This window comes from Chrysoperla carnea, chromosome 1 (assembly GCF_905475395.1).
Source record: "Chrysoperla carnea chromosome 1, inChrCarn1.1, whole genome shotgun sequence".
NCBI lineage: Eukaryota > Metazoa > Arthropoda > Insecta > Neuroptera > Chrysopidae > Chrysoperla > Chrysoperla carnea.
The window spans coordinates 67,247,312-67,319,400 of NC_058337.1; positions in this window are offsets into that span (position 1 = coordinate 67,247,312).

Below are 72,089 nucleotides of genomic sequence, written 5' to 3' on the forward strand. Positions count from 1 at the left end.
GCGAAATGAACTCTGTCATCGCTATCTTCAAAAACGTTTTGGCCCATATCTTGCGTTCTATATTCATTAGAATTTGTTGAATTTGGTGTCGTTAGACTTGTTTGTGTTTTTTCTTCAAACCAATTTAAGTCAAAGTACAAAGTTCAAAACGAAAATTTTTTTTACTTTAATCAGGAATAATTTTTTTTCTATCAATCGTATTGTGTGATTTAAATCGATTTGAAGATAAAACGTAGACAAGTCTAACGACATCAAAATCATCAAACATTCATGAATAGAACGCAAGATATGGGCCAAAACGTAAAAAAAACACCTTTGAATGAATAAAAAAATCTAGTATCACAATCATTTGGGTCAGTTCGTAACTGCACTAGAGTATTTACCGTATTAGCAAAACACAACAGAAAGTTGACACTGTCTCAACTTTCAGAAAGACAGGTGAAATCAGTGAGTTAACTTTCTCTTTGAATAAGAATCTAAAAATTCTCTATACATTCGGTAGTGCTAGCACTCAAACGCAGCACTTGTTTATTTATATTATGTCATTACTTTTCTCTATGTTAAGAAAACGGAGCTAGATAATATGACTAGATAAAATATCATACACTTGATTTTATGAAGAGACTTCGAAATATTTATAATAATACATAAAACGATAACAAAGTTGATTGATATTCAACACATGTGGAATGGTTGATCGGGTTTTTGTTGATCGTCTCGATTATCCACATCGCCACAATATTATATGAGAATCAACAAACTATACGAATGACGACGCATCATCCCATCCGCAATACAAACTAAATGTCACGTTTACCAAAAACATTTTGAAAAAAATTTAAACAATTGTTCAAGTGCTTCATAAATAATGATGCACTTTCACATATTCGATTTGTGATACCAACCCAAGAAGTTTTTAAAAAAATGTTTTTTCTCTTGGTATAAAAAAATTACTCTTGTAACATTTATGATTTGGTAATGGTTGGAATATTGGATGTGTACAGAGCGTTTCGGGTTTTGATAACCATTTTATTTTTAGGCAGTGTCAAAATTTGACATTTTTCACTACATAAGTACAAAGCAAGAACAATTGTTGCATACCTATTTCAATTTTTTTAAATAAATTTGTATGTCATATGTAAAACCCAAATTTAGTGTCTATTTAGTTATCTCTATATATTATAAATGCGAAAGTAAGCATGTTTGTTTGTTTGTTTGTTACGCTTTCACGCTTAAACTAGCGAATGGTTTTTAATGAAACTGTACAGCAATATACCTGATATATCAGAATAACACATGAACTATAATTTATAATGATATATTTAAAAAAATTAAAAATTTTTTTTATTTTGACATTTGACATTACCATAAACTACAGATTTTTGTAAAAATAGTCAATATAAAATATTTCACGGCCATCTTCTCTGATATACTCAATGAATAATTACTATTATACATTTAAAAAAATAGAAAACCATACATATTTTCTACCTGTGTACAACAACCCTTAACAATTCGAGTGTTATAGAAAGGAGACAAGTGAGAGCAATCTTTATCAATCTTTACTTTTAAACCCAGCGAAGCGGGTGGGTATCACTCTAGTAATAAATAAATCTTCCAAATGAATCATTATAAATTTGTGCAAAAGGTTCAGTCATTTCAAGATCTCCAACAATTTTTGCATTTGATGTAAAGATCTTATTAAAATGATATTTATAAATGTGGAAGAGCAAGTACATTAGTCGTCTACACTCTACCATCTTTTATTTTGACTCTTATTAATTTTGATTTGCTGGACACTTATTACTTTTGCTTTTCCTATTTTAAGTCTTTTTTTGACGAGGTCTAAGCGCGTTTTTATCCTTGCTCTCTCTACTCAAGACTATTTATTAATACAATTTATGTTTGGTTTTTGATAGTACATACTAAAATACAATAAATAATTAAAAAATAATTTTATCATTAGTGTATGACTACAAGATAAATAATAAATTCATAATTTTACACAAATACAAAAAGGGAAGTATACGAAAAACAACATGTGACTATGAAAAGGGTGTGTTACGGGCTCCTATTTTGAGTATAAATTTCAAATAATTTTGTATTCAAGAATAATGTCAAAATTTTAATAATATAATAAAACTTGTAGTCATACACCAATGATAACATTTTTTTTAAATTATTTTTTAATTATTTATTATATTTATTGACAGTTTAATCAAAATGAGATTTTGGATCGAATGATTGAAATGATACATTAAGTCCTATACCGAAATTTTTACTGAACACTATGCATACAGTGTGCTCTCACTGTACCTAACACTATGTACAATGTGTTCTCAGTGTAACATTATATACAATGTGATCTCAGATAGGACTTAAAAGAATTCAAAAACTGACTAAACTTTCTTAAAATAAAAAATAAAACCGTCAAAAATTCTCACAATTCCTATTAGTCTAAAAAAATTTAACTAGTTACGGAAATCCTAAGGGAAAAATCTGCTCAAAATATAAAATAAAGTGATGTGTGTAAGTGATACTATAATATGTACATTGAAATAGGGAAATACGCCCAACAGGTATATGGACCAACGTCATTTCAGTTTTTTTAATCAAAAACTTTTTATCATCCAAAATTTGTCATGGTAGTAAACGCGTGAAACAAACAATAATAAAACCCCTATTCGTTTTAAATCTGCTGTTTGAGACAGTACATGAAAAAACGGTCTGCTACGAGTGTGGGTGTTTTATAACTAGTGACGATGTTATTTTATATTTGTGTAGCAAAATATTTTTAAAGTTGGCAACAGACAATGATAAATGAGCTTATGATAAAATATATACAAAAAAGACGTTACAAATAGAACAAGCGAACCAAGTTTTTTCTGATTTTTTTTAAACATCTGCAAACGAGAAATCTAGCGTGAAAACTGTTTTATTTTATATTCAAGTCTTCGAGTTTCAATTGTTAAAGAATATAAATTTTGTAGTTTGACACAGATTGTACATTATAATTACATATCGTATATTTGGTTGTTTTTTTTGTTGTTGTTAAAAAAAAAAAAGAATTTTTAAAGATCAATAATTCAAATTAGTTCCTTTCAGAATACATTCCAAACTTTTCATCTGCTTGATTTTTTAAGCACTTTTATCCACTAAATGCTAATCACCTCCTTATAATTAAAATGCATAATGAAACATAAAAATATGTAAAATAGTTTAAATCCAATTTACCTTTATAAACTAGGTAAACAACAACACTTTACCTTTTTACAGCTAGAATAAGTACCCTTGTGAAAAATTCCTTCGCTTTTATAATAGACAAGATGAAATGCAGACTGAATAAAACGTAAAACACATTCAAATTCCAACTACCTGGTGCTTGGGTGGTTGGTTGTTTGTGGTGGCTTTCCTTGTGATACCTACCTTAGTCTTTGAGAACGACCTACTATGATACATACTTGCTGATTATTTCAGCTTCTCAATTATTTTGAGAGCATGAGTTCATCTTTTTAATACATATACTAGGTACAACACCAGCCCATCACAACTACTTAACTTAATTTTTGATATGACGACAATGTTTGATCCTACCGCAATCGTATACCGCAACGTCTTAACCAGCATAGCCAATTTGATTGGGAACTAGGTAATTTTTTCCATTTGCAATCTGATAGTTGATTAGGTTCTGGAGTTTTTGGAAAATTAAGTCAACCATAATAAGATCACTAGATGTTTAGCTAGTTGTGTTGGTATTCGCACCGTGCGTGAGTTTTTTTGGAGGCGTTTCCATGGTAACGATACCCTACTTTAATTATAGAATTGTATAGATGCATATATAATTGTATGGAATGCATTTATCACTTACATTGAAAATTTAATATGATTGTCTCACAAATTTAAATAAATAATTATGATAATTAACATTTCAAAAATAATATTTGTGCAATTGGATTTCTTATTTTCAAAATTTTTTATGCATTAAGTTTAATTAATTAGTGTTTTTCAATCATTTTAATTTGACATTTTCCATATTATTAACATGTAAAGAATTGCAAATTAGTCATAACAGCCTCCTTTAATGCCAAAATTTTTCACTGGAAGCGCTAGCATCGATTTTATTGTCCCTACCATGACTACGCACACAACGAATATGTATAATGATGAAAAGTAGAAATGCTTAGAAACTTCATTTACTCTCAATCATATTACCATTAGAACTTTTCATTTCAAATACTTTAAAATACACTCAAAATAAACATTAGTTTTCGTAATTAAAAATCAAATTTCGTAATGTTTCTATCTTTGTACATTAAAATAAAGCAAAATGACTTCTTATTCGAAACGGTTCAGTACCTATCCCTCATATATTATCAGATATATTTTAGTGTGTGCGTTTGTCGTGTTACGTAATGTAAATATTTAGTTTTCACTTGGGGGTGGAATTTTTAACATACTTATATTATTCTTCACATACAGGATGAAATAGGAATCGCTTAATTGTTAAATAAAATCTTTTTCATTTGGTGGTGTCACCTATAAAGTTTAACAAATTGTTCTCTTGAATCACGAGAAAAAAAAAATTATATATAATCAGTTTTTTTCTGATTTCAGACCAATTTTTCTCATGTAGTGGAGTTAACTTATCTTGGTCACATTTAAAATAAAAAGCTGAATGTCGTTAAATTTTTTTGAACCGATTGAATTCGCTTTTGCTTATTTGAAGCCTTATTTAATTGAGATGATTCTAAAATAAGTTCTATGAAATCTAGATATTTCCTAGAAAAAAGCCCCCTTTTGTTAAATATCTAATGTTGAGAGAAATATAAGTCAATACCTGATCTAACAGAGTTCATTAAATTCTATGCTTGTCATTGAACTGCTTATTATTAAAATTTCTTCTCTCTGGATCTATTATTATTATACCATGTATATACAAAGCATACAAAGCATAGCGTTACAAAGTTTAGTCAAAAGTTTGTAACGCTTAAAAATATTGATACTATGAACAAAATTTTGGTATAGGTGTTCATAAAATCATCGGTTGCCTGTCTGCCTGTCGTCTGTCTGTCGCCTGTCTGTCCGCCTGTCATCACGATTACTCAAAAACGGAAAGACATACCAATTTTTATAGCGTGCTTAGGATGTAAAAAGTGAGGTGGAGTTCGTAAATGAGCAACATAGGTCAATTGGGTCTTGTAATCCGTTAGAGATAGAACAATTTAAATGTAAAAAATGTTTCTTATAAAAAAATAAACATCTTTTGTTCCAAACATTTTTCGTTAACATCACTGTTTACCCATGAGAGCGCAAACTATGCGCAAATTGTATAGTATGAATTGTATGGGAATATCAGTTAAATATGTGTGACATATATGTACGTGTAATGTGACAGAGTAATCAACACTGTTTATAGATGGTATTTCAACAAACTCAGTCAATTATTTTTCTTTTCACTTGTTTTTTTCATCAAATATCTCTATCTCAAAATCAGCTCATCCTGTACTGTTTCAAAACATATTCATATACATATGTGAATTATACTATGCGTATCTAACTAAAATTACGTTTATTTACTATTTTCCACTTTATTTTGTTTGTATAAAATACCAATTTTGTTATTTTGTCATCTTTAAATTATTTTCACTTCATTGTTAACGCAATTTTCACAAAAGGATATTGTAACAATCGTTTATTGAAAATACGTCTTTGATGTGATTTGTTTGTTAGTACACCTTTTTATGTTGTTTTGTTCGTTTTATTAGCAATTTCAAATGCTTTGTTTAGAGCCTTGAATTGAAGATGAATCATTTTATCTCAATGTCGATGCACATATACGATACAAACCTTATTAAAATTTTGACAACCTTTTCCCCATTGACAACCTGCTATGTTATACTTTAACCCATTTTGAGAGATGTAAGAGATTTCGTGTAGGGGTTTGCTTTAAAAAATTCAAGTTGAATTGGATAACAAGCATAATTGAATTATCTATGTAGGAAGAAGTGAATAGAAACATAAGTGGCATAATATCAAAGAAACCTACAAAATTAAACAATAATCGATCGATACACGCAGTAAACAGGGATAACTATTCGATAAGGCAGAAAATAATATGTAATCAGTCAGCTTAAGACAGGTAGTGAACGCATATTTACTATATTATATTGAAACTATTATAAATGCGTTCATTATAAAAGAAATTGTTTAAAGAATTAGAAAAATAAAATCATATTTGATATAGGTCAATAATATTTTCCAATTTTTACCCCCGAACCAAAAAAAAGGGTGTTATAAGTTTGACCGCTATGTCTGTTTCTGTGTCAGTGTGTCTGTCTGTCAGACTAAATATTATTTTGCTCAGTAAGAATGACTTTTTATTATAATATTATTAAAATAACTGAAATAAGTTGTATTTAAATAGCAAACATTTAAAAAAATTACGATTAACATTTAGCAAGGCAGTACTTATATTCATCAAATCATATCTATAGAAAATATTACATTCAGTATTTCGGTGTTCGAAAAATAAATTTCAAGCGCAAAATAATATTTATGCTTCAATAAACAGTATTTAATCAAAAAAGATTTTATCTTACCCAACATTTGACAATATATTTTGATTTGAATTAATTCTTTAGCATTAGTCAGCAGTCTTACATTCATGAAATTCAATCTAATAATAGAATGGAGATTTGGAATTAATTGTAGAGTCTTCGAGCTTACATGTGAACTAGAAACATTTTTATTTTTATTTGGCTAAGCGAATTACGGAGTGTATTAAGAGCAATTAGTTTGGATTATTTCTAGTCTTAAGCTACCATCAGTCACTGTATCAAGTTTCCTGGAGTACATGTGATACCCATCTTAAAGAAAATTTCCTCCATTTATTGCTTTGTATAAGTGAAACACTGGAAGACTCCAAAAAGTAATTTTTTAATTTTTTATTGTTGTGGAAAAACCCCGCTTTACCGTTCAACATGAGTCGCTTGATAGTCGGTTACATTTTATTAATCTGAGCCTCATCCACTACTAGAACTATAGTCGCAGACCAGAATCGGGCCCGGGGTACCTAGGGTTCCTGAGGTACTCTGGACACAAGGTACTTCAGAGACCAATTTTATAACGACTTTTTGTGTTCAGCGACGTCCGAAACCCCCCGGGTAACGAGTTTGGACTGATTAAGTAATAAATTTTCTGAAAACACCAGAAGACAACGTGAACCGTTTATCCTGGGCACCAGGTACCTCGGAGACCAATTCTGGCGCGATATTTGTGTTTAAGGACCCCAAAAACTCCCTGGAAAATAGTTTGGAATGATTTTCATCACTAATAACCGCATTGTGAATTTGGTATATTTACGGTTAAATAAAATCAATTCTAAAATGCATATTAGTTATGCAAATTGCATATTTTTAATTTCTTATAAATAAATTTAGGTGACAAAATTTCTTAACGCTCTAACGAATTGAATGCAGAAAATGGCATTCAAATCCGTTTTATTGTTCAATTTTTTCGTACTTTGACTGGTTTTAATGTTTCGTTTCCGCGTTTACTAGAAATTACGTCAACTGCTACATATAAACTAAGTTGCAGTTGTGTCGCATTATATTGACTTGACAGACGAAGAGTCACCTAGAACCATTGCCTTGGCATGCAAACCACCAACCATCTTCAAGAAGAAGAAAATAACCATTCGACTCTTGATTATAATTTTAAAGGTAGACAAAACCATAAAACACAAAGAACAGCTCAATAAGAGTAAATGAATATTTGATAGAGAACCTACTAAAAATTGTAGATGCGCTGAATTCCCTACGATCTTCATGAGATGGCTGTACCCATTGAGAAAAAAAGTTGTATAATGTGGTTTAGAAATGCTGGTATCATTTATATCGTATCTATTCAGTACATATTAGATGTCGCTTTTAAAATAAATCCATAATTAAAATAAAAGGTAATAAAACTCATTAAATGTGATCTTTTTGCCTTTTGTCCATCGAGACAAGTCACAGTCAGGCAATCACACATAGATTAAAAGAAGAACGTCAAACAAGAGGTAAGTACAACAAAATAAAACAGAACAGAACAAAAAATAAAATGTTAAAAATTTCATTTGTAATTCTTCACACAAATATTATTACTAACACAGCAAATAATTAAATTAAGTATTGTATACATATTGTTGATTTACTTATAAACATTGTATGTATATGTCATCTCTTTCTACTTTATGTTGAATAATTAGTAAAGATGCCCCAGGAGGTCGTTCCGTATCATATACCACTCATTATTCACTCATTGAAATTTTCTTTCGTTATCAAAGTAGAAAGATACAGTTTATTTTTTTCTATTATATACAGTCATATATGTGCAACAACTTTGTTTATATACCTGTATTTGTACAGTGTGTGCTACGTTTTACTGAAGAAGTCGGTATGTATTAAATTTCATATATCCTCACAGCGTCTAGACTGCGATGCCGCAGGTTATTTGTAGGTCTACCGATCTTGTGAAGAAGAAAGTATTACGACATACTACAACATAAAAAACTGTTTTCGAAATATCGAAAGCTAAATATTTAAACAAAATTTTCATTTTGAAATATATCGAAAAATTTTTATACTTACTTTTTCTTATATTGTCCAGTAAACATAATTGACCATCAAAATTGAAAATACATATATTTTTTTATTTGTGCCCCCACTACCGTGCTCATACAACCTTAATTAGTCTGTAACAACGATTTTTTTGTTCTTCAAATGTTAGAAATCTAAATTGTGTTAAATGCAGTGACACCTTTAAGCATATTTAAGCTAGAGTTTTATTCGACAGGCATTCAATTTAGATCCAAGTTTGAGAAAAATTAAAGAAGTATCTTAAAGTGGATGATTCACAGATTTCAATCTATTTGCGAGAATTTTGGAACGCTCGCTTACGAATAATATCGTGATACTATATTTCTTTGAAAAATCGTGTGTGTTTTTATTGATCATTTTATGTCAATAAAGTACGAGGATATATTGAAAAGAGAACGAATTCTAAAAATTGCATAGCCAGCATTCAACTAATGTTTAATGTTTAGGCCAAACATATCATTGATTTTAATTATTGTATCAACCTATACATCTGATTAAGTTAGTAGTTAGTGCCACACAATCATCAACAGAACTAAACAACAACAACAACAACAACAGCACCTGAAAGTGAAGTGACTAACTCTCTGTAGGTAATATAACACAACAATACACACGACAATGTGTGTACAATGAACATGGAGATTCCAATGCAGATACATTCATTTGAATAATTTTGCATAACTTAAAATAACATACAGAAGGGCTAACTATACATACAACTTACACTAAGTGTGGATATGTGGCGTATAGTTAGTTAGTACCACACACTTTAGTTATACCTAATGCTAAAATAGGAGATGACATGCATTTTTATGTAGAAATTTTAGCAGCCCCTGTTCGAAAAATACGTACAATAGGTCGTCGAAATACTCCAAATGAAGATTAAGAAAAAATCTGATTGTAAGAAGATTAATGAAAAAATATGAGCAAACTGGGTCTGCCAATGGCGTGAAAATAGAAGCACGCGTTTGTCTTAGTCGCACGGCTGAAAATATCGCAGCAGTGCGTGCAAATGTTGATGAAAGTCCAACCACTTCAATTCGGCATAGAGCTCAGGATTTGAAACACAATAGCTTTGAAACTTCATGCGCACAAAGTTCAATTGGCTTAAGAGCTGAAGGAGGACCATAGGCAGGGAAGAGTGTTTGTTAATTTGATTTTGGAACAACGAACATTGGATGGTGATTTTTCAACGAAAATCATATCTTGTAACGAGGCTCATTTTCATCTCGACGGTTTCGTTAATCGACAAAATTGTAGCATTTTGGGTATCATCGGGTAATTTTTCTTCGAAAGTGCAGTAGCATTAACCGTATTAACCGGCAAGCATTAACCGTAAATGGCGCTCGTTATCGTGAAATTTTACCTAACTGTTTTGTACTTTAATTGCAAAATATGGTTCTCAACAGCATGAGGTTTCAACAAGATGGTGCAACATGCCATACAGCCACAGATACTGTTGAATTACTGCACGAGTCATTTCAGGATCAGAAGTAAAGGATAATAGAGATAATTTAGAGTAAGTACGAGGAAATTTTATGTTCTGATGCACATATATGATAAATATCCTGATCAAACTAAATGTAGGTATTATACACACATATTGGGTTGATTACTAAATCAGTGGTTTGTCTTTTTTAAACTAATATTACAATTAATTCATACAGTAAAGTAGCTATAATATTAAAGTCGTTCAACAATAAAACAAGTATTTGACTTCTTAAATTAATACTTGTCTAGTTACTTAATTTTCAGAATTACCAATATACAAATAAAAACAGTATCGTGAAAAAAAATGAAAAAAAAAAAACAAATTCAACCTAAAATTTCCAATGCACAGCAACGCAAATAGTATAGTGAGAGAAAACAAACCATTTACAACAAAACTAATTACACTAAACCTGAAAGGTAGCGTATCAAAAAACTGGTATTTATAATGAATTACAATGCAGGTATTTGTATTTTCAAATAATCATAATTTATAACGAAAGGAGCATAGTTCCTACCGAGTGTCCCACGACACCTCTCGTTATTTTCATTTTAAATGACACACGTAGTAGAGAAAAAAATATATTGTCCAACTATTAATCTAGTAATCGGTAGGCGATTATCATTTTTGCATAAAAATACGTGTCATCTCCGGTAAAACTTTGTGAGATCCGTCCGACATTTGTTGGTGTTAGTTAACTAACTATATGTGGCAGATCAAGCGTGTATTACCTAACTATCTATTATATAGTTTTAGACCGTAACTTGAGTGTAACTGACTTTAAATAGATATAGATAACTTTTGACCAAATTAGGTAAACTATATGTAGAAACTTTGATCGAAGCCTTTTTTCTATTAGTTTTTATTTAGGAATTGTTTAATTGTTTTAATTGATACATAATTTATTTGGGAATGTTCATGATTAAAAAAAAGAAAAGAAAAGTAAATAAGAAATTAATTTTAATAGTTTTGTTCCAAAAAGGATGATGTAGTGAAAGACGATAGCCCTTATATGTTACTTGGTCATTTATTGTGCAAAAGAGTAAGGAACTTTGATGATTGAATAAGCTACCACCATTTCTACGTAATCTTTATTTGATGGTTTTATCGTTAAAAAAAATATAATTAATTCCCAGCTCAACCAGGATCAGTTGATATGCATTTAACGTATATATAATTGGGTCTACCAGAGCTTGTCTGTATGATTCAAAACAATCTGTTCAATTTGCAGAGTTCCCAGGGACAAAGCTACTTTGTGCGACGAGTGAAAATATTTTAAATTCCTGCAGTCCTTCTCAATAGCGATCGGTTGCGATAGAAGTGCCTATTGGGGCTGTCAGTTATACATCACCTCCAACTTTTTTTTATATCCAAATAAAGTGTTTTTTGCGATTTTTATGAATCTCCTTCAGAAATGATTTTTATCTGTAAATCATGAATCGCAAGAAACCAACCATAACATATGCCAATAGTTTGAGGCCATATTGTGTTTAAATATATACATTTTGCGAGAACGTTGCTTATTACCAAATTCTTTATTCCCAAAAATTGTGTGTTTCCTATTTCAGGAAAACATAATCCCAATCAATAAAGGAATATTCAGTGCAATCGACAACCAAAACTTGGTAGTTGCTGCCGTATATCAGTGGGTGCCAACGAAAGAGAAAGTTTACTGAGCCAAAATGCGATTCGATAGTTGCGTATTAAAAAAAAAATTATGTTCTCAGATTAAAAATTAATGTTATATATTTAATCAAATTAACATTAGTCTGCGCCTCTCTTCGGCTCTCAAATCCCTTTTGACGTGTCAGAAAAGCAAGACAAAATGCACAAATAAATTGAACATTATTGGATGTCATGTTAGACAATATAGACACCTGTTGTTTCAATTCTCATACAGAAAGATTTTTATATTTTTACGACTACCGTCTTATTTGGTCAAGCAGCATGCCCAAGTGATTAGCGCCCTTATCCAAAACATTTCGCTCATAATTACAAAAAACGTACACCGGCTTTATATTTATTGTAAATAATAAAAATGTTAAATACAAAATGTTAAAGGGTTAATTAATTTGAAAGCAAACGATACGATGGTGGCAATTAAACATTTAATTTGTTTACATATTTAAAACTTATTTTAATTGTAACATATTATTTTTATACCCTGATATATGAAATATATATATCAGGGTATAACAATTTTAGTCCCAAGGTATTAAAGCTTAGAAATATTGGTGAAACGAACAAAATTTGGGTACAAGTGTTCAAAATACCTAATTAATTTATTCTTACACGTCCATCTACTCGATAACTAAAAAACGAAAAGATATATCGAGCTGAAATTTTTATAACGTGCTCAGGGCAGGGCGTAAAAAATGAGTTTGAGTTCGTAAATGAGCAACATAGGTCAATTTGTTATTTCTCTCAAAAAAAGTTTAAATTATATTTCTTAATGGCCAATTTTTTCGTAAATATCAATGTTATCCCACGAGGGAGCAAATTTGGGCATTTTGGTGTCCATTTTCTTCAATACTTTCGACAATACTAAAAGATAGAGACATGATAATTTGTAGGTAGCTTCAACTAGCGAGTCCTTTGAAAGAAACCAAAAAAAAACTTAACAAATTTTTCGTAATAGAAAATTAAGTAGAAAAATGAAGGCCAGTAGGCCGCCATAAATGTGTTGATTTTATAAATAAAGATATAGTGATATACAACATTGTCTATACAGAGTATTTCACCAATTAATTCAGTCATTTGTTTATTTTTGCTTATTTCAAGTTAAATTATATTACATCGAATGAAAACATAATAAAAGAAAATAAAAGTACCTACATTTTATAACAGACTTAAAAACAAAATATACGACTGTCTAATTACATTCACAATACTAATTATTGTACGGTTGTAAAATAGTCAACGAGACTGTTAAATCCTGATAAGAATTTAATGTTCCAAGGATTTTCTTTAATTGTGTTTTTCCATCTTCAAATAATATAAAGACTTGTGTAAAATACCCATCAGCATCAATGTAATGATCATTTTTGAGGATTAATATATGTTTATATAAAATTGTTGGCATTTTATTATGTTTTTTTTTATTAAGTCTGATTTTTTTTTAAACAAAAGCCACCCATATCGTTTTTCTTTAACCAAACTAATAAAAATCAACAATTGCTTTTTAGATGGATGTAACCTCTATACAATTTAGGGATTATATCCTCATTTTCTTTTATATCTACTAGATTAATCAGTTTTTTTGAATGCCGGGTTTTGATATAGTTGAAATTCAAAAAAATTAATGAATTTTATTGGACAAATATATAGTCTGACATACTCGTCAAATTTCGCTGTTTAACTCTCGCTTGAATCAAGGGTAATGTCTGGAAACTATACGTTTAGACTGCTTGAATGCAGGATTCTAAAACTTTCCTTTTCAAGCACGAACTTTTTTGCTATTGAATATAGATCATAATCGTTTCCAGAAAATTGTGACCTCAGTTTCACCTCAGCTGACGTGCGATCTTTAAAGAAGGGCGTTTGTCCTAGATATTTATCACTTGATTAAATATTTTGATGTTAGTTACGATATCCATCGATTCATCAACGAAAATCCTGTTCATTTTAATGCCGTTATCTTTCCATTCTAAGAAAAAAAAGATGAGTTGTACGACCGAGTTAATCAGCTTTGGTGACAGAATGAGGATTGAGTCACCTAGTCACATACTCCGTTTTATGTGAAATATGTCGCCTGTACTTTCTAGCCTCACCGAGACAGTGGTCCATCCCATCTCCTTACATACATGAATTTAATATTTTCGTCACTAATGCTATAAAACTCCAAAACAACCCAAATAATATTGCGGTCTACACAAACGAAGCTTTTTCAAAACTGATAGAGCAAAACAAGTTGATGCTGTTTCAATAGTCCATATTCGAAATTCTGCGAGAGAGAAATTAAACAAAAGGTCTATAGTTGCGAATGTCATAATCATCATTTTTTAAGACATATCGCATCCCATAAACTACAAATATTTCTAGATTATATGCTTATTATCTATCTATCCATTCGTTATCGTAAACGATTTCTACAAGGCTACATTTGAACATTAAGCAATATAATTAAACAATTGTTGATAGTGTGATTTGTTTTGACATGGGGGAAACATACCAATACCGAGTGAGTGTTCTGCCTCTGATGAATGAGCTGCCGATATATTTCATATATCTTTCATATTCACGTGATATCTGCATCTTCTACATATTTAAAATTATTTTGTTAAGTTTTTTCTTCTATTTACTCAAGGGTATTACCTACATTGAAAAAATTACAACTAATAAACTACAATTAATTATTATCTCCATTTTTTGAAAACTTAAGAAGTCCTAAACAAAGACTAGGTGAGACACAAACTTGAAAAATGATTAAATACTCAAAAAACGGGATATAACGATAAGAAATATGTTATTTTGACTCATTTGGAAAATTAAACTTCTAGCATGTAAGACTTCAGCATTTAAGAATACTTCATATTCCGTCCCAGGACCTAATTAATTCTCTTTGCATCAATTAAATTTTTATTGAGGTAATCGATATCAAGCACGGGAATGAAGTTTTCTTCTTCTTCTTACCATGAACACCAAAGTTTAAACAAACAAACCTGAGATAATATTAATAACAACAAACATTGTATACCTTACTAGTATAAACAATATTGGTTTTGTCTTATATAAAGCATATATCTATCTATTTGTATCAGTCGGAAACACTACTAGAGCATAGATAGAAACACCAGGAATTATATTAATATATTCACAAATATATACAACAACTTAGAATACAGAATGTTTCAATAATATGCACAATTCTTTGTTACTTTAATAGCTTATGTCATAACTAAATCCAAGACAAAAATATACGAGAAATTATTTTAAAGTGTTGAGAAAACATATAATGATAACGTAATTTATGTACGTACATTTCATGATCTTTTTGGAAATTAACTTAATAAAAATTGAAAAAAAAAATTCCAAAGGCTAAATGAAACTCATACTTTTATGGGATATTAAAAAGATCGAAGTAAGAAAAGGTCAAGTTTGACGTTGGAATCAAGGTTGAACCAGTATTGGAAATCCACCGTTGTTGCTCCAGTCCTTATCCATGTCTCAGCCAAACAAAATAAACATAACCTTGGTTCTTTCATCCTTAACAAAATTGGATAAGACTTAGTAATCAAGTCTTGGTTCGAAAACCCTTACCCGCTGCCTAAGTGCTGCCAAAGGCTATTATATCTAATGTTGGTTTTTCAACCCTTGCACATACCTTGGTCAACACTAATGACCCAATGTTTGTTGTTAATTCATATTTGTGTTAAGTGCTACTAAGACATTTGAAGTTCCAGATTTAGGGAAAACCGTATAACCAGACTTTTTACTAACTAAGCTAACCAGAAAAGAATGGTATATATTCATCAGTAATTTGTTTTCTTTTTTTTTTTAATGCCTTGCAAAAACACAAAGGTGTTTAAAATATCATTTTGTCCGTTTATTTATCAGTGTTGGTTTTCGTTAAGATTTAAGCTTCAGCAATTTAATTTATGATTTCTATTCATGTTTTTTTTTTTGTTTGTATTGAGCAAGGGTTGATTTTCATTACAACTGCATTTATTTGATACAAAAAGTTCATTTTTTCATCGCTACTAGAATAATATTACGATACTTCTTTTATCAACGCTAAAGATTTCTGTAACACAATGTATACGTAGATATAATGTATGTTATGATGTGATATAGGCAGCTTTTACTACACAGCTTTGAATTTGAAGGGGAGTCGAGGTATTTATAATATATGTTAATATTATGCACGTCAGATGTAGTGGACACATTACGAATTGAAGCTTTTGTGTATAACAATCTTCATTCATCCTTCCTATTATAAACTATTATATCTACACATTTGCACAGTATGATTAATATATCATTAGGTTATCACTGTAATTAAAATTATACCAGTCCTGAAATCATCATCAAATGTAACACGTGTAACACTGGTTACGCCATACATCTCACCTAATAAGATTTCGGCCAAGCTTTGGAATTTATATTTACAAAAGTTTTCGAGTTTTAAAAGTACAAATCAAAGCGGAGCGGATAATATAAATGAAAACCTTTACAACCATTTCCTTTATGTAATTGCAAAACATGTAGCCAATATTACACTGCCAAACACACGAAATACGTATAGACGTTAATAACATACAGAGATTATTTAAATTATGCAAATTTCTTTTAAAAGTTACAAAAGCTATAGAACAGAAAGGGCACCGAAAAGTTCATTACTGGGATTTCAAGAGAAAATCTGAAGATTATGTGATTAATAAAATAGCAAAAGAAAGATATCTCAATTATATAAAGTGCCCTCCGATCAGGAAGCGACTTGCACTCACTGAAGAAAGCAACTTGAGTTTGAAATAACCTTAAGAATCAATCTAAAGATCTAAGAAAGATCACCATGAGATCCTCTACTTTCAGTTGTTCGACTGCTTAATTTGAAATTTTTATCATTTTTTTGTGGAATTCTACATATATGGCTAATACAACTCGAAAATGACTATAACTGCTATAGCATCCGATAAAACTTAATTCATTTCTTTGTTTTGGTGCGATACAACAGCTCTCATAGAAAACATTAACGTCTTTGGTATGGATTGGTTGCCTAATTATTTGAAACATATCCTGTATTAGTTGTAAAACTCCCCTTCTATTTACTTAGCATTGCATCGTCATACACGAGATTGTTCCTATATAATTTTATCTTCAAATACATATAGGCCTTTTAATATTAAGTGATAGAAAATGTGGTATAAAATCGATTCAAGACTCATCCTTATTACGTCGAATTAATGGCGATTTTAAAAGTAAACATCAGTTTATGATTGATTGTTGTCGAAAATCTCGAACAAAGTATACGTCGCAGTGCTTATACTTATAAGAAGCAAAGCCAATAAAAAATTAAAGAATTTTTTGTGGAAGAACAAGTAATCCATAAATAACTCAAAAGAACTTTCTTATTTACATATGTTAAAGCATGGATCCTAGTAATAATGCCAAAAGACAAAAGTTTCCTTTTCCAAACAAGTTTTCAATTTCAACTGCTCACAGAAGTGGAGTAATAGAGTTGGTTAAACTCAGTCCCTCATTAGTCGAATATGTTATAGAAAACTTAAATAACACGCGAAACAAGGTAGCTTTTTTCAAAAAGAATAATTATAAGACAATTTTACAAATCCTATTGATTTTAAGTAGTGTTACACCTAGCACGCAAATGAAAGATATTTTCCCACGATTTATTTTGAAAGTTTTGATAGAACTTATAAATGAACGTTATGTCGCAATAACATGGGTACATTAAAAAACAGTAATCATTTAAAAACTCTAATCATTTTGTTTTGTGGTCTGTATTAAAGAAGAATGATTAACTTTGTTGCGTATGAATGGTTAAATGCACGCAGTAGAAAAATGAAAGTTTTATTAAGAATATTTGATTCGGATCTACATTTTTTTAAATATACCAACAGGTTGCGATGAAAAGAATACTAAATCATATTTTGATTTACGTCAAAAAGAAAAGTTATTTATTACAATAAATAATTTTCCTTAAATTATGCTAATGAATAAAAAGCGATGTGGCGGCTCAACAACATTCTTACCCTACGATACATTTTAGGTAAAATTTTATACAAATAAATACATTTAATATATCAAAATATGTAAATGTGCTTTAAGAAAAAAAAAAAAGCTTTAAGCATAAATAAAACAAGAAATACACAGACATAGAAGTTTGTGTGAGAATCATTAGCGAAAATTATATACATAAGCTTTTTAAAAAGTTCAGAGAGAAGCACCAAGTCACCAATGATGATGATGTTGTGACCGACTGACTGACTATGGGGATAAAATTGAGAGGAGGAGTACGAATGGATTCATTTAAGTTGATGATAATGATGGGAATATCTTTACTTAGCATGTGTACACATTTATTTAGCAGGAGAAGTAAGAAGAAGATGTAAGCTAACATATAGTCAGTCGAATCGTCATAAGTATGGGAAAAACTCAATATAACTTACTTTCATCTTTCTTTTTAAGTTATTTAAAAAGTAAGGAAAAAGTATATAAGAAATGTTGAAACAAGGATGAAAACTGAATTAGCATTGTAAAACATTAAGTAAAAAGTTATCTGTACAAACAGAGTTTAGTTTATTCATTCTTTTATCGAAATGAACGTAGAACGTTTGTGTACCGTTGTACAAGGAAAATAACCGTAGTGCTTTTCCTGGTATTGGGTGTCATACTATTTGTTCAATACTGTATCATTGAATTCAACCAAAAAAATGCATCCATTATTGATTTAAAAAAAATTTCCAGGGAAACAGGAAAAAACTATTTCCATTCTTTAACTAATGGAGATTTTTCCTACAAAAGTTTAACTATTAGTTTTCATTGCCATAAAACGAAAATATACTTCCATTAGAACCAAACAAGATATATCTTAAAATCGATTTCATATTTTTGCAAAAAAATAAAGAATAAAAGAAAATTACCTACTGTAATCAAGACAGGTAAAAAAACTAAGCCCCCTCTGAAATGAATGAAATTAAGAAAGTTATTCTCCAAGGCATTCCTTGTAGCCTAGAAATGTTAAAATTTGTTCGTAACTTCGAGTTTTCCGATCATAGATTCTAATTCATAGCCGGTCTGATAATATTGAGGAGGGGCGGCATTCTCAAATATAAATTGACTCTTTTTTATACTGATAATATAACAATATTACAGCATCTGGTTAGTATATAATCAGTCTCAATAAACCAATAATTTGAACCTATCAATCGAGAACCTTGTACGTTTTATAGTTTCGGAGAACAGCTATGGAAACCTTAAGACACAAAATTACTTATTTTTGTTTCAAGATCTCCGAAACTATAAAAGGTCTAATATTGCCAATAGATAAAGTGGCTTAGAGAAATTGGTACAAATGGCTTAATTTTATACTAACCTGAACTGATTGTTTTTTCACTGTCTAAGAATATTTCTTTTGCAACATACCGAGTATTTCAAGATTATTAACACCCTTTTCAATAGTATGTTCTTTTTTTTAGAATCAAGAATAAAGAAATACTACCTTTCTAACCTTCGGCGTTGGGTATCTATTGAGACTGTAACAGTTTGACAGCTTGAATTTAGATTTCGTGGTAAACCAACTTGTATTTCAATATATATACGTAGATATATTTTATCTTTTTCTATTTTTCACCGACAATGAACACATTTGGTTTTATTTAAAAGTCAAATTAGGCATCGTCATGAATATAAGAAAACTTAGGTTTGTTTTCGTCTTGAACATAAGAGGATTTTAATAAAAATATTACAGTGACATAGTAGTATTTGTATTATTATTGCAGTACACACATAAGCATCTTTAGTAACGTAGACACCTCACTTCATTTTCACTCAATAATAATATTTTTGTTAATATATGCAATTGTCTTCACAAATATATTTTGTTTTATTTATTAATAAAAGCAAACAAAAAATAAAATGTATATTTTCTTTTAAGAAAATGAAACAAATGTGAAAATTATCTACTCCTTCAATGTACAGATAAAAACATATCATTTTTCTTTTAACACATGGTTGGATATGAAAAATAATCATTTTCCCTTTTTGTTCCTATCATCAACATTATCATCATAACTTGTGGGAAAAACCGGAAGTGACTTGCAATATTTTTTGCAGATTTGTATTTTGTGTTACAAAAGAAAACTGTACATTTGAGTTGTATGCAATATAATACTTTAAGAGAAAAATTTAATTTTGAAAAACTTACGTACTTAAACTTTAGTACCATTATTTTTATTTTGTTTCTGTGTGTTGGTTTTCATTTTCCTTATTATTTACTTCGAAACTGATTTAAAAAAGGTCATTGTATTAATCATCAATTCTTCGAGATGATACTTTCTTTCCATTGGACAAACGGAAAATATAGTGTTTTTCGTCTTATTTTATAGACTGAGAAAAATTGTTTGGTATTTTATGGTTGATACTTCTGAGATATAACTATTTAAAATTTTTACCGTTTTGTTCTTAGCATTTGGTACACACAGTTATTAAACTTCAGCAATTCGGTATGACATTTAAGAAAGATTCTTCGATCGTAAGATACTTTCAAGCATATTATGAGCGTAGTGCGCTTTTAGGACACATGCCGACACTTTTTGACTCTTTCCAGAGTGTAAACGTAAGTATTTTCACTAGTAAAAAAAAGTCAAATGAGAGTAAATGAATATTATATCGTTGGGTTTGCTTAAAAATTGGAATAGCTCAGTGAAGCAAAAAGGTAGGGGCTATTTGATAAAAATACGAATTTTTCATGATCCCCCTAGTCAAAATAACCTTCCCGGTCGCTGTAAGCTCTGGGAACTTCTAATCGCTGTTAATTCCGGGGGCTTTCTAGTTTCCGAAAGAATCGTACTTGCGAATAAAAATAGTATAAAAGCCATGTCCAGATGTAAATGTGATTTAAAAGCCGAGGCGAAGCCAGAAAATACAATTGCAATTGTCAATGTTTTTACAAATGTTTTTACTTCCTTGCACTATGTAATGAAAGTATTTTGCGAAAAATTTGGTGTCAAATAGTTTGGATTGAACGACTGTGAGTTAAACGTTTAACAGCCTCCCTTTCTATAATTTGAATAACTACAAAATCTTGAATTTAGAGATTTTCTAGTGTCTAGCTTTGTCATCAACTTCCCAGCTAGGAGTCCTAGCTTGCTATGACCACTGGCTGGGAGGCTGCGAATTCGAACCTAGACAGCGGCAGTGGGAACAAAAATAGTTTTTGGGGCGGTAAATTGATCACACTGTCGTGCTTGGATAAGAACGTAGTAACCGACTCCATTCACATCATGAAAATGTAATTGTATATATTCGAATATAGTTGAAATAAATAAAGATTAAAACATAATGATATAGGTGGCCTCTGTTAGAGGTTTTAATGTCTGAGGAACAGAGTTAAAACCTCATTATTATTTTTTTTTTAAATTTCTTTTGTGCCTTCTATTCTTAGTTCTTTTTAAATGTACAAGTCATGTAGTGCCCCCATCAGTTATGCATTAAGTTAACATTCAGTTAAGCTTAATCGCAGACATAAAATGTGTATTTTACTGCGAGGAATGTTTTGTGGAAGGTAAAAAGAATATTTCATAGAATTTGTATAAAATCATCAGATATGCGTCACAATAATTGGAAGCTTCTTTTACAAGCATGCGATGCAAATTTAAATATAAAACAGCGTCTTGGTTGAAAATAGGGTACAATAAAGTCTTTCACTTTTCTTGATTGATAAAAGCTTAAATAATTACTTATAAAACACGATTGGACGATTGTCATGAATGGCCCTATATTATTATTGCATATATAGTACATTGGAAGTAAAAGTCCAGTAGTCGTCCGTGATGGTTAAATAAAATGATATATATAAACAGATTGTAAGTAAATGTGCTATGAACGAACTCAAAAGGAGAGCTCTACCACGCTATTTCTGTTATGGACACAGCAGTCTGGTTGAGTTTGCTGTTGGTAATAAATAGATGAGTTGCTTTAACAAAAATATTTCTTGTTTATGTGTTTGAGCCATTTAGAAATTGAATAAGGTTATGTATGCCACATTCTGTTATATAAGAAAAATTATTGTTGTTTTTCAAAATAGGTAGCATCATGGATGTTATTGTATGCAGAGTTAGCAAGCTAAAAATATTTTCAATATTCAATAAAACTGTTATTTTTATTCCAATTATGATAGCCTTCTCTAAGTTTTTACAACACCTCTCAAAATTTAGTCAATATTTATAAAAACTAAGATCAAACTTTTGTCAAAGGACTATCTTCTTTTTCACTTGGACGAGGAAAAACTCGCCAGTAAAATGATTGGAAAATATATATTGAAATAGTCTGAAAACTTATACTTAGCAAATCGCAAAACTTATTCCAATACTTTTAAATGCTCCTAAAAGGCAGAAAACTTTCCGTAAAAATAAAATATCTATTAAATTCTTCTGTCACTTGCATGTACCTTTCCTGTCTCTGATTTTTCAATGCGAGTAGTTAATTTGACAAGTATGTTCATCAAGTACAAATAAGGAATGTTCACACATTTTAGAGACACTGATAGACTTTTTTAAAATCACAAAATTTTAAAAGCTTCCGACATTTTTTTGTACGGGATCCTAAACTTGAACTTGAAATATAGCTAAAATCACTTTCCATTAAATTTCCTTTCAAACGAAACATATAAAATCAAAACCGGTTCATCGAATAAGGCGCTACGAAACGACGTACAGACATACAAACAGACAGACACACATACATAGCGGTCAAACTCATCGCACCCCTTTTTTTGGTTCGGGACTAAAAATACTCTCAAAGTATCTTTTATTTTGATAAAATTTTAGCATATAATTATCATTGCTTTTGAAATACGTTTTAAAACGAAATAAAGCGAATTTGTTACATAATTAACTGTCATAAATGAACCACTCAATATTTTAGTAATCACTGACTTTAAGAAATAAATGTTACACGCTTTTGTTAATTAAACATTTTAAATAAATATTTCATATCTTCTCGGTATGGTAAGCAAGAAATTTAAACAAACAATATTTATTTTTAATAATATAGGTACCATGTTCAGAAAAGTAACTATCTTAAAAGCATAATATAACAAAATAATTATAATTTTGCAGAATTCGGTATAGGTAAACTTTAGCTGAAAAGCTAAGCACACGTTTTTATTATAAAAATTAAATTCATTGAATTAATTATTTAATATTGTGTTTCAAAACGTAGTATTACGATTGAGTCGTTATTTGATATAATGTGCAAATTGAGCTGCTGAATTCAAGGTTCCAAATTATACTCTCAGTTTCTGAAAAAAAATTTCCGCTTTAATTCCGCATTAATTATAATCTTGTATTTTAAAGCCTTTGTCACTATAAGGTTTACGGACGAGCATATTTGTCATTATTAAAAATATTTCTTAGTTTGTGACCGTACATATGCAATAACACATATGGATACGCAGTGGATGATGGAATGATAAAAAAAAGGGTGAATAAATTTAGCAAAAGGTAAAAACTGTTTGAATGGTATGAGTACACATTGTCTGTGTTGTCTTCTCTGCCATCCATCTACGTTCTCATTCTCTTGTCCACCACCCATCACACACTACTCTACTCACCCTATATTATCTAGATATTATAGTATGTTTGTATTTATTACATTTACGTAATAGCTTTATTTGAAATTTAATCATGTGTTTTTCTTCATTACTAAACAAACAAATAAAATATTGTGTCTGGTCTCTAGCATTTTGCTTAGGTGAATAAGACCGTTTGCCCAAAAAAAAGTGAAATTTCCATGATTATTTTTGCCTTCTAATTTGAAAATTTATAAATATAATTTTGGTAATTAAAAAAAAAAAAATATCCTTACTCGGAAGTCGAATTTATTAGTTGTAAGTTTTTGGTAACAAGATGTGTAAAAATATTTCCGGAAGTTTGCAAATGTCGAAAGGTTTGAAAAATGGTTTCACTTTCACCGTCCTGTTCTCAACAGCTTTATTTTAACACTAGAAATTACCCACCAACTTTTCTAGACAGTTTCCAATTTAAAAACAAAAACTACCGCTTTATGGCCTTTACTTCACTTGTTCACACTATCTCCCCTTTTGTTTACAATTTCATGGGTCTTAAAATATAGCCCGTGTAAGTTGCTCGTAATGTAGCTTTCTATAAGTACTATAATTCTTAATATGCGTTTAATAGTTTTTAAGCTTATCCATTACATACAAACATACAAAAAATAAATTATTTTCTCTTTAATATTATTTGAGATATAGGGCAGGCAAAGAAAGTCACCGAACAACAAAGAAACCAAAAACTCGAATTTCCATAAATTCGTCACTCGAGTCTCGGCCAAAACTTCAAATTTCTTTTTAAACCAACTTATCAATTCTCGAGAAGGCAGACAAAAATAATCATGGAAATTTTGTTTTATTTTAGGCTCACGGTATAAATGTACACGGTTTAAATAGAGGTACCTACTTCTATTTATAAACTTGCAAATAATCGTCTGTAATGTTTGTACCTATGTATGTAGTGAAGTACTTTTGTGTTGTTGAAAACAAACGTATTTTCATCTTTCCGTCGGCTTTTCAAATTGTTTCAATTGTTTTATTAAAATTTCTTTTACCTGTATTCATTATTTTAAACTAGATAGGTATTATTATATAAAGCCTTATTTAAACTGTTTTTTGTCATTATGTTGTAGGTAGATTAAATTCTTTCTAAGATACACTTATTACTATTATGCTAAGTAAAATTAATTATAGTTTAAAAACTAAAATAACAAGTTTCATTACACTTAAAAGTGGATATTTATTTTATAAATTAAAGCGTGAGGTGCTCTTTACATTCATTCTTTAAATTAGACAATGTGACAATTATACCTTATCTAAATAATTAGCTGATTTGACCAACCCACGTTTTGATTTTTTTATTATAAATAAAATTAAAAAGAGTTGTCCCCTTTTTAATGCAATTAAGCGTGTTTTTTAGTTTTTGAAACTAAATTTCTAGTTTCGCTAAGTTATAAATTGTGTACTCTTTGAGTTACAAAATATAATTTTAAAAAAAAACTACTGATGTCGCTATAGATTTAGAGGACCTGATGACCTCCCTCTTGAGGAGTGGCGATCCTAAACACTACACCACCGAGTTTCTGAGATTACTATATATATTTCAAGATTAAATTAAAAGTTATAGAAATAAGATCATTTATCCTGGAGATACTGCCCGGTATTCTAGGATTAAATTATTTTTTTGTTATGAAAAATTTATATACAAAAATTATAATAAAAACCACTCAACACTCAGCTTTACCATAAACACGAATACGCATTGAAAAATCAAATGTCAACAACTATTATAATAAGATTGATTAAACTCACCGTTTTACTGAAAAACGTGAAAAACCTATTTTTGCAAACTTCCCCTCCTCAATAAAATTTTTTGCACACGGGGGACTGATGGGGACTTTTCACAATTCATTTATAATAGTATTCTGAACATTCATACCAATTTTTAGCTCTATGGGAATTTTTGTAACCTTCAAAGTGTAATTTGACTGGATAACATTATTAACTTTGACAATACATGGTATTCTCAATACATTAAATTGATAATAGTTTAGATACACTAATATACGAATACGCTTCTGTATATAGTTAAAACTATTTCACATTATACCAAAATAACTTATTTGTTGTATTGCATTTTGATAAGCCCTTGAGAGAGAAATTTTAAAATAATAAATTTTTTATGATTGTTTAAAATAATAATTAAATTATATTGTAAGTACATATTACTAATAAACTCAAATCAAACCTAGATCGGAGCTCTGATACACTCTGTCGCAACCGGCCAATCATTGATTGGACCCAGATAGATTGTCTGCTCTCCTATTTTCCACACCGACCTGATAACTCACTTTTATTAGTATGTCGGGTATCTTATTCTTAATTTACTAACCCATTTTCTATTAATCCATCATTCATTAGTTGAGTATAATTTATAGAACAATATTTAAGTGAAATTTACAAAACCCCCGACAAAGGCGATTATTCCTTGTAAACCGATTTTTGGTAGCTTAGCTGTAAAATATTCTCAATCAAGTCGGTTCGACCGTTTAGAGGCTACGATGTTACTGAGAAACACACATAAACACTTTAAATTTATAACAATCCTTCATAAATCAATATAAAAGTGATGGTCATGGACATCAGATGAGATGAAAAGGATACTTAGAGAGCTATCATTTTTTGGGACAAATTTTTGGAAATATTTTAATTGAAATTGAAATATTTGAGTTGATCTTGTTCTTTTGAATTATTGTTTTGAATTATCTAATTATGTTACCATTTCACTTTTCGAAGTGAATTGAATGAGCCAGGTTTATTTGACCATTCACTTCCATAGTAATTATTTATATGTTAAAATTATATTTCATACTCGCCAATTTTTTAGTTTTTTTGGGTACGGAACACTAAGCTCGCACTTGAAACATAGCTAAAAACACTCTCCGTTAAATTACCTTTCAAAACCAAAAAAAATTAAAATCGGTTCAACACGTAGCGGTCAAACTTATAAGACCCCTTTTTTTTAGTTCGAGGGTTAAAAAATGATCAGTTTCTGAATCTATAGCCAAAAGAATCAACATTTTTTTCTTAATTAGCAAAATAAAATGTTATTTTAAGTTTAATCGAAAACAAAACCACGTGGACAATCAAACTTCAGCCTACTTTTATTCTAATATAATACCCTTTTTGAAATATAAATACAATATCTAGTACTAAGCCCTCCGTTACTTTACCTATATTAGTATCGCTCCCTGAAAGGAGTGCCCAAAGATTAAAATAAAAATTGTTCCCCGATAAAGATTAAACTGAACAGCCATCTAATTGTTTAAAAGTAACACTGTAAAAAAATATCTCACTGCTATATACATTTTTTATGCACTTAAAAGGTATTATGTTTATTCACGATAATTAAATTTAATTACATTTAATTTGTCGTAGTTATGATAATTATTTAATACACCAAGTAGGTAATAAAAACCTAAGCATTATATAAAAATATCTTTTACACCTGCTTTAATTTAATTTCTTTTGCAAAATAACTACTAGACAGGTATGAAACTACAAAAGTCATTTTTTGCAATAAGATAATAAGCTTATTATATACTAAAAAAAATTTGTTTTCACAAGAAAAAATTATTATCAAAACTGTAAAATAATAAAACTTTAATAAAATTTAAGATGAAAACATTATAAAATATTGGTTTTGAACAGGAAAAACACTTAATAGAGAATCTGTTATGTATGAAACAAGTTCAATCACTCTGAAGGAACACTAAAAATGTAATAAAGTTTTTAAATATTATTTTCATAAGATCGCGCTAAGTTGGCAGAAAATTGTACTGATCAAGGGCGTAGAGAAAAGGCAAAGTGCGTTCTGCTAGAATGAGTCGAAATTGTGTTGAATGAGTATAAAAAGCAAGCCCAGTTTTGTTGAAAATATATCTGTTAATCATTAGTTACATTTTTCCCTAATTTGCGAATGCCTATAAGTGGAAAATTAAAAATTTTGATCTTCTTCAACTGCGATTTCTCTGGAGTGTATATGATGCTACAAAGATAATTGTTTTCTTAGATACCTGTTGAATTGATACACGATGGAATTGATTCAGAGAGAACGTTGTTTTGATCAAGGAAAGCACTTGACGTGAAGCAGTGCGCCTTTTCAAACATTACTTCATCCGACATTCTACGTTATGTCTCAGGATGAAGTATAAAAAAATCTCGTGTCACGGTGTTTTTCTTTAATCTCCTCCGAAACGGCTTGAACGATTCACCCTCCTACGCCTACTCTTAGCTGGTGAAAAGGGAATGATAGTTTATGGATGAATGTTTGCTAAAATTTCAATGTAACTAAAGTTTTCTTAACTTCATGTTGTTTATAATATTTACAAAAAAAGAATTCTAATCATTCTTCTCACAAGCAGTATGATACAAATGCTTCTTTTTAAATCGAAAATCGTAAATTTTATTTAATATAGTAAATTGTAAAATTTATTATATACAATACGTCCTGTAATTGAAAAAAAAAATAGACTATGTATAATTTAAATAAATATTCTTTTGCACTAGAGCAGTCGCTAGATAGACTTGAGTGTGAAAAATTCGAGGACCACATTTTGTCAATTGATTCTTGTTCAGAAAAGCTTATAATTAATATTCCGTATGTTGCCAGAAACAATATTCGTCCAATTTTTTTATATATTTTTTTTTGAATTGAAATAAAGCTTCCCGAGATTATTCATAAATAGCCTAATACTATTGTTTAGTCCTCTCGCTTTTTCACAAAAAGTTGCGCATTTACAAATTCTCTTAAATACTTGCCCTATGGTAGCTAAGCGTAGCGTCTTCATTTTAAGACGGTGTCATGCAAAGCAATATCTTTTAGTTGAATGTTAGTTATCATCAAAGTACAATATTTGTTTTATTAGAGTAATATTTGTGATACGGAACACTAATGTCATAAAATGTATGATTTTGGGCAGTAGATGAAAGAAGGTTTTTGGCTTCGTTTGGTTAAGTGTTATGATAACGACACAGACTCGACGGACGTTCCCATATAAAATAAAGCCCATATATGATAACCACACCAAAAAATATACTGCATTGAAAATAATAATAACTTCGTAAATCACCATAAACAAGTCATTGTCGTTTCTTTCCCGTACAACAAAGTTTTCTTTTTCCAATGTGTAAATTTCATAAAAATATAATATTTTTTGTATAATAAAACCATAAAAATATACCAAATATCAAAAATTATGACCATCAAACTGACCAAACATAGTTCTTCTCTTGAATTTACATGATCTGTATCCAAAAAATTGATGCATTTTTCTTAATATTACTTTTCTACTATAGTTTTTATTATATCGTTGGGTTTTTCATTCTGCACATCCCTTGGAACGTTGTATTCCTTCTAAAAGTATATATGTTGATATATTTGAAAATTTAATACACTTTTATGGGCTGTTGTTGTAATATATGAGTTATTTTCAATTTGAACATGGATAATATACATGGTTGGGTTTTCTTTATTGATATAATTGAATTTTATACAGTAAGGAATATTTATTAAAAAATATAGCCATTTTCAATTTCTAACTGAATCTTATTCCATTCAACCTAATAATGGCTTATATATTCTTTTATTTTGAGGTATTTTAATAAGACTAGCCTGTGTGCCTTTCTGTCTGTTTTGTATTTGTTTAAGAACACTTTAAAACTACTTGGGCAATTTTGATGAATAGAAAAATCAATCTAAACTTAATAACAGAACTTTATTATGAGCGAAACGATGTAGGTGGATATTTAGTAGTGGTATTTTTTTGTTAAACTTGGTATTGATCAGATGGGGTCTAGTAAAGTTCTTTAGTTTGGACCTATAAAACAGTTTAAAGCGGGGAAAAGTTTGTACCTAACAGAGGCTTGCATCTACCTATGAATATATGAAAGAAAGAAGCTTATATATAGCTAAGTTTCTAGTTAACCCGGAAGCTTACAGCGATTTGTAAAAAACAAAACAATGTAGAGCTTCGTTTTAGGCAAGGTACAATTTTTAAAAAGATCAAGTTTTTCATACAACCTTAAATTATTTAGTTAATTCAAATAAATGTTAAGTCTTTATAACAGTGTTGCTCCACTATAAAATTATACTCATTTGATAGAGAAATCATTTGGAACAAAATTAGTGAAAGACAGTCCTGCTTGACCGTGAAACGTCTTTTGACTACCTTTCTCATAATATTTTGAACCTTATACATATGAAATATAGAAAGTATACAAATTTTAGTCCCAAGTTTATTGGTCTATTTCTGTTTGTTCACCTGTCAATCTATTCGTCTGTTCATGATCATGATAACTCATAAACGAAAATAGATATCAAGCTGAAATTTATAGCGTACTTTACTTTATAGGAAATAGCAAATGAGTTTGAGTTCGTATATGGGCAACAAAAGCCAACTTGATCTTGGGTCCGTAGAACTCATTTTGTAAGCCGTTTGAGAACAAAAAGAAGAAACAAAACTTTAACAGTAAAAATAGTTCCTCATAAAAAAATCAACAACTTTTTTTGAAACATCATTTCGTTAACATATATTGTTTACTCTTGAGGCTATATATATATTATTAGTTGAAGCTATATTAGTGCATGTAGCTTCAACTAGTGGTTGTGAAAAATTTCTAGGAAAACTTAAAAAAGTTCTAGTAAACCTTTCGAAAAGCCAAGATTCTGTAAACATTTCAAATTTATTAAAAATAATACAAGCACTGCATTCAACACTTTCTATAAGGGGTATTTCAACAATTAACTCAGTCAATTGTTTTTTCCCTTATTTAAAATAGGTTTATCTGACAATTAAAATTTTTTTTTCGAAATATATATTAATAACGATAATTCTATTATTTGAAAATTTAGTCAATATTAATACGGCACTATCTTCAAAAATTTCTCGCATGTCGTATTTCAATATTTTCTGGAGTAAATGAAATTTTTGTATGGTATGGTAAATACATCCTTTCAATTTTAAATGGAATAAATTTTGAACGAAGAAAGATAAATGAAAACTTCGAAACGTCTTTATGCTTCTTAAAATAAATAACTTTTTTTCCACATGTTATTTATTACACATTTAACAAAAGGGGGAAAATTGTATTTGGTCAAGTTGTTTTCGTGAACATGAAAAAAAAAAACTCTCTATGAAAATAAACAAACAAACATAAAGAAAAGACCAAAAAAATTGCTAATAAATGGTAATAAATACAGTGAACATACCATATTATCACAGCAACATATAAAACCATTTCACATAAGTGGTCTAGGCTAGGTTACCCAACCGAATTCAAAAGTCTATCTATCTTTTCTGTATCTATTCTATTCGATGCCATGTATCTTATATTTCTGTAGAATTGTGAAAAAAGATCATTGATAATTTATGTGTGTATATGTTTTTGTTACGTCACAACAAACTTTGGTTGACCGTAAATCATTAAATTTAACATTAAATAACAAGGGAAAATTATTTTGTTGTTCAAATAAAAGTCATTGTGGTTTTTCAATTTGTTAAACTTCCTTTTAAATCCCTTCCCGTTGAAAATGGTAATATTGGTGTTATACACTACAATTTTACTATCAGGAATATGGAAACATTATAGAATATCTGACGAATGATTCACTCCATCAACCTCTTAGATTCGCATGCTTTCGCAGATTCGCAGAAGTATTTAACTGTAAGAAACACGTGTACAATTACCCGGTAGTTACCATATAATTTTTTTTAATTTTATACAAATTCATAAAATCAATTACCGAAAATAGTTTTGGTAATGTAAGTAGAACAAAAAAAAAAGACATAAAATATTGGTGACTTGATTTTTAACAACTTTATTAATCAGTTTCGTAATATTAACAGAAAAATTTCAAGTTTTATTTTTCGTGTCCCTTTAATGCGTACATACAAACATAAATTTAAAAGTTGTCTTAATGCATACAATGTCTTGATCATGAATAGTGATAATATGTTTAAAATTTAGATTTATATTTTCGGACCCATCACAATAGCTTCCCCATACTGTTAACAATTTATTTTGATTTTATATCCATTTTTTTTCGTTACATTCAAACGGTAGTATAGGTATAGTAAATATATTTATCCCTTTATAATTGAAATTCCATGAATTTTTATTTTATTGTAAAGTTTAATAGAATTGGCTTAAAACAATACTTTTGAATTTGGTAAATAATATTTTGGGTTAGTGGACAAAAAATGCTGTGAATCTACAACATTAAAAATTATCTTTCAAATTGCAACAAATTGAAGAAGAAAAGTCCATATATAAAAAATCCTCTTTTTTTAAAAACCAGATTTTCTAAAAGTAGGAATCCAATGGCGAAGTTAAATGGAATGAGATATAGTATTATTACGCAGGGAGAGTTCTAAAGTTCGTCAAATTCGGCTTATTTCTAACTGCTATAACTGTTTGTCAAATAGTTTTAAATATCAAAATAAATGAAATTTTAAACTATAATAATATTTATTAATTGAATTTATATTAGGTTTTTGGTAGTACATACTATATTAAAATAAATAATGAAAATAATAAAAAATAATTATATTATTAGTGTATGACTATGACTACTAAGTTTTTTTTATTTTATCTCAAAATTCTTGCGTTCATTCTCAAGATATTAATTTAATTTATACAAATTAATCATTAAAAACAAATTTGGTATAAATTTAACTCATCTCTTCAGAATGAAAGCAAGTTCGAAAAATTTTGAGATAAAATAAAAAAATTTATAGGCATACACTAATAATAAAATTAAATTAATTTTAATTATTTATTTTAATAATATTTATATGATATGATTACATTATTTATTTGATATTATTAGTTTTTATTAGGTAATACATTAGGTATTATGTTTGCAATTGCCATATTTGGCCAAAACACAAAAATCATTGACAATATCTTATTACTTTTAGAGCAACTAAGCTTAAACTAATATAAAAAGATGATTCGGACAAACAGTTAACAAACAAATTATTGGAAATGCATTACTCCAAAAAATAAATTTTTGAAAGTATATTGTTTTGGGTCAAGAACGTAAAAAAATTCAAATAAAAAAATTAGTATGACTGGTCAATTTTTTTTTCAAAATAAAGTATAAAATACAATTTAAAAAAAAAAAAAAACAATATAAGTTAAATGTCAATGTTAAAATCATTGTGAATTGTGTTTTATTATACTTTTACGGTCATGAGATGTGCTTTTCAATTATTAATTGTTAGCATTCAATTAAAAAAAATATTGTGGTTACTGAATTGTTTTAAGTTTAGTTTAGGTTAATGTCATCACTATTTTAAATTGACAATGTAAGTTCAAATTTATACAAAAGTTCATATGCTTTTATTATAATCAACGTCTTCATTAGACAATTAAATACCTTTTCACAGGTGTTGCATAAGGTTAACTAGAACGATTGGTGGTTTAACAAAAATTGTAAAAACAGAATTCCATTTTTCAACGTTAGTATATGCACTATCTAGAAAAATAGACAATTGAGCATAAAAAACTAACTATAATTCACTAATAGCACAAGATGGTAAAAATACTCTCGTTTACATAAATATAAAAAACTATAATTATTATAATTTTTGGAAGTAAATAATATATAATTTCTCAATATTTGTTCGTAACGTTAGAAATAAAATTACGATTTTTCTAATGAACTAGGAAGATTATACATCGAAAAAATGAAGATAGGTGCAATGACACACGAAGCGGTAAGTGAGATAAAGGGTTGCAAGAAGAAGCGAGTAAAGGATCAATCAATATCAGTATCAGTAGGTCCGTTATCCGTAGCACCCACTCACTCAATTCTAACATTTATAGATTCGGAAAGAATTTTCTTGAAAATAATGTGTTTCTCGAATGGCATGAGAAATATCAAATTAGTTTAAAGTCTGGCAGAAATCGATTTATCCTTAAAAGAAAATTTTACAGGATAATAATAATAATAATAATAAAATATGTTTGGGTATACATGTAATACAATGAATGAGCCGGAAAAATGGAATAGAAAAATGTCGAAACTGGAAAAGTGGGGAAATTTTAATGACTTTATCTGTAACTTGTTTATAGGACCCCAAGGAACATTCAGTCAATTAAACCAAGTCATAAAGCAGCATAGGGCCTAGTATTTTAACTTAAATTGTCATCTAGTAGGAATTATTGGTCGATGAATGAGAATCCAATATTAGATTACACGAATTCTGTCACGTATTCCAAAAATTGTACCAATTTTGACCCGAAATTCCACTTTTTGGCACAAAAACGGAAAACTAAGTATTTTTCGTAGGAGGTATTTTTGTTTGCTGGTTACGAATCCAATGTCAGATTGCATGGATTATTCCTAGGACTATTGAAGTTTTTAAGACTAAAATAAATCATATGCTTAAAAAATGGAAACTTCCTAATTTCTCATCTTGATGTGAGACGAATAGCTTATAGTTACAGCGCATAACTTTTTTTTTGTATAAAAATAAATTTGTAGGTTGTAGCATTACCGAAATTTAAATATTTTAATTTGTACCCGAATATATAGATATATTTAAATTTTTATTTACCGCCACAAATAACGCATCTCTTTCAAGCTATTTTCCATAAATAAATTAAATATTGTTTTAATAAAATAAAAACAACTATGTACGTATATGTATACCATAGTTGACGTTTTATCAATGAATCCGTCCACATTCTGAAACATTGTGTGAAGAAACAAAATAAACCTCTTTCAATTTATTGGGCATCAACACACACATTCAACTCGCATTTGTGTGTTTTCCTCATAAAAGATGCTAAAACTTATTTGAAAAACATTGAAAAACAAATTGGATGCTTTTATAAGAAGACACACGCCAATAACTAATATACTGTGATCGGTGGTGGTATGGTATTCAAACCAATGCAATACTTATTTCTTTATAAATATAAAGTATCGGATGCCCTACATTTTCCAAATACGAAACAACTTCGATACCCGCAATTGTCACGGAAAATAACAGCTAATTTATACAAAACCGTAATAAGACTATTTGTAGTTCGTGCTGTAACATAGACTCTCTACACTGCATCTATTATAAGGTTAGGAAATCTTTGAAAGAATATTTTTGACCCGTGTGGTGACTGTGAGACATTTAAAATTTCTAAGACGAATTATGAGCCCATATAACGAAAAACAGCTATGCAAGTCACTAGATAAAGAGCTCGACTTGAAGTTACGTTGAAAGACGTTTTGGTTGACCTGCATAAACTTGAAATGTTTATAAAAAGAAAAAAATATGCAGAAAACACAGATTCAACACAAATTACAGGTGCTACAAATTTGTTATCGGATGGTACATTAGCGGCGAGGATGGTACATTAGCGACTATCAGCTTACAATTTCTATACAGTGTATGATCTCGTTCGTGTTAGCTAGCCTTACTAGATGCATAATAATATGTTACAAAAGTCTTAAGGAAGTACGGGAAGAAAAATTTGCAGCAACAGATTTTTTTATCATGTATTTATGAAATATATCAAGGAATACTAACTTTAGTCCGAAGTTTGTAACGCTAAACATATTGATCCTTCATACAAAATTTTGCTATGGGTGTTCATAAAAACACTTAATTAGTCCATATCCAGTAGTCTGTTTGTCTGTACGTCTGTAGACATTTATAAAAAACGAAAAGAGATATCAAGCTGAAATAGAGTGCTTAGGACGTAGAAAGTAAAGTATAGTCCGAAAATGAGCAACATAGGTCAATTGGGTCTTGATATCTTTGTAAACCGTTAGAGATACAATAAAAGTATGCATATAAAAAATGTTCCTTATAAGAAAGTAAAGAACTTTTGTTTTTGCAGTGTTTTTTGATAATTTGCACTCAAATTTGAACGTATAAAATGAAAAAAGCTAGCCAATTTAAAGTTGAGACCTTAATATAAAAATTTTTTTTTTAAAATTAGTCGTGCCTTTTCTGAGAAATTGTATAAGGCAAGAAGATGTATTCGTTAACTAAGAACTTAGGAAATCATAATATATGTACCCCTCCGCCCAGTGCTGCCATCTAGCGGATCTCTTTTTTTAAATCTTCAAAGGAAAAAGGCTAGTTTAATCAAGTTCTTTTTATAAATTCGACGATGAAACTGGAAGCGCCGCCCTGTGATAACGAATACATCTTCGTGTCTTATACTATTCCTTAATAGTTAGTTGGTTGCAAACCAATTTATTTATTTTACCTTTTTTTTCCTTTCAATAGGTTTATTATTTTTTTCTTATCTCTACTTAAAAACATATCGGATATGTGCATATAAATTTAAAATTTTCCATTATTCAATTTATTGGAATACATTTTTGTTGTTGTTGTTATATATTTAGAACTTCTTCGATGCGATTTATTTATAGTATCGTCTATATGCCGAACAACAATATAACCGTACTGTTTGTGTTGTTCAAGGAATAGTTGGTAAGCTAAAGGTAATGAATGATTGAAATATTGTTTAGTTGCACGGAAAAATATATAAACCAACAACCCGTTCCAGTTATAAAGTAAATATTATAAGAATGTTTTATTAAAATATTTATAATATTTTTATTGTGTTACCAAGCAGCCGACAGGCGGCATGGCGGCAGGTGTATTGTAGAAATTTATATAATTTGCACGGAATTTATTTTTAATAATATTAAAAGTGTTTATATAATCATTGAAATTTTATTCTGTTTAGAGCAACAAGTTTTATGGTTTTAACTTTTTGTGAAGCGTTGAATTCGACGCATATGATCCCGATTAAACAGTCAATCATAATAGCAAGGCCAAAATTATATTAAATTAAAAATTAAAAAACCCCAGGCGTAAAGCCTGGTCTAATCGATTCGTTTGTGACATCGAAGTTTTCCTCAACGGAAAACCCAATTAGATTTTTTTTAAGGAGATAATTTTATTGAGAGGCACATAAGAAATAGAGGCGCAAACCAAAACGTATGTTTGAAACAAAAAACAAAAAGTTAGTAAATAATCATGTAAAAGGCGGTCATTAATTTACATAAAGTCATAAAGTTAAAACTTCGATTTTTTGATAACACAGGTAAAATTTGATCCGATCTTATTGGATTTTTTTTAAAACTCACTAATTTTGAGTCATTCATTTCAGCTGCGATGTCAATTTGTCGAAAGCTATCACTTATGTGCTTAATTCCGGGCCCAGAACTCCACATTCTTGAAACCAATTAGAGCTAGGTTAATTTTGATCACTAATTTGAAAAGGATGGCCAAAGTTCAGTAGGATTACATACTTGAATTATCAAAATTGAGTAAAATGTGGATGTTATAGAGAAAAATTAACTTTTTTGGTTTCTGATGACGTCATTTAGTTAAAATATTCGATTTTTTTGATAACACAGGTAAACTTGATCCCATCTTATTGGAATATTTTTTTGAAAAACACTTATTTTGGGTCATGCTTTTCAGCTGTGGTGTCAATTTTTCGCTAGCTATCAATTATGTGCTTAATTCCAGGACCAGGACTCCACATTCTTGAAACCTTTTAGAGCTACGTTAATTTTGAAAACAAATTTGAAAATTATGACCCAAATTTAGTAGAATAACATACTTGGTTTATCAAAATTGGATAAAATTTGGATGAGATGGAGAAAAATTAATTTTTCTGGATTCTGATGACGTCATTAAGTTAAAAAATCAATTTTTTTGATAACACATGCAAGTTTGATCCGATCTTATTGAAATTTTTTTTTGAAACCCACTAATTTTGGGGCATTTTTTTCATCTGTGATGTCAATTTTTCACTAGCTATCACTTATGTGCTTAATTTCGGGACCAGGACTCCACATTCTTGAAATCTATTAGAGTTAGCTTAATTTTGCGATAAACGTAAAAGACTAATTGGACGATTTTATAAGCCACTGTACAAAAAATTTTTTCGTATCATGAATATTTCTAAGAGTTTGCAAATCTGGGAGTACTTTTAATATTGCTTGATATACATTTCATGTATAATAACACATAATAAGTAAAGGTACTGGCTGGCGTAAGTATTTAGCTTATGCTGGGTGTAATGATGGCTGTTGTAAGTATATTAGATTGTTTAGTTGTAATGTAACGTATTATATGCATTTTATATAATAATATCATCATATACCGGGCGGTGTTGGTGTGGCCCCAACACGGCGACAACACATTTTACTATCATTATGTTAATTTTTTTCGAAACAAAAGCAATAACATCGGATGTCTCGTGGATGGATGTTTGATGAATAAAGCTATTGGGTGTTACCTTATATTTTAATAGGAGACAGTACATCTTTATAAAAATTGTTTTAGTAAAATTCATATTAAAATTTCCTTACTACAGAAAAAACATTTTCACTCTGAAAAAACCGATAATTATTCTAAATAAATATGTCCTCTTCATTTTAATGGATTTCTTCTTAATGACGTATATTAAAAAATAAATGAATAAATAAAATATTAAACTTTAATTAACTTAAAGGCACAAATATCCGTACATAGTATACATAGGATTGCGAGAAGCAGAAATAATGAGCAATAATGGTGAGTCTTATAATCTTAGTTGGTTCCACTCGGACAGTCACTGTAATATAAGTTACCCTAACAAACCATTGCTTAGAACAACACCATTTGCTCACTTAAGTCCAACTAAACGAGTTTCTGGGTTAACTCTAAGAACTTGGTATGGACTAATTAGCAATAAGGAAGACCAAGAGCCAAGGCCAAAATAGGCTTATTTGACTACAATCTTTATCTTACACTCAGATTTGTACTATTATCTTCCCCTTATGTAAGTCTTGATCGTGCCAATGCAAAAGGATTTTTCTTCTTCTTTGTTTTGGCTAATTTGCCAATGACTTTTCTAGTTGTTCCAAGTTCGATTCCACCAGCCTAAACATTGAATTGCCTAAACCTGTACTTTAACCTAGATCTGCCTATTTCTAGGCATTTCACCTCACGGTGAGAGTAAATGAAATCTTTGAATTAGCTCATTCAGCAAAGCATACTACGTAATTATTTGAATATTAAGCGTCTGATTTGCATTATATCCCAACATTTTCTTCGTTTCCATTTCCTCTTATATAATCGTAATTTTTCGCTGATAAATTTATTTCTTCTTTTTCATTTATTTTCCAAAATTTTTCCTGTAATCCCGTAATGGACACGGTAATTTAGTTTCTTATTAATTATCTAAGAAATTAATAGTGTATATGGTCCAAATATTAGATGTGAGTGTTTCTATTATATTTATTCCTACTGTTTTTAACTTTTCCTCTAGTATTTGTATATAATCTTCATGTTACAATCCGATGACCAGCAAAGAAAGTGTTTTTTTTTTCAAAATATCTGCATAATAAAACGATGTAATTCAGCTTTTTGTATTATTAAAATTGAGTATGGTCAAAAAATTTTTCTTCAGAGATACCAAGTACAATTTTAGGAAATAAACTAGAAATAAAATGAGTTAAGAAGACTGCAATATGCTTTTTAAATCATTTTATTTCTTGTCAAATAAGACTGCAATAGGCAACTGTAATTTACCTAAGAGTTATTAAACTTTCAAAACCTTAAATATATATATCTGAATTCAACCAATATATAGTTGAACTGCTTTATAACCAAATTTTTCAAACATTACGTTACTTGTTCTTATTTTCTAGTTAGAGACACCAAACAAAATATCAAAATTAGTCATCAAACTATTCAGCGTACAGTTGTATTTTTGAGATATTGTAACACAATAAAACTGTGGAAAGAAACTACTTAAAACTTTATACTCTTTTAGGGAAATCGAAATTACATTTTAAATAACTTTTAAATAAGGACACTCTACATACTTTTTTAGTAAAATATAATATATTATATTTTTTTATAAATTTCTTTCATTTTTTTTTTTTTTTGTAATACGTAAACAATTTAGTGAACAACACATAAGTCGGCATATTGAATGTAGACAACTTTTATAGAAGACGTCATATAGACAAGTTTGTGTCTATATAAGAAAGGACTGACTCCACTTTGGTTTTTAAGTCTAGGTTATTTTTAATGCACTGTTATAATGTTTTAGTCCTTATTGTGTATTAAGGTACAGCGTTCATCCTCTTAATATGAAATTAAAATATTTTTTATCGTTTGTTTTAACTGACGTTGTTTACTTATTAATTAATTATTTACTTATTACTTAATGAATTATTGTTCTTTTTCATTGCATTAAAAGGGGCTTACTTTGATCATGTCATGAATCTTAGATACGCTTCTTGAAATATTCGGTTGAAAAGTCGAAGCCAAGCAAGTATATTTATCTGCGTATCTACTTTCAAACCTTCAAACTTTCGGTTTTCTCCATTTTGTTCCCATGATCAATTTACGTATGTAAATCGTAATAAACGCCAATTTATTCTATTAGCAAATTAAAATAATTTACACATTTATATTTAAGGCATTTCAATCGAATAACATGACGTTTCAGGTAAAATGAATAAATCGTGCTACAGTCATTTTAAATAGAAAACATTTTGTTGTTTATAATGGATAATCTAACTTAGTATCCCGACTTTTCAAAACTCACATACATTCAAAGTATCTTGCTTATAAAACCTAATACAATTTCGACCCAAATTCTCATTCTCAAATTCTTACAGAGATACCAATGTAACCAAATGTAGGAAATTGCGACATTGTAAAATTATAGGAATAAATACAGAGAAAAAAAGTTAAGTTACAGAATCTGTTGATGACTTTGTTTAAAACTATGAAAGTGACTCAATCGAATAAATATTTTTTATTTACTAGTTTTCATAAAGCTACTTAAAAATATTTGAACTTTCTATCGAATTCAATTCTCTTAAAGCTATTTTTCATGATCTGTAAGTTTTCAGTACCATTTCGTCTATAACTTTGATGATATTAATTGATAGGTCATTAAACCTACATAAACTGTAAAGTATATTGCCGAGGATGCTATTCATAAACTAATCCGCCCTCTTTAACGTAACCGTCCTAAATAGTACAACCGCAGAACTTTTCATGCATAAAATTCATGCACATCAATGACTTTAGCCTTCATGTACCTTTAGCCATTCATCATCAAGTGTACCATTTAGCACATAAGTGTTTCGTTAATTAATTAACATTTTTCTTGTCTTGTGCGATGAATTTTATTCCAGGAGTCTAAATTTCCCCCTGCTGCTCTGTTATTATTTACAATTCAGTAAATCAATTCCAGTAAAAAATATTTATAGTTTATTCAACTTGTACTGCAATAAACTATACAATGCTTTAGTCAACAAGGGAGAACCTTTTCAAAGTACACCCAAAATTAAAAATGAGTTTATTATAATTAGAAGAATGAAAAAATTTCTTTCCACAGATCTACGGAAAGAAATTTTGAAAATCAAGCACGTCTAGAAAAATCAACTTTCTATCACTTTTCTACAACACCTTGTGTATATTTTTGTTGTCTTGTAACAATTTGAATGCTCTCAAAAAATATTATATTAAAAACATTTTACATATATTATATAGGGTAAAATACAGCACCTCGGCTCTGCATTCAAGAATGTATCTTGATTATTGACAGACATTGCTATCTATAGGGCTAATCATCATGTCTCAAGCGCAAGCGCAGAATTCGTTGCCTACGAACTGAATTTTACAAGTATTTTGTCTTTTGTTATAAGTAACCATGAATTGTTATCTTTCTACAAGTGGTGAATATAATCTTTATTACTGGGTGCTAGAAGAAAAGGATGCATGTAAGAGAAATTTGCAAATTAACAATGTTTCTGTCACATTAAAATACCATGAAGTGTGTAAAGGGTGACCTGTAAATGTTAAACGTTGAAGAAAATCTTCAGGTACAATTGATGAGAATATTTCAAGGTAAATTACGGTATGATCTGTGGTATATTGTACTATAGTGAACCAATTTTCATCGATGCCTGTATATTAATATTTAAACATCCAAAATATACAGAGTGTGTAGAAATATTAGTTTTATAAACATATACCATTTCCATTGAGACATTTTACAAAATGCTTTCCAAAACACACATCACATAAATACTAATTTTGATCTCTGGCACTACATTCTGCCCAATATTTATTTCTATATGCTCTCTGTTATAAACATTATTGAAGCGGTAAATTTAAAAAAATTATGTGTAAGTCATAACTATTATTATAATTTCACTTCATCCCATTTTATTTATGTAAATCATTTTCATAATAACGACATTTTTAACGACACAACATAATGTATTACAGGTTATGTGTTATGTCTTTTTTACAAAGTGTTTCTCTCTTTGTTGGAACAATGTGTGGTTTTTGGGATTTTTTGTAAAATAACCTTAGCAAAAATTAATCACTCCTTACTATAGAATTCTTCTTACTGTGGAATTTTGTTTTTGGCAATGTCTATGGTAAAGGAAATGAAAGTTATTTATGATAAAATATAATGCAACCAGTCGTAGGACATCAAGATCTTACTTACCCCATTATTACGTCTTTTTAGAAAAGATGAAATTTTTATAATCGATAGTTTAACGCAAACTTGGCATCCTAATAAATAAAGAGGATCCTAAATTGTAATTGCAAATATTGTCTTATCCAAACTTGGACTTGTAATTTACCGGCCATGAGCATTTCTGTTTTGCTCCCTAGAATCACTTGTACATTTTATTGGTTTAAAGGATGGTAGAAGCAAAAAGAAATGATGTGTCCTTTTTATGAAAATGAATATCAAATATGAATACTCTCCTTTCGACGTAAAACATGAAGTGCTCTGCACAATAACTAAGTATACCTATTTAATAAACTATATTTGCGAGGAATTAAACAAGGTAGATAATGTTGTTGACATTAAACTTACGTTTCGATTTTAGAAATAGCAAACTATTAAAAAAGATTGCATTTATCATGAATTAATCCAACTTGCTTAAGCGCAAGTAAATATGAAGTAAGCTTTTCAAACTATTATAGATGTCACCCAGAATGGTTTTTTGGAAATTATACGAAATGAAAAAAAAAAAAAAAAAAAAAAAAAAACTAAAAGCCTTGGCCAGAAACAATTTAACTTCTTATACTAATGGATTATCTAATAAATCTTTCTTCAAATATTTACAGAAAAAAACTAAAATACAAATATATTTTTTACCAAACGCGTTTCCCGCTTTTTTTCACGCGTTACAAGCGTAGCTTTTTAAAAGAAGAATAAATATTAAATACAGTTAAAATATATGTAAATTTTTAATAATAAAATTTATTCATCCATGGATAGAAAATAAAGTTTGCCACACACGCAGGACCTGCATAGTTTTAACGAAATTCCTGAAATGAAAGAGATAAAATAAGATGAGATATTTTAATTTTTCTAATAAAAATTGTTGAGTTTGAAGAGTGACACCTTGTTTTTCAATGTCATTAACCCAGAATAACATTTTCAACTAAGTTCCTCATAAGCAAAATAACATTTTTATTTTGTGGAAAGGAATCACATTCATCGTTACGATAGAAAGGAAATACGACGACAAATTTCCACATAAAAATCAATTTTTAAGGTCATTATAAAGGCTCAAAGTCAATTTTCAAGATTATTCCAAAGCGAAGTTTACAGTAAATAGATCAATGTTTGATTTTATAGACCTTTCATTTTTACATTTTTAAATTTTTTTATGAAGCAGTACTTAAAATGTTTTTATATTTCACCAGTTATGAACATGAGTTGATTATTAAATATCAAGGTCGAATTAAAGGCTTGAATTAGATATTTTTCAAAATGAACAGTCCATTTTTTTGCAACTGCGGTATTCGAGGAATTTTTTGATATATCGCTCATAATGACTAACAGTATGTATCAGTTTACAAACAATTTACAATTGAATTCCAATGAAATTTGCTATCTGAATTTGTTTTGGGCTTTGATACGCCAGGTTCGTAATTGAGCCAGATTGGGGCGTATAAAAAGTAAGTTTACTTACTTAAGTTTTTACTTGTTTTTTACCAAGTTTGTAATTTCTCTGTAATTATTACTGGGAATTGAAGTAGAACAAAAAGATAGAAAATATCTTTTACTAGAGTTCATTATCATAATTTTTAACAATTTTTGCAATCCTAATGTTCACAATAATGCAATGAATTTTTTTTATTAGAAGCAATTGCAATATCTCTGTAAATATTTGATTAGTCTTCGATAGGAAATCAGTAAGAAGATGAATTCCAGATTATAAACGTCTAAAGTTTGTTTATTCTCGAACTGTTTGTAAGTTTTAACAATGATCGTTTTGACTATGGCATTTATTATCCCAAATCGATCGACCTTTGAAAAATTTTTACCAAGGGTCATTATCAATGAAACAACAATAGCTACATTTTCTTTCAAAAACTCGTTAAAGATATGCGACTGTGAACATAAATGTTAAGAAACATATTTTTTCACATATGATTTGCGCGTACGATACTTTTCTGTTGTGCAATGCCTTACCGGATATGATAATATTGTTGCGTAAAATAATATATTTCTTGAAATAAGCCAACCTGATTACGTGTATTAAATATATAGGACTAGTTGTTAAAAAGATTTTTAACAGTGAATTTATCATTTTTACTTAGTTTTTATTTCAACTTAAAAAATATCAATTGCAAAATTCCTATTTTTCTAAAAAATTGGCCAATTTAAATTATCTATTTTCTGCAGATATATACTTGAAAGGACAATCAAGGCAAATTTTCCAGATCATTGTATCATTTGAATTGCCTCTTTTAGGCGGTGGCTGAATTCTATCAAATTTGACTGATCGAAGAAGTTTTTCTGAACGAAGTGGTAGGTGTTGCTGCCAAAAAATGAATGTATCAATTTTTATGATATGTCTGTATTGTTTGACAATACTCAATTTATCAATCTGTCACACAAAATACTGGAAATGTAAATATAACTTGGTAATCAGCTGATTTATACACTGAAATTGTACAAGTGTTGTTAAAACACAGAACTCACAAATTACTAACCAACACATATGATTGAGAAAATCAATAACTGAAGCGGAAAAAGTCTTTCTTCTAACTATTAAAATCATTAAGAATTTATATAATATATAAAAATTAAAATACATGGGATATCTAATATATAAACGTAGTGAAAAATAGAAAATCTTGTTATTTACTCGCTGTGCTTCGAATGTAGTAAACAAACGTTAAAGATAAGAATAATAGAATGCATGTACACCATAAGCTAGAAAATGAACCTGATAAAATTCAACTTGTTATTAGTAAAATGTAATGTAATTCTAATGTCTCAAGTGCTGTTCAAAACTTTGAATGCCTAATGCCGTTCTTAACTTTGCATGCCTAGGTATGATTTGATAAAGTAAAAGCGCAAAAACTAAAAGAGAAAATTTTAATGAATAAAATTATAATGAGAGTCGTAATCTAGTCCTGATGCACTTCTATTAGTTTTTGTTTGTAATTTTAATAATTCAATACAAAATAATCATGTAGATTGCCGACAGAAGTGAAAACTCAAAACTTTTCAGTTTTAAATTAATTATTTCTTTGCCTGGTATTAATTATATAATACTGTTATAATATAATAAATCTAAACAAATAAATAAATCTGATTATTAATATGATTACTATCATTATAAATATGATTGTTATATTAATAGTCTAGGAAGCTCTATTTATATATATTTCACCTTTATTTATAAATATTCGTTCCTTTAAGAACTTCATGCAATGTCAAAATTTCAAATCAATCCATCGACTGCTCTTTGAGTTTAAAAATCATAAACATACGGGAGCTAATATATAGGATATTCAAGGCGTGTCAAAAAATATTATAAAAACTCAATAGCACACAAGGTGCTCAAGCGGTCTCCCATCCAAGTACGGACAGTGACCAATGTTGATTAACTTAAGGATACTTAAGGAAATAATTACAAAAACCTTAACAATAAACATAAAATTCAATATATACACTAATGAACGATCACGATAAATGCACGATCTACTCCATCCTCTTATTAGTTGTTTTTGTGTAAGCCTTAGAGATGTGAAGGCCTAAGTATAACGCTAATGAAAATAGAATGTGTTTATGGGATTCAGTTTGAGTGATTTTACCGGAAAAGCTGGAGGAAAAACCTATTTAAAGGATAATATTAGAGTTTTATATAAGATTATAGATAAGTGATGTCGTGAGCCCATGTTTTCAACTTGGTATGTGCCGAGGTCAATCATGGTGTCCCCCAAACTAAAATTTTCATCCCCTACTAAAAAACCGTTATGATAAAATCGCTTAACGCGGATAAAGTACTTTTCACTTCAAAAATTAAATGAAGCTGTTGTAAAATTAAAGATTATATTATATATTGCGTCGGAATTGAAATATACAATTGTCAGTATTATATTATAGGCCTATAATATTTACTGCTTTTCTCATACACTGCACATGATTACAATAAAGATATCCTCTTGTAGGACAATTTTATATACTGAAAATACACTTGAATGGATGTGGAAAACTACTACACTTAAACATCATATGTGATGGGTTTATCATTCTCCTTGTTAGTAGCGTATAGACTACAGCAATACTAGTAGTATAAAGGAGTTATAACACCGGATTTAGAGATGAAGGAATGTTTACCGGGTTGGCGCCTTCAACTTTTATATAAACTGTATATATTTTCATAAATTTTCACACATACGTTTGACGAAAAAAAAAAAAAGTTTATTTTTTCACATTTTCACAATGTTATAATACGCACATATGAAGTGTATATTCACTAGGATAATAATAACATTTCACTATGTCGTCAGGATCATATGTGGGGTTGACAATAATGTGTAAAAAAAAAAGGAACATGCATTGATTCATCCCTTTCGTAACATCGTCTTTTTGTTATAATATCATTCAAAAATCCTTCAGTAAATATGTTGTATGGAATTTTTAAATGAAATATGTTTTTCCGTTTGTTGTGTATTGGAATTTGGAATACAACTTTAAATGAAGCGTGCCTAGAAATTATAATACATTATTCGAATAAATTATATAGAACAGTTCACCAAACTTGAAAATGCTCTCATAATTTGAAGCAAGTGAAACTGATTTGGCATCTTTACCATGAAATTGGTTCTTCAGGAACTATATTTCTTGCAACGGTGAAAAACAAAGAGTTTGTAATTGGTACATCGTTCTGGTAACTATTAATTATCCAAGTAATTAATGATATGTATAGCCTGCCATTTTAAGGTATGGTCATATTAGCGAAGGTTGTGTCTGTTGCATTTACATGGCAACTTTTTAGTATAAAATATTAATTTTCAATTTTAAACTTTGAAATTGATTTTATTATTTCGGGTTTTCAGTATTTTCAGGAGAAGATTTCATCAATCGCTATAATTGTTTCCGTTACCGAGAATCAAACCCGAGCTTCTTGAGAGCCAGAAATCATTTACAGGAGAAGGTTAAATATTGTTTCATCAGTCGATATAACTTCGTTTCACCAGTCGCTATAACTTCAGCGGAGTAAAGCACACGCTATCATGTGCTTTCGTGAAAAGTTGTAGAAACCTTCTATTTGAATTTCTCCAACTGAGTTTAAGATGCATGGAAAATTATTAAGCAAGTGACAATGTTATAGAAAAATGTGTGTCATAAAGGTGCAAGCTTTTATTCATCCAAACTGTTTTTTCTGAATGTTAAGGAAATTGAAGAGCTTATAGGTTTACCATAGAGATGCAAATGAAATTTCAAGCTTTAAAAGTGACAATTCTGTGTTCAAGTCATCCATTATTTCATAAAATAACGTTAAAGCTCTTTTTCGGCTAAAGGCGTGAATAAGCAAAATTTCCAAATTGAAATAAATATTATTTTGATTAATTTTAATGGTCATCTTAATGTTTCGCTATCAACATAATTGACATAGATAACTTTGTTAGATCTGACGCGTTGGCAAAACTGCGATTGTTATTAATGAACGATACAGTAATTAAAATCACCATTTGATAATTTAATATTTAGGTAAATTTTCAATCGTGTTGTTTATTTTTCAGATATTCCAAATACTCTCTCCACTACTATAACCCCCACAAGTTCATATTCCACTACAATTTTCATAATTTCAATACCTATATTTCGTCAACTATAAAGAATGAGCCATCCTAGATAACAAGACAAGAACCAACGAACGTTGGCACAATTTTTTTTATTTCACAAGGGCTGCCAGTCTTTTATATTTCAGTCCAATCAACTATCGAGCTCAGAAGAATTTGCCTTTTTTATGAACTTTGCAACTGTATTCGTTGATGAAAAATTAGCGGATCTTGATTCATTCAAGGTAAAATTGCCTCCATAAAGTTAATGCTAAGACAATGACAACTTTCGTATACTGTTTCAATATATAAGTATCACATAGAAATAAATTAGATAAGTTTAAAGCTCCTCGAAAACAAAAGTGCCCTTTTTTCTTTCCAAATTGGCTTATAGACTGTGAACATTCTTTCCAAATTGGCTGATAGAGTGTGAACACTATTAATTTCATAAAAGAAGTATTAGAAGTGTTTGAAACGGTACTTTAGAATACAACTTTTCTTTTAGATTTATAGAACCTTTTATCACATACTTCTGACACATTCTCGCAGTTTCATTTTGTATTTAGTATTAGTCATAGAAAAATATAAACGTAAGATGGTACTATTATCTACCTAGAAATTTCTATATTCACCTCTCTCAACATTGTATGTACCTATATGGTACGAACAAACATACACACATATGCAGAATTTATATATCCTCTTAAAATACGATGATATATCAACAACTCACATGCTGTGTTTGAGAGAATGAAATGGATCCTCATCGACAAAACCATCAACCAACAGTCACCAAGCTTTACGTTCTGCTTGAAGAAGTTGCCCAACCAACGACGTAGTTCATTCGTATCGAATCTCTGTGATGATGTGCTAGAGAATATAACAACACAACGTTGACAATGATGTTGATGATGGGTACTTGACTTTTGATGTGTTTGTTGAATTCACATTCGAAATAGAAAGAAACATAAGAGTTTACTCTTTTGAGTTACGTTACAGAAAATGTTTTTGAAGTATGAGGTATATATAATCAGATAGATATATAGATACTTACTTCTCATATTATTTCAAAACCCACTTCAGTTTTCCTATACCATCCTAATGTATCTGCATCCTCAAAGCTACACGGAGAATTTTTCGTTAACTTGAGAATCGAGCTTTTCTTATTTATACCAAACTGTTTATTTTTGCTAAACATCCAAGTCATCACGAAATGAAATGAGTTTGTTATTTTAAAATTAGAATTCAATTCGTAGTACAATGAAACTAAAAATCTTAAAGGAAAAAATTTTGTAAATTTGAATGTCAGCTTTTTTTTTGCCACTGTGGATGGCTAAGGGAAGAATTTTCAAAAATTTAGCTCAAGGTGTCGAAAAGCGTATGAAAAATTTTGGATACATCAAATAAAATAGATCAATGGAAAAACTACATAATCAATTAAAAAAATTATGTTACCTATTAAAGAAAGTTACAGAATCAGCAAATAACCACGACGGGTGTATTTTGATTAAAAATAATTAAGATACTGCACCAAAAATTAAAACCAACAAAATTGTACACGAAAGCGGAAATAAGTGATGGCACTGAAGTGAAGTTTATATAGAAATAGCCTTTTTATTTAGAATTGCAATTGCTTAGCGAACCGCGGGGGGGGGGGGGATGGCAACTGCTATCTATATATATAAAATAAGAAACATAAAAATCGCACGAAATCTATTAACACACAGCTGAAGCCGCTGGGTATGGAAGAATGAAAATTTATACACATGTTCCTAAAGTAACGTAAGTGTGCACTAAAAAAGGATTTTCGGAAATTAATCCCCTAAGGAGTTAAAATGGGTGTTAGAAGTTAAAATGGGTGTTAGAAGTTTGTTGTATGAAACATGGTCAATTTTGAAGTTAGAAATGTAGAAAATGGTATATGAGCATGGTTCACTAAAAAAGCTTCCTGTAATACTATTTTCAAAAAATTTATTCTTCAAGGGGGTGAAAGTTTATATGAAACTATGTCATTTTCGAAGATAGAAATGTAAAACTTGACATATGAGCTCATGGTTTGAGACAAAAGTTTATTTTACTTCTTTCATAAAAATGCATTCTTTAAGGGAATCCAATTGGGGATGAAAGTTTAAATGAAACTTTGTAATTTTGGTGTTGATAAAGGAATGACAGCTTGTATGAAAATTCGTCATTTTTGAATTATCTACTAAACCAAAATTATTAAAAATTATTTCACCTATAATAAGTTACAATGCAGAGTTTCTGAGATATTTAGATGGATTTTAGTCCGTATCTTAAAAACTAATCGACCAATCAACAAATGCTCCCTCCATATTTATGTACTTTTTGGGTCAAAATTACCTTATATAGTGAGTTTTAACGAAATTTGATATAACAAATTTTTTTCGATTTTTTGCAATTTTTTTAACCGGTATCCCTTTGAAAAAATCTAGAAAATCTGGAAAAAAATTTTGTTTTGGAATTTGATGAAACTCTTTGATGGGGTAATTTTGATATAAAAAGCATAAAAATCAGGTTAATTTAATGATTGGACCTATAAAAAGTTACAATGTCAGCGAGTATCATGGGCAAAACTTGTTTTCAAAAAAGTTATTTTCGAAAAATTATAATCCATAAACATGTGAACAAAAGGGAGGATAATTGAGAGCTAAAAGGTGATAGTCCTTGTGTTAAAAGTGACAAATTGCTCAACAAAGTGGGCGGGTATCTGTTAATTATTGTACAAAATATATAGATATTGTTGTGAAAATCATTTTGATTGGAGGAATAATATTTTATATGTTTTGTAATTGATCTGTAATCTAAACATAAACTTTAGATGGAAAATCGTTTATCATGCAATCACTAGCCATAGATTGAATCTAATTTGTTTGAGTACAATTATAAAAACATTTAATAATTCACTCAAATTTCAGGATATCGAAATAATCTGTCAATAGTCCAGTTTGTGTACCTTTTTTAAAAACGAATAGCATAAGAAAGACTTTGATTTCAACATTTGAATCATAAATAGGCTATAGTAGTTCCCGTACGAACAAAAATATTTCTCCCTCTTAAGCTCCTCCCTCAATTCTTAAGCTTTTCATATAAACTGAACTTATGTATAAGTTATAATTAATTTTAACTGTCGGTTTAATTTTAAAATATTTCAATTTTTTAATTTTTAAACTCACTTTGTTATTTTTCAAAAGATCAAACGAACTAAAAGAATTATCAAAATCGGTTAACCCAGTTAAAATTTCTGAGGTAACAAACATTAAAAAAAAAATACAGCCGAATTGAGAACCTCTTTCTTTTTAGTTTAAAATCGGTTAAAAAGAGTGAACTAAGAACAAATGAACAAACTTACTAGAGCGAAGTAAACTTTAATGCCCAAGCCTAAGCGTAAACTTCCTGGCACACCTACTTCCACAGTACTTAGTATTAAAAGCATTTCACCGTGTATTATTTCATATATCGTCATAGTCATGCTCAGTCAATAATAATATCTGGTATGGTTTTTAGTTGATCTGTGAATATAACGATCTCTCATCTTTTTACCACACATCTCTATTTGATCATTATGGACATCATCCCCATACCTGCATCATCTCTTGGTGATGATATAACGACATGGTATCTTTTCAATGATTATTATATAAATGTATGTTTTTTTTTTCTATTTGAGGATGGTGTGAGGATTTTTATGAACATCTCTAATTCTAGAGTGAGTTTTGTCTGTTCTTTACGAATTCGTTATCAATAACGACTATACTATCAAACACAAAATTGACTTAGATTTTATTTTGTTCGGTTATTCGTTACACAATATCTTTATTTATTTTTTCGAGTAGTCATAATAAATATATATAAATATATATAATTTTGATTTTGAAGGATATAAATAAAATTGATGAAATCAAATTTATTTTAAATGCAATTGTCTGTATCCTGAAACATTACCAAGTCTGGATAGACAAATTAGTTAAATATCTAGGAATATGTACAAAACATATTGTCTACAACAAAAAAACAGTTGTTTATTTTTTAGACACTTTTTACAATATAGACACTTTTTGAAAATCATAACCGAGGATTTTTTTACCAAATAGTACTGACCAAAGCCTTCTTTGTACGATTACCATAAGATTAAAATAAAGCCTTGTAAATTTTGACAAATAAATAATCTATATTTTCCCCTAAAGTAGAAAAATTAGTTTAGCTCGACAATTTAAAGCCATTTTTCCAGAAATCTTTTGATAAATATGCTTTTTTACATATTTTTTGTTATTCATATTCTTCAGCTACTTTTACTTGAAAATTTGTGAAAAAGAACTGAATTTTTTGTTTACTTGCTCAAAGGAAGATAAGTTTTGATTAACATAGTTCGATGAAGCTCCAGGAATCAACCCGCCAAGTGGTCAGTATTTTTTAAATGGATTCTCTGAACAGCATAGTATTTTTAAAATTATGACCACTTGATTCTCTGTGTATTTGGAAAATTTAGGTACCCGTCTTGGAAAACGAGCAAAGTGGTAGACTTATTGCACAAAGCCCCCTTCCTATGCAGCATGGTATCACATATTTAAGTTGTAAGCTGCTTTTCAAAATAAGGCAAAGGCAAAATTATTTTAAAAATATTTTCCTTAATCTGATGAAAATTTTCTGCCTGAAACAAAATTTTTTGGATTGTGTAAACTTAATGCTTTTTCACATGCAACGATTTACTCTGGTGCAAATTGAGCGCCTTAATCTAACATCAGCAATGATACTGAACAGTTTATTACTTTCTTAACTTTTATTATTGAAAAGTAGTGCTTATAAGTACCTAAACTTCATAGAAAGTTTTTAATTGGAATTTTCTTTTTATTTGATACTTTTCACAGCTGTGAGCCTTTTTCAAAGTAGAGATGTAGCCAGCAAAAGCACTTTGTTCATTTTTGACTTTGTTAAGCTCTGAATCAAACTGAGTTTAAATTGTTTGTTCAAAAATCATAGTTTCTTTTTCCACTTAAGACTGTAATTCTTGAATTGGATAAATAACCGAATGGGGTACGCTGTTTGGGCAGGAAAATAAATAAAACATCTTATTAAGGTATTTTAAATCTTAAAGACATACAATGAACCTGTAAACGGCTTGCCAAAGAGATATTTTTAATTTCCACTATTTAATGATGAGAACGTATTAACGTGTGAAAGTTTTTAATTTAGATTTTACATTTTCTACCCAGTTAGTATTTTCAAAATATGCAGATAAGCTCTGTCTTTATACAAAATTTTTAGGTTTTTTGAAATTTACTTTTTTTCCATTATCGTACACCAAATTCAACCGATTGAAACAAAAAAAAACTTATAGAAAGAATATAACTGATTGGATGATAAATATGATTTATGAGCCCTTATTAAATTATTTACATTTAATTTTCTTATTCCGTTATATATATATATATATATATGTGCGTATGTTAATTTATGTTTTTAGTAAAATTTTATTTAAATGGTGCAAAATGATATATGAAACACAATATTTTAATTACGTCTTTAAGAACTAAAGTTTAAATCTAATTAATTGCCATTACAATTTTTTTTGTAAAATATTTAATGGTCCAAATAGTTATTCGTGTGTACTAAACTGTAACGAAATACGTAACAATAAACATATACAGACATACACCTGTCGCATGTATATAGGTACAAGTTCGTATTAAATAATATGAACCAACGCATGTGAATTTTTTAACTCGTAAAATTGGGCATAATATGAACTAAAAGTACGTCATTTGATTCCAAAATGAAAAACGGTCTAGGTGCGAACCGAAAGGTCCACAAGACTAACGTCCCAGTGAAAAGGATACAAAAATATCATATGTTTTAATATTTATAATTTTTTTTTGTAAAAATTTTTTTTTTCATTTTTCCGTGGACCCCCCATCTGGGGCTTTGCCCCTATCATCGCTCAGGGGCTTGGCTCCTTTCAATCCTAGCGGGGGCTTGCTCTCGTCCCTGTACCTCCCAAGACGATAAAACTATATAAATGATAAGTGATAATAGTGGCAATTATACAATTTTTCATTCTAAGTCTAAGTTAGTAATATCTAAGTCAAAATCATCATTTGTTCTCGAGATATGCGAGACGAATATTGAATCCGAACATACATACATACATACATGTGTACACACGGACATCCTTTTAAAAACCATATTATTCGACTCTAAAGACCTTGAAACGTGGAAATATGTCTAAATTTTCATTTTGCAAAATCAATTACAATAGCTATCCCAATGGGAAGTTAAAAAAGGAAGCTAATCGCATCTATTATATTAGCTTAATTGTAGTATTTTGTGCCCAAAACAAGCTTCAAAATATGAACGAAATCCGCTTTAGCTTCTTGTGTTGATTTATGCAAATTAAGTCTTGGGCTATAGACAACGATGTAACTCTTAGCTGTATTTCTAATCACCAACAAACTTAGAAAAATCAATAAAATATAACTTTAAAATGGGCTAATTACTTGGCTTGGAAAGGAGACCAAGTTTAATTGATTAAAACTTTTATCTGTATAAAGACGCCTGAGCGAATATTCAAAAATGCTGTTTTATTTTTGGACGAATTGTAATTACAACAAAGAAAATAATGATAAATTTATTTTGTGTTATTTTTTTATTGTTTTTATTGGATTTAAGAGAAAGTGGAAAAACCAGTGAATTATTTCATCGACAGAATGAGTTTGATGATGGAAGTGAGATTTGTTCAAGTCAAAGACGCAACTAACCGCCTTTGGTTACAAATATCGAACACAGTCATCCGAAGAAATTATAGTCGGAATCTGAATCTGGAAACTATTCAGATTATGAAAAATTTAATTTCTTGAGTATTTTCCAATAATATCTCTAGCATAACTTATGGATTCAGATGGATAATAAAAAACTATTCTAAAGAGAATTTCAACCAAAATTCAATAAAGCCTACATAAACCAAATAAATATATCACTCCCCGCTGTGTAATATTACTTCAATTTACGAAAATAAAATCTTTTTTTTTTATCTTAAACTTTTCTACACAATTTCCATCATATTTTCTTTAATGTACTTTGTGGCGTTGATCGTTTACAACATAACTGAAAATAACCATATTTTTATAGGTAGTATATAAATATATATTTTTTTAACAACAATGTAAAGAAAAATGAACTCCCCTACACACTACATACACTATTTGGAAACTTGGAAACAGAAAAAAAGAACAATAAAAAAGAATTACTACACTCGACAAGTAAAATGATAAAAATAAAAATCTGTCAAATGCGTGGTCATTGATCGCTTCGAGGGTCTAATTCAATTATACTTTTATAAATATTTAGAGGAGAAATAGTTTGCATTCGGATAGATTGTGTCTTAGAATAAGGCCATTCCGTCGCGTGAACCCCACCGAATTTTTTTTACGGGTATAAAATTAATTTTTTTTAGCCCGAAAGATAAATTATCATCCACAAACTCTTGACCAACATTCAGGGACTGTTCCTGTTGTCAAAGCTAGTAAAGAGCCAAGAGTTTATATATCTTTAGGTTTTTTTCTTTGAAAGTTTAGGAAAAGAGTTTCAAGGTGATTTTACGAAACTTTGAACAATTCACGGCACAATCCAGGTAAGAGTCAGGGATTGGTTTGAATTTGACTTCAGATTAATTGAAATAGCTGACCCCATCGTATAATAGTCTATAAAAAGGTCATACTTTGTAGAATTCAATGAGCATCTGCCCAATTTTTAATCATTGTTAGACGTTGCTGTGAGACTTCCGGCTGGCTGTCTGGGGCTGTTTCATTAAAATAAATAATATTAAAAAGGTCAATGTTTTCCCAATATGTCCTCACAATTTCCAAATTTCTTATATACCGCTATTCGTTGTGTGCGTAGTCATGGTAGGGACAATAAAATCGATGCCAGCGCTTTAAGTGAAAAATTTTGGAGTTAAAGGGGGCTGTTATGACTAATTTGCAATTCTTTACATGTTAATGTAATAGAAATGTCAAATTAAAATTATTGAAAAACACGAATTAATTAAACTTAATGCATTAAAAATTGTGAAAATAAGAAATCAAATTGAACAAATATTATTTTTCAAATGTAAATTATCATAATTATTTATTTAAATTTGTGAGACAAGAATATTAAATTTTAAATGTAAGTCTTAAATGCAATCCATACAATTATATATGCATCCATACAATTCTATAATTAAAGTAGTGTATCGTTACCATGGAAACGAAACTCACGCACGGAGGGAATAGGTACGACTCACCTTGATATCTCAATTGAACCAGGTCCTTGTTCATTTGAAACTCAAACGCTTTGATCCAGGATGCTATGTTCGTAGTTTTAACCTCTGGTCTAAAATTTGTCCCTGAATTTTTTCACTTCGCTTAAAAGCAATTTTCCAATGTATATTAATGTATATTAAGGGTTCTCGTTTGGTGCAATCCTGCCTCCGTAAAACACCGTGGTTTTTTTATACTATTTTATACCAATTTTTTTTATTAGGGTATATAATAACCAAACAAAATAAAAAGTTAGTAAGATTGTAAATAATCTTTCATCACGTGATACTTCCGGGTTATATAAACTGGTGTAGGTACTCTAGATATGTAGAAAACAAAACAAAAAAATACTTACGAAAGGAGAACAAACACTACAAACAAAAAACAAAAAGGTTAAATTCAAGTACATTTTGATGGCGATATTGCGCGGCATTAGCAATTGTTTTTATATTTAGATGAAAAATTATCTACTTGTATATATGTGATATCACGAAAATTATTTTTATTTTTACGAACCATGCACGAACATATATTTTGTTTATTGCTGCTGGCTGCTAGCATTCAAATATGAACGAAATTTGCTGTGATTTGATTTTGATAAAAATTATGTTCTTATTTTTATTTTAGGTTGATGGTTTCTTGTAGTAGTTGTAATTCAAGGTAAATATTATGATGAATAGAGTAAAATTTTGTATTTAACATTTGTTATCGATTAGGAAAATGTATTGTTTGGTTGATAGTAGCTGTAGTTAGAATATTATATTATTTATCAACTTTGCTTTTTCAAAAGTTTATCAATCACTCTTTTACTCATAATTTAGAAATTTTTCAATTCATTACCTATTTGTTTCAGTCACATGTAAGTTCATTGGCTAAGGTAGGTGGCTACGTGAGAAACATTTGGAATGTAAATCTCATGGTGATTTCTGCATTTCGCTGACTATATTTCAATTTCGCATTTAGTTGGAGAGGCAAAATGCACTTTCTTCATGTATATATCACGAACTATTCCAGCTATTCTCATTTTTGTCATTACTTTTTATGTGACGATGGGCATTGAATCAGCAACTCTGGATTTACTGCGTAAGGCAGTTAGTACACTTTACCTACTGTACAACCTTGGCTTGCAGTAGTGTTTTCTCGAATGCTCATGTTTTGAAATATATTTTGGACACATATATTTTTAAATCGAAAATCGAAATTGAATCAAAAAATATTTTACACGCCCAAAATTTTGGCAAAAAAGCAAAAAAAAAAATAATTTTTCGGAATATCTATAGTTTTAACCGGGAATAGAATGCATTTTGTGATTGGAATAATCAGTTTGTGTGGAATCATTTGCAGTATTTTTTATACAATTTGAATGAATTGTTAATATTTGAGGAAATTCGAATCAAATTTCTCATGAAATAAATTTTTGCGATAAAAATCGATTTGAATATTATCACACGCTAAATTTAAAGCACAAAAATAATCAAATCAGTAATCAGCACGTCATAAAAATGATTCACAATTGTTATATTTCTTGAAACAAGAAACTACTACACAAAACGAAATTATTACTAATGTCGGTCAGTCATTTTATGTTTTCCTGTAAATTTATTACATCACCTGTCATTTAGAAAAAATGAACAATTTGTATTGTAAGTGGGGGTGTTTGATAAACTCACCTACCACATCCATTAAAATAGGGTTACAAAAAAGAAACATATCTAATCATATTTGGTGTGAGATATATATACGGGTAACATTGAATCCGTCTTTATACTTTTATACTGCTTTCACGTTTGTATTTTTTTTTAATAATATAAATGTCGCGTGACACGATGACCCGTACACACAAAAAAATAAGTTATAATCAAGATGGCGGTATTGTATAAAATCGCATTTGTTGTAGGTATAGTATAATATGAGAAAAAACTTTAATGCAGGTACCATGAAGTTGTAAAATAGCAACTAACACTATTGGTAATTGGCGTGAAATTTTCAAGGCGGTGACAAAAAAAAAAACCGAACATAGTTAATACTTTTTTTATTGTGTAATGGAAATGTTTTGTTTTGTGACAAGTAATTTGTAAGCTTTAACAATTTGTAAAAATACGCACATTTTTAATCGGGTAAAGCTTCCCATTAATCATGAAAATTAGATGAATTTTATTGCCTTGTTGAATATGATTTTGAACTAAGGAATTAACCATTAATGAAATAAAGCTCAAAGAATAAAACCCCATCGACTAAAAAATCACGCTCTAAAAACTATGAGAACATCTGAAATTTTTATGATAAGTAAACTCGTCATTACAGTCGGGATACCTCTAAGATTCAAAAGTTTTTCACAGGTCGGAAAAGTGCTCCCTTGACTTAACTATATTTAACTTATCATAACAATTTCAGATGAAGATATTTTCTTGTTTTCATACTTGTTAGAGCGTGTTTGTAGCCATTTTTTAGTCGTTTGGATTATGTACACGGTATCACTAAAAAAAAAACTTTGTTTTTAGTTCATGTCTTTATGTCCTCTATAGGGTAACATATTTCACTTTATGTGACGTTACATGATCTTTAAGCAGCGGACGATCAAGACGCTTTCAACAATATGTCATTGTTCAAACTATAATAAGTAGCATAGAAGCTATGAGAGAACAGATGGAACATACACACATACCGGTCAAACAGACAATCCTCGTGTCGTTGGGGTAAAACTTACTAAATTTCTCGTACACCGTCAAGGTTTAGTTATGTATCAAAACTGACTTCGGAAATACGACACAGATAAAAAATAATGGTGGAGGTGCAAGGAAGAGATATATTGCGTTAAAATATAGTTTTAAAAAAACTAAAAAATTGCACGCATGATTAAGATTAGACTAAAAAGTGCCAAATACTTTTTATGATAATAAAAATTTAATGTTTAAGTTTGAAGGGCTCGTTATTTGTTAAACAGATTTATTATAATATGTGCTTCCCACTCTTTTAACATTTAATTTTATATGATCATAAAATATGCATTATTGGCATATAATAAAGCATGTTGTTTGATAAATTTTTTAACTAGCATAAATTGAATAGCACAATTTTAAACATAGATACCACAGTAAGTCTTTATGACAATTTGCATTCTATTTTTAAAAAGGTTTGTTTGAAACATCAGTGTGTAAAATGTACTATTTTTTGTAAGCTTACGTCTATCCATTCATTGTTTGTAAATGGTTAATAATTCACTTATGTAGACGTTGATTGAATTTTAAATAGTGAAATATGCCTGACCAATTTTTACATTCTTGACATCAATATTAAATATGACGAAAATTACGAATTTATCGTCCATCATAAACACAACCTGTACCTTGCCCCAAATCTAATATTGTCACCTTTAACTAACTGTTTTTAATTCCCATAAAGATATGTAAAAAAATAAAACTTTTTTTCGTTCCATTATAAAGTATACATATCTGATATAAACTGAGTACCATTACATTACATAATAATACCCTTAGTTATTAAATATATAGTTTTTTGTCTCACTTTAACATTATAATCATTACGGTTTTTCATTATTATGATTATTATTAATTTATAATTATAAAGTAGATACTTGTTTTAATGCCCCACATATTTTACTGGCTTCCCCTATGTATAATTACAACCCATTTTTTTACATTATATATATTTTTAATTATACAGATCATTAAGGATTAACAAGTCTGTATTATTTCAATATTTGATAATAACAAAAAGAGCTAATCTATAAAATTGTCATTTATACGGACGTAAATAACACCAAGCACCAAAGTGATTGGTGATTTGACACAAACATGGCAACATTTCATTGGTTTTTTAGTGAATATCTCATAATCAAATGCTTAGTAAAGAACAATTTGAATTTAAAATACACAATAAATAATGGGTAAATAAATTATTAAAGATTCTTAGCAAGCCTGCTTATTTCCTTTGATTGTGAGGCAAGCTCGAAAATAAAATTGCGTCTTTACTATTTTCTTTTCTATATTAAGAATGTAGAAAGAAACGAAGAATACTACAATCTTAGGTCTTCAAAAGTGGAGTAAATATATTTTCAAATATTTTTACCTATTAGTACGTTTTCAGTATATTTATACTATTCCAGGGAAAATGGCAGGGTAAAAAGTTTTTATAAGGTACATTATCCAGACATAGTAAACGAATTTTTAAACATAAATAGAAATATTAAATGATTTGAGATGGTGGAAGCGACGATAAATAAAATAATAAAACAAGTGTTTATAAGAGTAAAATGAACAACTTGTTTGATTAAAAGTCTTTGGTTACGAAAAAATTGCAACAAAGAAATATCAGGTAAAAGGTGACACACCGGATACTCTTGAAAAATGTTTATATAAATAAAGTTTTACGAAATAGTTACTTTTGGGTTTGAATAACACAACCACCTATAAATTCAATACATATCCTGTGCTTTAGATCCACTAGCATATACCTTTAATAAAACGTAGGAAATAATAATATTGTAGCTTCGTTTAAAAAGAAGGGAAAATATAATTATTCCCGTATTTAATCTTAAAACTAAAACACATTATTTTATACTCAAACTTAAAGCAAATCATCCCGTACAAATAAAGTAATTGCATATTAATTTCAAGTATTCGAAATCGAACTAATTAAAAACAAAAAAGGAAAACAAATCAATAAAAACTCCACATATAATTAATTTTTCATTTAAATATAAAGTATATCATATATCGAAATAATTATATTAAATATGTTATATAATATTCACAACAAAACAAAACCAGTAGTGTACCTTTATTTATTTATTAATTAAAATATAACATTGAAATCATTTACATTTATAATTGAATTATTTCATTAATAATATTGTTTACCATTATTCAATTAGCTTATCAAATATCATACTCAAATGATTATATTAAAATATATATGTATTATATATTATTATTATTATTATTATTATTTGTCACAATTAATTCTAATCAAACATAATCTTTTAATTAAAATAAATAAAACACTCTAAATTAATTCACTTTTAATGTATCTTTACCTAAGGCATAAACCAATTTATGTATCGAAGACACAAACCACATAATAATACTTTTTTTAAGTGGTAATTTGATGAGAGATTTTTAAGGTTATAGTCATTTGACTATTTTAGGTTATAGCAACGACAAAAGTAAAGTTTTGACCTTATTTTTTTTTAAATATTAGTTTAATCCTTGAATAATTGACTGTTACGTATTAAAGTGTAATACTCATTTGACCGCAAAAATAAAACTTTTAAAATTAACACAAATGAAATAAATATATTTTACTAACGCTTTTTAAAATATTATTTCCATCTTTTATTGTCACGGTAAAATTCTGTTCACATTTTTAAGGTTATATTTCTTTTAAAAATAACATCTGAATTTTACTTTTAAAAATAGTTAATACAAGTCAGTATTATGTTATCAAAAAATATTCTTATTTTAATAATTGGCATAAACTACACAATTTCCACTTAAGTAAATAACACACTTTACAACCTTCGATCACGTGGTTGCTTGAATGGTTTAAGGTTATGGTCACTTGACAGCAACGTCAAAACACAGTTTTTTTAAAGTTTACATTCACGTGGTCGATGATGATTAAGTTTGCTTTATTGGTTAGTAAGTGAAAAATTTTCTTAAATGCAGATATCATACACATTTGTTAATTTTAATACACTTTGTTATTATATCACGTGGTGGATTGTTTTTTTGAAGGTCATGTTCGTTTAGCACGATAACTTATAAAATTTGAGATACTTTTATTCTTGTAATAAAAAAATAACAGCAGTTTTATTCATATTATTATGATATATCAAAAAATAACTAAAAAATGTGTACCAAAGTATCATCACTTACAATATACTTCTTGTAAAATGGATTGTAGAGGATTGAGGTCTCACAATTTTATACAACTTTAAGGGGGGGACCATACACATAAAGATATTATATGTACCCCTCACAACATCGAAGTGAAGGCACTTTTTATTCCATCCATATAGCCTCCTTCATGCTCATCTGCAAGTCGGATAACATACCTAATTATCAAGTTAATATGGCTATTCTGTATAGTAAAAGTCTGTATTGAATATATGTATATATAATATGCCAAGCCAGTGTTTTCATACATATACAGGGTATTACTACGTACATAAAAACTATATATATACGAATAGAAGAAGGCATAGTGTAGTATAGTGTAATCACATTCACAGTGAAGGCATTAGGTGGAATGAGGTTTACGATTTCCATTCAAAATATGTAGACAAAGATATTTACAACAATCTACGATATGTATGATAAACGAAGAGAAAATATCTATTATACATTGAATATTATTATAAGTTTATTCAATCGATGTTTGTATTCATTTGTGAGTTAAAATATATACTGTCGAATCATTCATTTACTAAAGCGAAGAAACAACAGAGTTTCCAAAAAAAGGTGGTTTTAATTTTCTCACAAATTTTCGTTCAAAGAACAACTGCGTTCATTCATTTACCATGGAGAAATAATGATTATGCAGTTCAAACAAAAAGGTGGATTTAATTTTTAAATAAATTTTCTCAAAATCAATACCTTATGAAAGAAATCATTTTAACAGAAGTTTTGATACTAGTATTGTCTATTTATTTTTCGATATTAGTAGCGTCTAGAAGAAAACATTTAGAAGCTGGCTTCCAGTAATTGTTCGATGTATTCGTGAAATTTTTTTTTCAAAAGTTAAATAAGGAACAACTATATATCTTTCTACTTCGCACAGTATCCTCTAGTTCCAGGACCCCAGAAGCCTAAGTTCAACTTGGATATTACACCCCCATCCTAGATATCAAATGCACAACTTCAGAAGGTTCTGATAATCGTAGGAAACACATTTACACAGAAGTCAGCTTTTGAAAATTTACATTGAGTATTAAAAATACAACAAGTGAAAATACACAATTGACTGAGTTAATTGTTGAAATACCATATATAGACCGTGTTAATTACACCGTCACATTACACATACATGCATGCCACACATACATAACTGATATTCTCATATAATACATACTATACAATTTGCGCCCTCAAGAGTAAAAAGTGATGTTTACGAAAAAATATTTCAAACAAAAGTTGTTAATTTTTTTATACAGAACATTTAACGTTTAAACTTTTGTTCTATCTATAACGGTTTACAAGATGGGTCTAACGAACCCAAGACCCAATTGACGTTGCTCATTTACCAACTCGACCTCACTTTTTACGTCCCGAGCAAGCTATAAATATTTCAGCTTGATATCTTTTGTTGTTTTTGAGTTATTGTGTATACAGACGGCCAGACAGACAACCGGAAATGGACTAATTAGGTGATTTTATGAACAACTATATCCATTGTTTGTTCCTAGCATCAATATTTTTAAGCATTACTAACTTGGGACTAAGCTTAGTATCCTTGATATATCATATATTACATATATACATGTATATAAAAAAAGAAACGATTTAAACTTATATTTTTGAAAATTTTTACTTGAGTATTGAATTTTCATTGAAGACAAGGCATAATTTTTCTATTTTGGGTAACTACCATTAACTCAAAAGTGTGTTTCTATGTACGTTGGAAAAATATTTACATGAAAGGAAGGAAAAACTGCATTAATAAATCATAATATTTAAAATTCGTATTAGGAAGGTGTACAAACGAAAGCCAAGCCTTCTCTTGGAATGGATGCCTTTCTTTCGTATATAATAATGACAAAGACAATGTTATACATGTTAATAAAAGATAGACATATAAAATGCATAATTCAAGGATGTAAATTAGAAAGAAATTAAATATGAAAATTATAGTCAGTCGGTTAGGTTCGTAAGTCGTTGGTAATGGTTTTTATGGGGAGTATATCTAAGATATATATTGTTAAAGATGTTTTTATATTGTGCTACATATATTTCTTCTTGTACCTACTATAGAAGAAGTTCCCTTCTTAGTTTGATCAGAAAATATTATTAGAAAAATAATGTTTGATGAAAGAAAGGAAAATGGTAATAACGAATGTTTCGTTGTGTATTTTTCATCGTAATATGATAACTGATGCTGCTGATGAACTTTGGTAGAGATATCTATATTTATGTATCGTAAAGACTGAAAACTGAAACAAATACTGCATTTGCTTGATTACTATTGACTACCGTATTATTAAGTTATCGTGTTAACATTTAACTGTACCAGATTCTACTGAAATTTAGCTGTGTATCTGTCCAAAGTATTTCTGGCGTATTCGATAATAATACAGATCTTTTAAGGGGTTGATTTTTCAGAAAGCAATGCCTGCCTCTGTAAATGGACGAAATGCGTCTTCCACTATATATGCTGATTTGGTACGGAAATTGATTGCTCACTCTCCTTAAATCCAGAAAAGTATATGAGAATAAACATTCAGTCCTCAATTCGCTTCATTTAATATGAATCGGTGATCCCTATCGTTCAGAAATTTAACAATTAGTTATTTTATTTGAAAACCACTTAGCTAATATTAATTTTTTTTTTTTCAAATTCCTAAAATAATATTAATCTACATTAAAATTATTTTTGCATAAAAATTGTAGAGTTGAATAAAAACCTGAAACATTCATTTAACGTTTTCTGCTCTTGCTAAATATTGTACAGCTTTTATGATTCACTTGCTGAGGATGAGGATGTCAACCGTATTGGCTGAGTGATAAATCATAACCCATTCCAAACACGCTATGCTTAAAGTAGCGGATTCGATTCCCGCCATCACAACAATAATTAAACTAATTAATATTTGTGATGGCCTATTGAAGTGTTTGGTACATGCAAGAACGACGTGTATTCAGCTTCTAAAAATAAATTGGGGGGGGGGGGACTGAAATTATCAGCAGAAAAGATGCTAAAACACAAATTTGCAACACAACGGGGCCCTATGGGTTAAGTGTGTGCCTCGTGGACAACCAATATAGCCTAAATTCATCTTGATTGAGGACGCGTTCACAAGTTCGAAATCCTACACACTACTCATTGACATATATATAGTGCATAGACTGAGCATCGTATTCCGTACAGTGTGAGGTGTGCCAGCAACTGAGGTAATTGCTTGGGCCAGCTAGGGATAATTATAAAAGAACACATTTATCGAAAGAGTATAGGGACCTTTATCAAAAAAATATACATTGAATATAAGGATATTTATCAAAAAAACATGCATTGAATACGAAATTTTCATTTCACAAAATGTTTTACATAAAACATCATGATTTCACTGAACTTTTTCGCTTTTTGACTTAAAATACTACTTATCACGTATCACTTTACATTTTTCCTTACGAATCTTCAATTACAAGTATGACAACAACACTTTGTTTTGACATTTCAACATCGCCGCCATGATGGATTTGACCTAAGCTATTGATTTTAAGGGGTTCCATGAAAAATAGACAAATATATTAAAAACTTAAAATGCCGGTTTTAAATTGACATTTTAAATGAGATTTTTGAGTGAAAAAAGTGGTTTGATCTTAATTTAAAAAAACGATCATGGTCACTTAAGATTTACGACTAACATTATTTTCCTCCAAGAGTATATGAAAGTACTCAAACTTTTTTTTAAATAATGTTGAAAAATATTTAAAAGATTTTCCTTTCACTTGGGCCACCAAGCTTTACTTGTCTTATATTTTCCTCATACTGTATAGTTTATTATAAAAAAAAAACATAAGAAACAACAGATCTTTCGCATCTGTATCTATCTGTGTATCTAAGTGTTTGAGTTGGTTAGCTAGAAAGAGCACAAATATAACAAGGAAAAATAACCAACCGCACAACGAAGATGAAACCTCATTGATTATGCATACAGTAGACGAAAAATTAATTTCATAATGAAATATGGTGAATTCAAAGAAAATAAATGTTTTTAGTGGTAAAAAGAAAATTTATATTAAAATAATAGAAGATATGAAATTTCATTTTATTTCATAATCAACGTAGTTATTCAACACATCGATGCGAAAAATGAAAATTTATTCTTTATATCAAATAAAATCCTTCATTATCAACAATATATAATACATAAAGTTAAAATCGTAGCAGTCAATCAGGGTATAAGAAGAAAAAAAAGATAATAACTGTCAATTTTCATCATGAATTAAGGTTAAGTTGTTTAAATTTGCAATAGTAAGGTTATGTACATTTAAGACATATAAAAATAAAAATAACAAAATTTATTCTTAAAGACTATAATTATAGTTATCACAATGTGTGAAATATTTACCACACTTGTGAGTTTATATATATTTATTTTGCATCACTTTCTTACACACGTGATTTTAATTATCATTTGTCTCATTCTAATAATGTGTACTGGTTTTTGTATATGGAAGAGATGATTTGGATCTATAGACTTCGAAAGTATTCGACTATAATTGAAGCCTTGTTATACTGTTACGATTTATATATTTCTTTTTACTATATCGTACTTATTAAAACTGGACTCAACCAGAGAAAAGTTTTTTGCGTTTAACATGTGTATTTGTATGTTTGTCTCGTGGTATCACAGCTCCCAAAGGATGAACCGATTGTTATTTAGGATTATAATTTCAAAAATGATTTGATCAAGAACGTTTTTTGCTATGATTCAAGACAACCTGTTGAGACTCCCAGGAAAAACTACTGCTTTTTTCGACGTTTTAAAAAAGGTGCTCATGTCTAAAAGCTCCTACAATTAGAAATAAAGCATAGAGACTTGAAAGTAAGTTCAGATAGTATCTGAAAACTTCCACCAACAACAATAACTAACAGAAAACTGTCTTTGAAAAGAAAGCGTTTTTGAACAACAAATATTTTATGTCAGAAAAAAAATTTATTGGCCAAAGTTAGTGTAGGTATTGAGCAGTAATATTAAAAACAGTTTTGTGTTATTTATTGTAGTAGGTTTTGGCTTTTTCCTTGATTTTTCATTAAATGTGATTCACCGTAAAATATCACCCAATTTTCATTCAATCCACTTCATTGATACGTTTTTGTCAAAGTAATTTGCACACAAAGTATTTTGACTGAAAAAACTTATGGGCACTAAGTTCGCACGACTTAGATTTCCCAGAAAATCTTATAAAATGTTTGACTAGTACAAATTGATTTAATCAATAAAATCGATGACACTGTTAAAACTAGATTGATTCTTTTGATCAGAAGTCATGAAACTATTTGAAGGCACATTGAGGAATGCATTAATGTGATCGGCGGTAGTGATACCAAAATCTGTCCATACGGTATTTTCCACCTGCTATCCTTACTAGTCTTGCCGCCTTCATAATTTTCTTCAAGTCAACGTAGACAAACTTTATCATCGCGTATTCTAAAGATACAATAAATAGTGCTTTTTTCGTTTTACAAGGTTCAGGGTCCTGTTATGATTTTCCGCTTTTTCCCCTGCGGTGCGTATTTTAACCTGATTTTTCAGAAAATAAACATAGTGAACATTTTATAAGTTAATGATACAAAATCTTTCTTGAACATACACATATACTGAATGAACAAGTTTAATTACGATCATTTCATTCGACCATAAATTGGCTAGCTGGCTACTTGATTCCATATAATATCTCTTCCAAGTTATAACATAGTAGCAACAACACACATACACAAACACACACTCATGGTAACATTGTGCCCGCATAACTTTAACACATTATTCACATAATATATATTGTTATCTCATATTTTTACCATAAATATAGAGCTAGCCAGAGCGATTGTATATGTAACTTGCTTTGGCTGTGTTGTTCATGTATCTCTCTAGCCAGCTAGCTTTTACACATGAAATTTTCTACATCGTTAAATCTTAATTTTAAGTCAATTATTTAACAATTTCATTTTATCAAATTATGTTCGTTGTGTTCTTTTTTTTTTCGTTTGCATTATTATGAAATTACAACACCGTGTCAGTATAAATTTTTGTATGATGTTGTGCTGTCTGTTTCGATTTGATTTATTTATTGTGCTTAGAGTTTTGAGAAAACAAGTTTTTATATGGGTTTTGTAAAAAATAGTGTGGTCGGTACGCTTTTTGATATTGCACTTTTGGATACAGATCTTAAAGTTTTCATAAAGTCTCAGAAAGTAAAACTAAAATTTCACCTTATGTACCTCAATTTATTTGCTACTAAAATGAGTAAACCAATCCTTTTTTCATAACGACAAACAAATTTTAAAAAAATGCTGTAGTTTGGATACCCTATCACAACAAATACAGAACAAGGAGGTTCTCAAACCAAATTATGACTCGAGTAAGGGATGGTTTTATTCGCCTGCCAAATGTCTAAATATACGGAATATACAGCTCGCATGTCGGATTTCGGATTAGTCTTATTTTGGGGAAAAAGGGTATGTCCCGAAAAATGAAACCCGAAAAGCCAAAACTTTGTGTTGGAAGAGGAAAAGGTGGTTTATATTCGATGCGTCATAATTGAAATATTTATGTTTCACAGCAAATCTCATAATATTTACAAAAACATTATTCAAATTTTATTGAAAAATGGAATCTCTTGGAAAATGAATGGTTTTATTCGATTTGCCACAACCAAAATATCTAGAAATGTCATATCGATCGTGATTTTATGATTAATTTCCATTGTTTGAGTCTGCTTGGAGTCTATTTTGGATAAAAGAAAAGGAAGAAAATCCCGATTCAACACAAAATTTGATCACATTCGGTGAAATTTCCTTTTATTAACCCCCGAACCAAAAAAAGTGGTGTTATAAGTTTAACCGCTATGTGTGTGTGTGTATGTGTGTGCCTGCCTGTCTGTCTGTGGCATCGTAGCGCCTAAACGGATGAACCGATTTTTAGTTTCTTTGTTTCGTTTGAAAGGCAATTTAATGGAGAGTGTTCTCGCTATGTATCAGGTGTGATTTTAGGGTTCCGTACCCGGAACAACTAAAAATAGGCATGATCCTCAAAATCGGTTCAGTTTGGAGAAGGCTTTAAGGACAAAGGTAGTTTATTAAGATTCTTACATATGTTCTAATAAAATTCTTACACATGTTTCGAGTACGAGTTTAGAGTTCCGTACCCGGAACAACTAAAAATAGGCCATGATCCTCAAAACCGGTTCAGGTTTGAGAAGGCTTTAAAAACAAAAATCATTCAGATTCAGATCTCTTTTTTTTTAACTGCACTTTCATCAGCTAGGGTATTTGTGCAGCTTGTATTATATATTCTGAATTACATATAATTAGTATATTAAATTTTCGTGAGGAGTTATGTGGTTTTGTAAGTATTTGTATAGTTTCCAAGAAGTTCTACTATACCCATGGATAAATGTAATGTTTGCTTTTGATGATTGTATTTGGTGCATGTAAGTAGAATATGTGGGATTGTTTGTGGTACTTGGCATGTTTGACAGTGTGGTCAAGAAATCCGTCATTTTGTCTTTTTTTCAAACACTTGGATTTTTAAGACGAATATAACGATATCGGATTTATCGAAATCCAACAAGTCGTTTGGAACATACGAGGCTACAAAGGAATTTATAAACAAATATACATACATGCATACATGTCAAATCATAAGATATTCCATAAAACTTTTCCCAATCAATTGTTGACGGCTAAATTCATTTCCATTTACATATCAATAAAATTCTAAAACTTTTTCACAATAAAATAGCGTGTCAATTACACAATTACTTTTGCATTCAGTACAATATAAGTTGCGTGTTAATAATAACATATTGGGCACAAGTCAAAAGCACCACGAGTTCTTTAACTATGTAAAAACCATGAAATTATATAACAAAAATATTATTAAATCAATTTTATTTCATATTTGAATGTTTGTTTAAATAATACATCGTAAAATAAAAAGTGGTTTAATGAGTCATATACACGAGCTACATATATTAGTTACAGGTGGATGAGAAACTTATTTGCTCCTGAAGCTTTAAGCGGAAAGTTCCATATATACGAAATATAGCAATCGAAATATAAACTAAATGTCAAATCTAGTATATTCCATACACAATTTCAGCATCTTGATTCCTTTTTTCGAGAGATTTATTTTACCTGTAGAGTTTATGTCGATTACCTAATGAGGAAGTTGAGGAGGCAGAAACATAAAATAACTTCTCTGTTGATAGTCGCGTTGATAGTCATTCAATTATCTTATGGCAAAGTTTTTTAACAGTCGGAAAGAAGTAGCAAGAATGAGTATCCATCAAATAAACAAAGATTCTGGAGTTGAGGTGTCTACTATTTCAACCAAACAGTGCCTTAAAGAAAATAGATGAAACTACCTGGTTGAAATACTGGAGATGTGACAAATGGCTGAAATACTGGAGAGGGACTTTCTCACAAAACGTACGTACTCAATATCTTAAATAATTATTTGCATTATTTCTATTGAGGAACTTTTCAAAGAATAGAAATTTTTGATTGGTTCTACATAAGAAAATACTAGTGATATTATCGTTTACTTCATTTAAAGTTAATTGCTTTATACCAGGCATGGGCAAATGTGGCTCAGAGAAGTCTCTCAGACTTCTGTAACTAAATAACGAGCGAGACAGCGACAATCTAAGCAGTGTCAACCAATAATACGATTAAGACAGAGAGAGAACATTTTTTTTCTACCTATCTCATTACTATTAGAGAAACTGGAATAGGTAGAAGAGTCGTATACCTGTCTCGCTTTCTCCTCTATGAGCAATGCGGATCAAAAAACTCGCCCATGCCTGCTTTATACCACTTCAACCTTACAAAAAATAACCTAAAAGCATAGAGTTTGTTGGTTGGTAATTTAAAAAAATGTAATTATTAAATGATAACAGTAATTCAAACAATAAATTATATATCATTGCTACCAAACAAACAAAAAGTAATGCTGATAAAATTCAAAAACAATACCATTATTAATTTTGTGATATTATTCATTTTATGATATGTTAGATGATGATCATCGAAGCATTTTTTAGATTGAGTCAAAAACACGGTTTATTTCCTACAAATTGAACACTTTTCGATACTATGCTTTTAGCACAGCTATGAAACTTTGCTTGTAACTGTAAAATAAAATTTCACCCAATATGTTTGACGAGTTTTTAACGCCCTATGATTCGCTATTAGAGTGCGAAATTATTTGAAAAAATTAAATATACGTATTTAATCAACTAGTTAAGCGGTAAAAAAGATATAACAACTAACTCTTCATTTCAAATGAACCCCTATTTTTTTTATATTGTCAAAAGTATTTGAGAAAAATTTTTGTCAAGCTACCTTATATTTTTCGAAAGCTATAGCACTTCAAACTGAATACTAAAATTAAGATATTTACCTAGTTAAAGAATCAGTTAAACTTGATCTCTATACACTCTTAGACAAGCCTCATGAAGGTAGTTAGGAACACATAGCTCAATCCAATGGCCACTTCGGTCTCCGAACTATCTCTTGTGGGAATTGTTAAATTCCCACAAAAATGTTACATCAAAAGAAGATTTTGAACAACGATTAACTGAAGCTTCTGTTTATCTTGATGAGACCACTATAAGTGGTGCTACAAATCTTGGCTTAGGGTTGGTGGAGTTCAGTTTACGCAGCTTCTTTAAAATAATACGGTAATTTTTACATTAAACTGGGTTGATTTTAATAATTATCGATAAACAAAAGGTATTTTGAAAATAATATATTATCTCCTAAAATAACAGATAATCAAAAAAATTTCCTGCCGTTTTGTGTGGAATAATAAATTCGACTAAGTTTATATTTTTTATTCATACAAAAAATGGAAAAATTTTATAATTCGAAAAGTATATTCGAATTTCATGGATGAAATCTTGAATGTCACGATCGTTCCCATGCAAGTCAGTTAAACGTTTTCAAGGCTCCCAAGAAGTTTCAAAGTGTAACAACATTGCACTTTTCAACGCATCAAGCATGTAAAGCTATTCGATTTGTTATAACTGTGAACATTTGATAATAACCGTAATATTCTATAATAATATCCATTGGATGTTATTGTTATAATATTCAATGTTTGCTTACTGAATCGATAAACACGCAATCTCTCTATACCAAAACTTAATAACGATGTTTATGTTACATTTTGTGTTCTAATATCTAATTCATTCAAAATAACAGGTGAGACTGAAGTACCAGGGAATCAATTCTAAATTTATGTTTAATATAAAATGAAAACAGCCTCCTTTA